This window comes from Elephas maximus, chromosome 22 (genome assembly GCF_024166365.1).
Source record: "Elephas maximus indicus isolate mEleMax1 chromosome 22, mEleMax1 primary haplotype, whole genome shotgun sequence".
Taxonomy (NCBI): domain Eukaryota; kingdom Metazoa; phylum Chordata; class Mammalia; order Proboscidea; family Elephantidae; genus Elephas; species Elephas maximus.
In genome coordinates this window covers 71,179,884-71,251,972 of record NC_064840.1, presented here as the reverse complement: position 1 = coordinate 71,251,972, position 72,089 = coordinate 71,179,884, and positions in this window count along the sequence as shown.

Sequence of the window (72,089 nt, the reverse complement as noted above, 5' to 3'; positions counted from 1 at the left end):
TGGTTTGTGGACCACACTCTAAGAAGCTCTGGAGTAGACGCCACAAGGATTTTTCAGCTGTATACTGTATACCTAATCTCTAAACATTCAATTCTCTGTATATTTTGTATATTCACAGCCTTTGTGAACATATGCAGGGAGAGACTATACACCATCTGTCTCCCTGCTGTAAATATGGATTCCACATGTGCCTCATTTATCATAGAACAACTGAACATCGTAAGATTTCAGGAAAATCAAATAAATAGTGTATATGGACTTGAGTATTTTCTTTCTTTACTTGACCCAGAAGAGGAATTTAATTTATAAAGTATGACCAGAATCACAAACATAACGCCACATCTTGGAGAACTAAGCACAGAATCGTCCATTCTTGATTTCAAGCAAACTTGGGGATCTTTTCTTTGCTGTTCTGATACCTTCTCACTCTTTCAGCATCAAGCCTGGGGTTTATCCTCCAAAGTCTGATGTTCTCAGAGGCCTGCAATCATCAGTTGGTGCTCTGCTTTGCCCTGCTCTGCTGTCTTAGTTATCCAGTACTGCTATAACAGAAATACCACAAGTAGATGGCTTTAACAAACAGAAAATTTTTCTCTCTCATCCTGGGAGGCTAGAGGTCTGAATTCAGGGCGTCAGCTCCAGGAGAAGGCTTTCTCTGTCAGCTCTGGAGGAAGGTCCTTCTCATCAATCTTTTCCTGGACTAGGAGCTTCTCAGCACAGGGACCCAGGGTCCAAATGACACACTCTGCTCCCAGCACTTCTTTCTTGATGGCATGAGGTCCCTCTCCTCTCAAAAGAGATTAACTCAAGATACAGCCTAATCCTGTAAATTAAGTCCTGCCTCATTAACATAACTGCCTCTAATCCTACCTTGTTAACATTATAGAGGCTAGGATTTACAACATGTAGGGTAATCATATCAAATCACAAAACGGAGGACAACCACCAAACACAGGGCATCATGGCCTAGACATGTTGACCTGGATTTTGGGGGGATACAATTCAATCCCTAACACCTGCCCAAGTGAGAATGAAATTTTTCTCCTCTATTGTTCAATTCCCTTTCAGGATGGCAAATAGGTTTTAACTCATGGGCTGATTATGACCTTTTTGTAGAGGCTGTCGGAAGTGCTGGGTAGAGAAGATTTTGAAGCTCTGTTTGGGCTCCAAAGGAAGGATGTCATCTGGATCCCTTAGGGATAGCATGGGGGTGTGGTGGCTCTCGTATCCCCTATTTGCTGGTCCAGCCCTGAGTTTTCTCTCGCAAAGACCTAGTCTTCTTCTATATAATTTTAGACCTGGAGAAGGTACCCAGGTGCTACAAATGGTTTGTGCTTGGCTGCTAATCAAAAGGTTGGCGGTTCAAACCCACCCAGTGGTGTCGCAGAGGAAAACCCTGGAAATCTGCTTCTGTAAAGATTGAGGTCAAGAAAACTCTATGGAGCTCAGTTACACTCTAGAGCCTATGGGGTCACCATGGGTCAGAATCGACTCAACAGCTACAAGTTTGGTTTGATTTAGAACCAGAAGAAAACTTGGAGATCTGATGGATAAGGGTTTAGAACTTCTATCTCCTGACTCCAGGTTCTGTGTTCTTCTCAATAACCCCATTTATAACAAATCATCCCTAGTAGGAGTCCCTATTGTGCTCACTTTCAGCAGCACATAAACTAAGAAATAGGAACCCCTAGGTGGCGTAACCAGTTAAGCACTCCACTACTAGCCGAAAGGTTGGCGGGCCAAACCCACCCAGAGGCGCCTTGATAGACCAGCCTGACCATCTGCTTCTGAAAGGCCACGGCCTCGAAAACCCAATGGAGCAGTTCTGCTCTGCACACGTGGAGTTGCCATAAGTCCGAATCAACTCAATGGGAACTAACAACAAAGTGGGAGCAGGACTGCTGGAGACTACAAAATGTCATCCCATCCCCTCGGTCCCGTTCTTCAAGGTGACCCATTCATATTTGCAGAAGAGGCCTTTTCTGTCTAACCCAGACAAGCTTTGCTAAAGGTAGTGATGTGGGGCTGAAGATGAGGGGGCTCACGGAGAGGCCAGGCCTTGCCTACCTCAGAGTCCCTGTCTCTTCTGAGGGGCATTCTCAAGCCTTCGTCAGCTTCACAGAGATGCCCTGCACTGGCTGGATTTCTTCACCTCCTAACTCAACCTATGAATTTGTCAAATTTGCTGGTAAGTCCATGCGTGCTTATGAGCACAAATACAACAAAGAGCCTTTACCTACTGTGACGATATGTCCGTTCTCCACTGGGGAGGAAGCCACTGGAAAAGTTTACCGAGAGCTCTTGCTCTACACCATCTTGATTCTTTGGCTTTATTTTGTTGGGGTAAAAGAGAGAGATTGAATAAAATCACAATAAATATTGTGCAGGTCCAGCATTTAACTTTTCTGATTGTAGACAGGCTGATTTAGTGGCCAGAATCCAGGTGGTAGAAGGTGGCATGATAGACATGAAGGAGAAGAAGCAAGTTTTAATTGGAAGAAGCTAAAAGAAGCAATGAGCAGTACCGTTCTCTTAGAAGCCCTGGCTGCTAACCAAAAGGTTGGTGGTTCAAACCCACCAGCTGCTCCACAGGAGAAAGATGTGGCAGTCTGCTTCTGTAAAGATTTACAGCCTTGGAAATCCTATGGGCAGCTCTACTCTGTCCTATAGGGTCGACTATGAGTCCGAATCGACTCAGCAGCAGTGGGTTTGGGTTTTGGAATACTGTTCTCATCACATTTGTGCTGCATTGCTTTGTTGTAAAGACAAATCAATAAAAAGATGATGCTCCAGGTTTTTAATTTAGTACATTTCATCTGGGACGGAAGCCATCTGACAGTAGCTTGACTTTTTAAAATGCAAACACTGTGCTCAGATTTATTAATTTTTACTTCATGAATATTTAAATAAGCCCATCCTAGTGGAATCATTTTACATGGCACTAATGCACTTACATTTTTAATGAAATGAGTACTCACCCATTAAAAATAAAATATCGATAGGAGATGTTAGACTAATTGATTGGGGAAGAAAGTTATCGTGCAAGCAATCAGAGATTTAAGAAAAATGAGTAGAAATCAAATGGCCCAATTGTTGTCGGCCCTTGGCATTCAGGAAGCCACTGCTCAATAGATTTCTTTTCCTTTATGAACAACTGCTTTTTAAAATGTCTAAAGAATAATTATCACTGTAAATCAAGTTGCAAGTAGGAAATGTGAGCCAAAAAGTAATTTGATCTTCAGCAGCAGGACTTAACTGCTCAGATCCTGCTACAAAAAAAGGCGTGGAGAATCGAGGTACTATTTTCTGTAATTCAGGTCGCAAACCTGTTCTTCCTGGATTCCACAAAAAATACAGCAACTCAAACTGAAAATAAGCTTCCCCTGAATTTCAAGACACCAATGCTCTTATCAAGATGTGAACAAATGTAATTTTAAAAATCACTTTAAAGACTGCTTGCTAGTTCAAAGACAGACCCCTGGTGGCGCAGTGGTAAAGAGCTCGGCTGCTAACCAAAAGGTCAGCAGTTCGAATCCACCCACACTATGGAGCAGTTCTACTCTGTCTTATAGGGTCTCCATAAGTTGGAATCAACTCGATGGCCATGGGTATATTACAGGTATCTTAAGGACACCTTCAAGTTTTTAAGTGGAGGAACGATTTTTTAAAAAGCACACCCTGGCATTCCTTCTTTGTAAGTATGATTTTCTGTGTTTGATTGTCTTAAAGTGAAGTATGCCTTAGCTAGTGAATTAAAGGTTTAGGGTTAACTAAAGGTGGGTACAATTCCCAAGTTCTTTCTAGCAGGTGGACCTCTAAAGCAAGAGCCCAGATTTCATTCACTCCCACCCTACATCTTGTGTTGGCCAATGAATTTTCCTAACTTCTGCTCCGTTAGGGGCCAGTTGATAGAAAAGGTAATAAAAAGATCTTTCTCTGGCTAAACACCTCTCAGAGGCAGCATGATGGGCAAGGCATGTGTTTATTCACAGATCAAAAGGCCCTGCCGTGTATCAGGAGCAGGGTAGGTGCTGGAGGCTCAGCCGGCAGGGAAAACGTGGCGAAGGTGAGTTGGTGGCATTCTGTAAGTCATACAAAATGGGGGAGGGGATGGAGGGGACACCAGGTATGGGAGGAAGCGAAAACAGTGGACCAAGTGAGGAAGAGAAGACGAAGAATTTGGCAACAAGTGTCACTTAGGACAGGGCTTCTCCAGCTGTAACATGAACACGTCAGCTGTAGATCTTGTTAAAATGCAGATGCTGACTCAGTAGGTCTGGAGCAGGGTCTGTGATCCTGTACTTCCGCCAAACTTCCAGGTGGTGCCAATGCTGCTGATCTGGTCCACACTTAGAGCAGCTAGGTTAGAGGATCCCAATGGCATCTGTTGGAACTTACAGAATGTCCACCCCAATAAATGATTTCTTTAGTGTTTGTTGTGTACCTAGCAGCATGCTGAGTACTCTGAAGAGCTTAAGTGAAGACAAGAGGCCCCTTGTCCAGGAGCTTATGGTCTTTCATGGAGATAAGGCATGCAAACACAAGGCCACTAGAGTAAAACAGAAGAAATTATGTTTTATAGAGCCTAAGTGTGGCTGGAGAGCCCATGGGTACTGCAAAGTGTTAAGCACTCTGCTGCTAACCGAGAGCTTGGAGGCTCAAGTCCACTCAGATTCCAATTCATTGCAACCCTGTCTTAGGCATCTAGTGCTGCTCTAACAGAAATACCACAAGTGGATGGCTTCAACAAAGAGAAATTTATTATCTTGCAGTCCAGTAGGCTAGAAGTCCAAATTCAGGGCGTCGGCTCCAGAGGAAGGCTTTCTCTGTCAGCTCTGGAGGAAGGTTCTTGTCATCAATCTTCCCCTGGACTAGGAGCTTCTCCATGCAGGAACCCTGGGTCCAAAGGACACACTCTGTTCCTGGCACTGCTTTCTTGGTGGTATGAGGTCCCCAATCTCTGCTGGCTTCCCTTTCCCTTTATATCTTGTAAGATAAAAGGTGATGCAGGCCACACTCCAGAGAAACTTCTTTTACATTGAATCAGGGACATGACCTTAGTAAGGGTGTTACAACCCCACCCTAATCTCCTTTAACATAAAATTACAATCATGAAATGGAGGACAACCACGCACTACTGGGAACCATGGCCTAACAAAGTTGACACATGTTTTTAGGGGAAACAATTCAATCCATGACAGACCCCCATAGGACAGAGCAGAACTGCTCCATAAGGGTTTCCAAGGAGTGGCTGGTGGATTCAAACTGCCGATTGGTTAGCCACCAAGTTCTTAACCACTGTGTCACCAGGGCTCCAGTTCACCCAGAGGCACCTCAAAAGAAAGGCCTGGTCATTTACTTCCAAAAAATCAGCCATTGAAAACCCTGTGGACCACAGTTCTACCCTGACACACATGGGATAGCCATGAGTCAGAATCAACTCAATGGTGACTGGTTTACTGGTTCGGTGTGGCTGGAAGTCTTCACGAAGAGAGAGGGGTCTGCCTAAGAATGATGGTGCCCGGACAGGCAGAAAGGAGGAGTGACCTTAAACTGAAAATGAACACAGAAAGGAAGAGCATGGAATGCAGGTGCCAGAGAGCGGCCGAGGCCTCAACGGGGCCTGAATGCTCCACTGCAACCCCATATACTGACCATCTCTGGGCTTGACAAGGCTTAGTGTCATGGCCAGGTCTGAGTTCAGCTGAAAAGGCAGGGTTGTCTCCTGAAGCCTCAGAGCACCCAACCATTACTGGACACACTAGAGGTCATTGACTAAGTGACCGACATCTTAGAGGCATAAGACATTCCAAGGACCACAGAGCACCTGCCAGACACGTGCTAGTAAGTCCTGCAATAGGCATTTGGGTTTCAAAGGTGGAAAAAAAAAATGGATTCACATTGTAACAGAGGGAGAAAAACATAATGGTTGTGGCATGGCAATCGATTTAAGGTATTCATGTCTTGTTTGTTTTTGCTGCTGAATGAAACAAACAAAAATAAATAAAGATAACATCCTCCTTCTCATTTCCCTCTGAGAAGGAGCCCTCATGGTACAGTGGTTAAGAGCTTGTCTCAAATCCACCAGCCGCTCCTTGGAAACCCTAGGGGGCAGTTCTACTCTGCCCTATAGTGTTGCTATGAGTCGGAATCAACTTGACAGCAATGGGATGCCCCCTTGGAAGAACCACCACACATTTGCATTAAGGTTCAGACTGCCTGGGTTTGCGAGGCCTTGCGGAATCAAATCTCGCCCAGCCCTGGGAAGACTTGGCCTACCTTTGACCTCCTGTACGCATGTTGGTCAGATTATAAAATGCGGCGATAAACAGGGTGCTTTGGTAACATCTCCAGGGCCAGGAGGAATGCCTGTGTCTGTGAAGAAGAGGAGGCTTCACTCAGAAAGGGGTGACATTTGGGCTGGGCCTTGAAGGAAGAGGAGGAAACTGCCAGGTGGTACAGGGGTAAGGCCTTCGAGAAGGAAACTACAGCTCAAGCAAAGCTGTGGTGAACTGTGAATTTTAGTTAAAACCTAGGCCTACGAGGGGCTGCGACAGGAGGAGGCTGAGGCCAGGCTAAGGGAGATTTTGAAAACCACACTGAAGAGTCCAGACCTTATCCTGAATACCAGACTAAAACCAAGCCCACAACTCATGGCAATCCCACGTGTTACAGAGTAGGACCGCTTCATAGCATTTTCTTGGCTGTAATCTTTATAGAAGCAGATTGCCAGGCCTTCCCTTCCTGGCACCGCTGCGTGAGTTTGAACTGCCAACATTCAGGTTAGTAGCTGAGCACAAACTGTTTGCACCACCCAGGGATATCCTGTATACAGTGATGCCTAATCATGACTTTCCCATTTTGCTTGGCGAGAATACCCACAATTGGCATTGGACCCTGGTTAGGAGAATAATATCTTTGCAGAAACTTCCATTAGGAACCATTGTCTTCACTCAGCTATTTTCTGAATTACGTGGTGATGGAGGAGTAAACCGGGACTAGTAAAGCAGAGGTGGTCTCACTGCTAACCTGCTGGGTAATTCTGACTGAGGCAGAACCCCTCTGAGACTGTTTCCCCAGCTAGACTAGGAGTAACCACCATCTTGGCACACCACGCTTACCAGTTCTCACAGTGATGGCTTCCAAGTGCTTCCTGTGTGCCAGCCCCGTGCAGTGTCTATTTAAACCCCTGAGGCCCCAGAGAGAAGCCCTTTGAGGCTGAAGAAACTAAGGCTTATCAGCCCTTTGAGGCTGAAGAAACTAAGGCTTAAAGAATTTAAATAATTTGCTTAAGGACTCACGTGGCTAATAATTAGCAAAACTGGGATTGAAACCCAAGTCTGACTGATTCCAGACTCGTGAATTCAATTCTACTGACTTTAGACTTCTCACCTATTCTTAATTCTACAAGCCCCCTCTCCAAGACCATCATTAATAACAATCACTTTTTCAAAGAAAATTGCAAGCTCAAAATTGTTTCCAAGCTCCTTTAGGATATAATCTAACGCTGCTGGGAAGGAACAGAGAATCATCAAATACTGAATCTGAAAAGACTTTCTTCTCGATTTATGAATAGGAGAGACATGTCCAGCGAGGTTGTGGAGCTTCCCCAGGCTTAGTGAGAGCTGGTTCTATTACCATTTTAATGTGTTTTAAGTGTGGTGTGTTGATGGGGACACTGATTAATTCAGGTTAGGGTTTTTTAGCATGCGCCTGTTTTCTATTCCTTACAGTGAAGAAAGAGCCACTCTCTCAGCTTCCTTTATAATTCCTCATTTCAGAGTGACATTGAAATTAAGTGCCACCAGGGCCTGGCAGAGGCCTGGGGTCAGGCAGGTGTTCACAGAGCAAGTTTACAGTTGGCGTAAAGATGTGGGCTCTGATGGCTCCTGGGAGGAGGTTTTGGTATGTGTTGCTTCAGGAAAAATGTTAGAAACATTGACATTTTTTTACATGATTAAAATGGATATGATAATTTTTAAAGAGAAGAGACGGTGATATTAAATCATAAAATGTGCTCCGAAAATGAAGACGAGGAACACTACCAGGAGCCTTAAAACTATTCAGACTCTTCAGGCGTCTACTTCCAGGAATACATTTTAAGGAAACAACCTGAAATTTACAGAGCTTTATGCACAGTCACATGGATGTTCATCTTAGAGGTACATACCCCTGGATGGCACAAATGGCTAAGCGCTGGACTACTAACAGGAAGGTTGGTAGTTCAAACCCACTCAGAGGCACCTCGGAAGACAGGCCTGGGGATCTGCTTCCAAAAGCTCACAGCCTTGAAAACTCTATGGAGCAGCTGTACTCTGCACACATGGGGTTGCCATGAATCAGAATCTAACTCGATGGCAACTAACAACTATGTATATGTATATACTTATATACCCGAAAATCCATTGCAGTCAAGTCGATTCCGACTCACAGAACCCTACAGGACAGAGTAGAACTGCCCTACACTGCCCCACCAAGGCCCCGTGTGTGTGTGTGTGTGTGTGTGTGTGTGTGTGTGTATGTGTGTGTGCATGTGTATATACCTATATATATATGAATAAAACTAGAAACAGCCTAACTGCCCAACCTCAGGACAATGTCCACAAAACAGAACATAATGAAGCCCTTAAAACACTATTCATAAATGACTTAAATTGTCATAAGGAAGTACTTATTATGTTATTATATTAAGAGGGAAAAAGGATGAACTAATAGAGTACGATCTCAACTATATAAAAAACTGCATAAAATGTGAGGAATACATCAAAACTCGAACAGAATTTCTCTATGGAAGGTAGAATTACAGGATTAAGGACGATTTTACCCTCTTGTCTAAACTTATTGCGGTTTTCCAAATTGTATACAAGAGACATGGATTCCTTTCGTAATTAAGAAGAGAACAAGTTTTTTTTTAAAGGTTGAAAATCCTGTATAAACCTGATCTCACACGAAACACCTATTTTATTTTCCCTTTTTAAGCCGCCCCCTTCCACTGCCATGAAGCTGTGTATCACATCTCAGAGTGAACAAGGTCGTTCCAGCAACCCTAGGAACTTGCTGTGAAGCCCCTTTCCGGAGTTCAGAGTTCAAAAAAGGAAACTCGTGTTCTGAGGTGAAAGACGGAGGGTCTGATTCAAGGCTTATGTCTCTGAGAAAACTGAGACAAAGAAGGTTGAGTTGCTCTGTCTAGATCACGTAATGAGTGCTAGAGACTCCCAGCTCCCAGTTCAGTTTGTTTTCTACTGTCCAGTGTTGCTCCCTGGCTTTGAAATAAATGTCTGGGTGCTTTAAATAGTCATCTTTGGTTTATTATTATAATGGAAACTGTGAGCCGCCTGTGCAGTGTGTGATCTCAGTGGCAAGCCTAGGAAGCCAAACACAGCCAATGCAAGTGTGAAATCACACCCTTCTGCTATCTGTTGTTTTATTTTGGAAATGCTTGGATCCCTGACCTCCCTGACCGGAACAGCAATGGCTGCAGAGGTCGGCCCAGTTTTTTGCCCAGGATCCATGGAGGTAAGCTGTGTTTCTGGAATTCTGGAAGAGGAAAGGGGAGAATTATCTGCCAACCTGAGAGACCACTTTCAGCAACTTGGACCAGTGTCCTGGTATAGGGGGAATGCTCCCTGCCCGCATTGTGAAAATCACTTAGCTCCTTCCTGCCTTTGGGAGTAGACTGGTGCATGGAAATAGAGCAGCAAGAAGAAATTGGAGTCTATTGCGACAGTGAGGATCCCAGATAAGCAGAAGAACAAACCTATTAGGATGGAAATGTTTCCATGTAGTGAACAGTGGGAAAAAAAATGTAGCTGCGGAGTGGAGTCTAGCTGGGGATAAAAGAGAAATCCCACCATATTGGTAGAGATGGAGACCCACCTTACTCCTTCCGGTGAAGTGGAGGCGCCTTAGCTTCCTAAGCTACGCACAGCACCTGGGACTGATGGGAGTGGTAGTCTCAACTTAGAGGACTCTTGCATTTTCTGCACCCCACCCTGTCCTGCCCTGCCTCATCCCCATGTGCCTATTTTATTCTACTGGGTACTGGGTCCCAAAGCAGCAATGGCAATGATGAGATGTAACATCATGCTGGTGGAGACAGCAACACAGTGGTGGCTCTGGTAACCAAAAAGATAGACATCCTGGGGCAGAGGCAGTCTCTTCCAAAGTTCAAGGTACAGAGTAACCTAATAGAGACCAGAGTGGTCACCAATATTTTCCGCTACCATGAGGAGAACTTAGGAGTTTCCTTCATGTTCTGTCTGTGGAATGGAAAGGGACAGAGACATGGTGGTGGCAACAATTATGCTGGCAAATGCTGGCCATAACACCTAGCCGGGACTTTGTAAGATTCATTAAAGTAACAAAGAGTAATTCAGTATGTAGTACATGGGAAACATTACATCGGCTACGTGTTGGATAATTCAGCATCAAAAAAAAAAACAAAACAATGTTTCTGCCTTCCTGGGGTTCACAATCCAAGGGAAGACAGAGTAATGATTATTCCTAATGTGTGATGGGTATCTCAGTGGGGAAGAACAAGACACGCTGACAGCGTATAACAATACATGTCAACTTACGCTGGGGGATCCAGAATAAAGGAGATACTGTGTGTAAAGTACTAATATGGTAGTTGGCACATATCCCATTGCTGTCAAGTCTCTTCTGACTCATAGCCACCCCATAGGACAGGGTAGAACTGCCCTGTAGGGTTTCCAAGGAGCAGCTGGTGAATTTGAACTGCCGACCTTTTGGTTAGCAGTCAAATGCTTAGCCACTGTGCCACCAGGGCTCCGGCACATAGTAAGTGCTCAGTAAATTGTAGATGTTATTTCTGTTATTACCAATGGCCTGAAAAAACATCTTTCAAGAAGGCAGCATCTTTTTGGACATACGGACTGGGAAGAAAAGTTGGTGATCCACACATGATTCTTTTGTTCATTTAATATACATTTCTTTTCAGTTTATACTTGTAAGAGGTTATACTCAGTGTCAGAGATACAAAAACAGGCAACTTAGCCCCTGTCCTCTAAACCCTGTCCTCTAGGGGCTCAAATTCTAATAGAGAAGAAGAACCTATAAACAGATCATTGCAAAATGGTGCAATAAGAAATATATCATGTAATACAAAGGCCAGCAAGTTCAAACACACCTGTGGGGGCCCAGAAGTCTGTATTAATAGGTGAAGGGAATCGAGTCTAGAAGGATTAATAGTTACTCTCCAGGGACCTTTGTTTCATTACCAGTTTTCTCCTGGGTATGGGGGACTTGGCAAAGTAGTTTTTATTTTTTGTGTTCCTCTCTCCATATTTTCTCTCTCCGTTCAATCACTTCATGTGCTGCAAATATATATATATACACACACACACACTGGAAAGGGTTCATTGCTATGATATAGCAAAAAAAACTGTTGGCCACAGGAACAAAGCAGGGACAGAAATTTGCTCCCAAAGTGACCATAAAATGGCCCATCTCCAAACAGACCACAACTCCAAAAAGAAAAGTGTGATTTGATCAAAGTCTCCAAGAGTACTCGGATTATCTGTGTGCCCAGGGAGGTGACAGATTTCTGTCTCCTGATCCCTGTGACAGTCCATCAAATGCTTGCTCTAGCAGGGGCCTGGCCTTGCCGAGAGCCATTTTTTTAGGCTGTCTCCCTCAGGCAGAATCCTTCTGCCCTCTCTCTGCACCATCATCTCCCAGGCACCAGAGCCTCAGGGTCTTAGTGGCAGACTTTGTCAAAAATGTCTCATATGGGGGTGAAGGGGGATGAATAAAAACCAGGAAAAGGTTCCACACTCCTCTCAGAGAAGAAACGCAAGTCTCTCTCTTTCTGAGGCGGCAGCAGCCGCAGGGAGGAGGCCAGCTTTCTTTCTTTCTGTCTGCGGCTGAGGGACCAGGGCCCTCCCACTCTTCAGCCTCTTGTCTGCCAGGAGCTTGGGCCAAGCTGGCCGCAAACCCCAGCCTTGGTGAGCTGACTGGAGGCCCAGAGAAGCCCAGTCACTTGAGGTCTTCGCATGGGTGCTGCGTGTATTCATCATGCCAGGAACGGAGCCAGGGGATCTGCCAGGCCTATGCCCAAGACTGTCTCTGACCCTGTGGGTCACCTGCACAGTAGAATCCAAAGTTAGTTCCTGTTAACTCTAGCTTGTTCAGACTTCAAGCAGAAAGGGGCCAAACCCATCTCCTTTCTAATTCGTGTCCAAAACAAACAAGCCAATAAATTTAAGTCCAGCAAAACAGGAAAAAGAAAAAGGGGTTGTTCCCAAAGGGAAGGCGGATGGGGAGGATAGCTATTCCCTGAGTCCCCCTCCTTCAGCTTTGCTCATCCACACCACCTCTGTCCCCTGCCCTCTCCCTTCTTCCCAAAACTAAACCTATTGCTGTCAAGTCGATTCTGACTCGTAGCAACGCTACAGGACAGAGCAGAACTGCCCCATAGGGTTTCCAAGGAGTGGCTGGTAGATTTGAACTGCCGACCTTTTGATTAGCAGCCGAGCTCCCAACCACCACATCACCAGAGCTCCCCCTTTTTTCCTACACACTGTAAATTTAGGGATAAAGCCCAGTCACTAATAAAGAAAGAGAATAGATGGGCAATGTGTTTTTCAGATTGTAAGAACGCTCGGGAGCCTGACCCTGACTGTGAAACGCTGAATTGAATTTCATAAACCAATAAATCAGGCTTTCCATTATGCCCACACTCTGGGCCAGAGAAAGAACAAAAAGAAGAATGAGCAAAAGGACTAGGAATGCCGTCTTAGGGGATGCAATATTTTCACCATACCCCTTGCCGTGGAGTCGCTTATGACCTATAACAACCCTATAGGACATGGTAGAATTGCCCCATATGGTTTCCAAGGAGCATCTGGTGGGTCCGAACTGCCGACCTTTTGGTTAGCAGCCATAGCCCTTAACCACTACGCTCCCAGCATTTCCGTTTTCACCGTAAGACGCTTAAAAAGGCAGAAGAAAGAGGAGTAGGGAAGGAGGGGACAGGCCTGGGTAAAATCACACACCCAGACAGTTTCATCTTTCAGCGACGCCTTGGGTCTGGGCTGCAGCATAGAAAATGATTCGCTTTCTCCTTTAACGGCTTGTTCCCAGTTTTGGCTTAAAAAGTTGGAATGGACTCACAGCAACGGGTTGGCTTACTGGCTCCCTCAGGAGAGATGACTCAGAGAGAAAAGCTCGGGCAGACTCCCTCTGGGCATTCCTCTCCAGCGTAGGAAAATTTGGTGGACTCAGGATGGATTTTCATCAACAGGGTAATAGTGGTTATCTCTGGCTTGTAGGATTTCTTGGGATGTTTACTATCCTTTTTATATTTTTTTCTTGATTGAAATTTTTGTTTAGAATAAACCTGAGTTATGTTGTAATCAGGAAAGAAATAAGTGACTGCAGTTTACCCCTCCCTCCAGAGACCTCAGCAAAATAAAAATATAGGAATAAACTCATGTAAAGAAGGAGACAGTGGAGAAGAGATACTGACACATTTCCAGTGAGGTGAAGAGACGACAGCTGAGGGATTGGTGGCTCAGTGGTAGAATTCCTGTGTTCTAGGCAAGAGACTCAGTTTTGAATTCCGGCCAATGTACTTTACGCATAATCACCACCCCTCTGTCCGTAGAGGTTTGCATGTTGCTGTGATGCTGAACAGGTTTCAGCGGAGCTTCCAGACTAAGACAGACTAGGAAGAAAGGCCTGGTGATCTGCTTCCGAAACTCAGCCGTTAATGAATAATTGCTTTCCTTGGGAAAAAGTCACCCTTCCACCCAGTTTGCATCTAGGACAGAGAAAGCATTTGGGGCCACAAGGACTCAATAGGATTTAAAGTCATAAAATTTTAAGGCAATGGAATTGGAAGGACCTTCAAGGGCCTCCAGTCACCTGCTGTTGTTTACAGAAGAGAAACTCCAGACTCGGAGAAGTTAAATTGCCTATTTTAATGTTACACACTAGACCTACTGACTTCCTATCCACAGCTCCTTGAAAATGAAAGATACCCTGAGAAGGTTGCTATGTTTTTGTGTCAAAAGAATATAAATTATGCAACAAAACAGAGTAATTACTACAACCAGCAACTGAAAAACAGGGAACTAAAAAGAGGACAGACATTTTTAAAGTTTTCTGTAATGTGACTACGTTAAGTAACGCTGTAGTTAAATGCCATTATATATGAAGGGAAAAATATCCCTGGGCATCCTAACTGCTGACAGATGGCGGGCTTATAAAAGAGTGTCCATTGAGTGCAACAGAAATGACGTATTTTAAACAGAACCCACCCCAATTCCCCTTGCTCCATGTGCTGGAAGGATGGCTGAGCGTCTACAGCACAAGTTGTGTAAGAAGGTTAGTTCATTTCTGATGTTTTCTTGTTGTAGCCGTGAGTTAGTGTATTTACTCATGGGGCTGACTGAGACTTGATGGGCGAGAAGGCTATCTGGATGTGGTAAATGCCATCAGGAAATGACAAATTTTTTGGCGCCAAGGACAGTCTTGATGGTTTGAGTGCGTACTTGTCAGTATTTATCAGCAGGGTTACAGGCTGCAACAGTAATCTGGTTGGTGTTAACGCTAGAGTTACTAAGAAATTTAGTAAAGCAAGGTTTGCAAGGATATAGAACATACGCCTGTTCATCGCTTTATTCGTCAGCAGTTACTTGGTGCTAAAAGGTTAGGACTGGAAAGTGTCATTAAAAAAAAAAAGGAAAAGAAACTTGTTGCAGTTGAGTCGACTCTGACTCATAGCGACCCTATAGGACAGAGTATGACTACCCCATAGGGTTTCCAAGGATTCGAACTTTTGGTTAGCGGCCATGGCTCTTAACCACTGTGCCACCAGGGCTCTGGAAAACGTCAGGGATGTAGTAATTAACACTGAACACTGAATATGCTCCTGAGGCTTATACTGCTGGTAGTTCGGTGATTTGCCCTCCTGAAGCATGGCACTGAATTCTGCCCTACTTCACGGAGTTTAGGTTGACCAGGTTAGATGATTTAGAGTTGGAAAGGGTTTTTGAATTGTTAAAAGAAATTGACTACTTCATATAACCCAAGGAAAAATCCCCATGCCAACTCACCGAGAAGCAATTGCATCAAAGACTAGGCCATCTAAACTCTTGAAAAATTTCTTTTCAAGGGTCCCATGAGTTATGTACATATGTTAGTTGGTTAGCTGCTGTCAAGTTAATGCTGACTCATGGGGACCCCATGTACAACAGAACAAAATGATGCCCAGTCCTGTGCCATCCCCACGATGGCCAGCATGTTTAAGTCCACACTTGTGGCTACTGTTTCAATCCACCTTTCCAAAGGTCTTGTTGGCCTTCCACTTCACCAAACATGATGTCCTCCTCTAGCAATTTTTCCCTCCTGATGACATGTCCAAAGCAATCAATTTGGGTGATGTTCTTTTGTGATCCATAGGATTTTCAATGGCTAATTTTTGGAAGTAGATTACCAGGCTTTTCTTCCTAGTCTGTCTTAGTCTCAAAGCTCTGTTGAAGCCTGTCCACCATGGGTGACCCTGCTGGTGCTTGACACAGTGGTGACATAGTTTCCAGCATCAGAGCAATGCACAAGCCACCACAGTATGACAGACTGACAGACAGGTGACTGACAGACAGGAGGTATATATACCAGCATACACAGTTTTAAAGCATAAAATTTAATTTACTTGTTTCTAAAGATATGATCTCCCAGAAAGTCACTTTGTGGGAAATAATCTGACTCACTTTTCTACACTAGAATGAAATTTCTAGAAAGAAAGCGATAGCCGAAATTTCATCCTCAAAAGTGTAGATTCAGAGACTGGATTCTAAAAAGTGTGTTTCAAAACATAATGAAAGTGAAGTAACACTGTTGAGTTTGCTTTTCTCAATTAATCTTGATATGATAATTTCTCAACTATCCTGCAGAATATCATTGACTGTAGAACAAATAGTACTGAAAACGAAGTCTGACAACACTGGAGTACTGGTATTCTAAAAATGTAAATATTCTGACCGGGTATAGAACTCAAAGTGGCAGAACTGACGCTGACGTTTTGGCACAGGAGAAAAGGTGTCAGGTTTCCAGATTCAAATTAAAGGAGAAATGAATTATAAAAAGAAAGAGCTAATAATGAAACATTTCTTGTTCTTCATTTTGCATTTTTATAAACATGAAACATAACCATCAATATTATGCATGTTTATATTATCTGCTTATATTAGAGTGCAGGAAGAATAAAGCTTGTGGGCTGATTTTTCTTTAATCGGTCCACTTCGCTCATTCCTGTTACCTGCCTGTCACTATAGGTGTGTGCCCTTCAGCCCTGGCCTCAGGGTGCCGGAGCCTGAGGGAAGGCGGAGTTTCACATGGTATGGCAGTGGCTGGCAGCTGAGGACCCGCACTCAGGAGCACAGCACTGCCTGGTCTGGGCAGGAAGTGGGCTCCCAGGGCATTGCCACAGAGTGGGCATGCGTCCACCGACTGTGCCACACTGAGCTTCTTCTGCAATACCATGTGGCACCGACATGCAGAGACTCCAGGCGACTGGGAGGAGTTTTCGGTTCTCCCTCTGCCTGGCCCAGAAACCAGGACTGACCACCGCCACCTTTGCCCGGAACTAGCCCTGAGATACAGGAATACGTTTTGAATGAGAACTGGAGGCCCTCAAGAAGGAGGTACTTGGCTTTTGACTAACAGGACACGTAGGGGCCTGAGTGATTGAGTGAAAAGATAAAAGATAGATTCATTTATATTTTTGTGTTTTTAATGAGCCTTGGGTGCACAGAATGGAATTAATCCTAATTCTTGATCTGTGACATTCTCTCACGGCTGGCCCGTGAATATCGGGGCGCACGCATTCACTGGGCTATTCAGAGCTGCCAATGCGCTCACCCTGTAAGTTCCCCATTTAAGGATAACGGCCGTCACAGCGAGACCTCTATGTATGAGCTCCAACAGAAGGCAGCGGGGACAGGACAGCCCCAATGACTGAGCACCTGTTCCTTGCCAGGGACTGTGCTGGGCCCTTTTCAAACATTATCCATGCAACCCTCCCACATGCATCCCTGGACCAGCAAAGGCACGCCCCGGGTTCCTCTTTCTGGCCCCTGTTCTTCCCCACTCTTCTCGAACGGCTGGCCAGGAATAGAACAGGCTCTGGGGGTTGGGCGGTTTGATGTTGGGTGACTCTCAATTTTCACAGTTGAACTTCAGATCTCAGGAAAACAGCTTTTGGTTGCTATTTGCTGAGTTTAAATTAGCAATGATTCAGCAAATAAGATGCAGCAGTTTGCCTCTCTCAGCAGGTGTCATGAGGGCTGACAGAGTACCTGACTGAGAAAGAAACCTGCGGTTTCAGGGCTAAGGCATCGTGAGCCCCTTTGTGAGAATTGTCTTTTGTAAATCCTAACTGACCTTCATACATGAATGACTTTGAGAGAAAGACAAGGCTCTTTTTCTCCCCACCACTGGATGTGTTTGCATTGGCAGAAGTGTTGGATGGGTCGATAGGTAAGAAGTTTGGAAATCTCTGCTAGCACCTGATGCAACCTGGTGTCCTGAATAACTTCAATTAAAAAAAAAAAAGCTGGAGTGGGAAAGGATCTCTGTTAGATTCTAGAGTGGCTCTAAATCTCCTGTCTGGCCCTTACCAAGGGTTTTTTAGTTTTTCTTAGCGCCTGGCTGGAAGAATCATGAGGCAATACCCAAGTGGCCTGATGTTTATTGTGTCTACTACAGGCAAAACACCGTGCTGGGTGCTCTGGCTACAGACGAGAAGCAGACAGGGCCCTTTCCTGGACTTGCTCACAGTCTAATGGTGGAAATAGGACACACCTCCAAAAGTTATAATTCCAGGTAGAAAGGAATAAGGGCAGTGGAAGTACAAGACAGGGACGGGTCTTGATAAATCAGCTGGAGATCAATGTGTCCCACGCACAATGGGACAAAACACTGCTGCTGGGTCCTGAGCCACACCATGATCAGATACAGGTGAAACTATTGTGATCCATAGCATTTTCATTGGCTGATTTTTGGAAGTAGATTGCCAGGTCTTTCTTCCTAGTCCATCCTAGGCTAGAAGGTCCACTGAAACCTGTTCAGCCTCATGGTAACACGCAAGCCCTCACTGACAGTCGGGGAGCCACTGTACATGAAGTGTGTTGGCCGGGAATTGAACCCGGGCTTCCCTCATGGAAAGTGAGAATTCTAGCACTGAGCAGACACTGCTTTCATGTTTTCTGCATACTAATGACTAAATTAATTACAAAAATGACTGAATTAGCAATGACTAAACGTATTTGCTTCTTACAGGTCTGTCTCTAAGAATGGAGATCGACCACACCAAAGCAGGCCAATAGGAAAGTATTCGCGGACTTGGAATTTTAGGTGTTTAGAAGAGCCCTCTAATCTCACCCAGGCCAGCCTCCTACCATTGTATCTGAACTTTTTACATCACCCCTGACAAACAGACAGACAGGCCCGGGCCTTAGCAGCACCCAGTTCCTCCCTGTGGGTGACTCAGAGACTAACTCATATACATTCCTTTATTTCAGGTCCCTGCCTCGGTAGTGCTCATGGGGATTAGGCAGAAGCTGACTTGAATGAAGGGCACAGGACCCCTCTTCACCCCTGGGACAGCAGGGGGTCCCAGTGTCGGTGAGGCCTGGCCTGGCCGAGGCACCAAGAACAAGCTCCTACACAGCCTGGCCGGGCGTTGGGGACAGAAGCGCTCCACACAGCTGCTGGCTGCCGGCTCTGCAGTGGGGTGCTGCTGACAGCAGGGGACAAAGTGGGCATTCATGCACGCCAGCTGCTCCTCTCACTCACCAGTGAGACTCCAGGAGGGGATGGAACACACGTGTGGAAAGCAGAGGGAAGAAGGTGGCCGTGTGCTCTAAGTGCTAGGCAACCACCTTAGGGGCTAATTCTGTGTGAGGGCCCCCAGCAGCTTGGAGAGTTGAGACATCACTGCCTTGAAATGTGAACTTCTGTCACCCAGCTTGCCTGTCTATAAAGAGCTTAGTTAAACATTTCCAGCGTTTCCAAACATGCTTTATGATTTACCCCCCAATGAGCAGTCTGCTAAGAACGGGTGGACAGACCCACTGCCCTCAAATTGATTTGGTGGGCGATGATTTCCAATGGTGGGTTTGAACTGCCAACCTTTTGGCTAGCAATCGAGCGTTCTAGCCACTGTGCCACCTTCTGTACTCCCAAAGTACCTCCAAAGAGAAATGGTGGATTGCTAACACTTTTCTAGACAAAAATAATGAGCTGACCTAATAAATTGAGGTTTTGTTGGCCCTGTGTGGAAATACGATGAAAGAAATATTCTTCAGCACCAGATTCTTAGCTGTCAACCAGCTTAACATCTTCTTTTGACAAAGGAGAATACACAGAACCAGAAAGGTCATGAGCTTTTCAGGAAGATGGCTGGTGTTCAGAGTGGAGGCCGGCACCGCAGACTTCTGATCCAGTCCCATCCATTTCCCACCGCACTCTGCTGTTTCCCACAATTTCCATTGCCTTGCCTCATACCTACGAGGAGCCCTGGTGGTACAATGGTCAAGCACTTGGCTGCTAACCAAAAGGTTGGCAGTTCGAATCCACCCAGTTGCTCTTTGGGAGAAAGACCTGGTGATCTTCTTCCATAAAGATTACAGCCAAGAAAACCCTATGGGGCAGTTCTACCTTGTCATGTGGGGTCGCTATGAGTCAGAATTGATTTGATGCTCCTAACAACAGTACCAATAACCAGCTTCACATCACCTCATGTGTGTCATTTCATGGCAACCATCCCCATTTTTCCTCACTCCACATGAGAAGCTTTACTATTTCTAATTCAATGCAACTTTTTCTCTCTGGCTGATGATTTCATTTTGTTCTCTCATAGGGCTAAAGCCTCAAGACTGTTGTTTCAGTGCCACATGAAGGGAAGCACTCGTCTTTGGACACACCCCACACCTCAAACACTGGCCAAGTATCTTATAAACGCCTGGCACTGGTCACAAGAGGGAACGTGTAGATGGTTCAGGGTCAACCCGGCATCCCTCCTGGGGAAACATGCCAAAGTACACGTCATAAAGACGGTGATCGCCTGCACCATTTTTATTTATGAAGGAAGCTAATTTAGAAATGAAAACCCAGCCAAGGGCAGTGCCTGTCACCTATCAGACACACCGTAAAGGTTGATTAAATGAATTAAAAATCCTACAAGGAGATTTTTAAGGTAATGCTTCTTAGGAGAGGGATTGGACATGTTAATGAACCTATAAGACGAATTGCTTATTTGGGAACACTGTATAAAGGTCTCTTTCTTAATAAAAAGGTAATAAAGAGAGAAGACAGATGGCAGTGTCTCCCACCCTGAAGCTGTGAAGGCAAAGAAAGAAAGAAGTCTTACCCTCTAATTTTGTTTTCATTTAACGACATGCATCTGTCATTGTGTTATATTTCAAAACTTTGTTCTTTTTTTAAAGCTCGAGCTGACTGATTCCTGATAATGTATGAGGTATGTCCCAATCTCTTCACAAAGTCACCATCTGTGACCCTGAAAAGGTTTCCCGATGATTCTAATTCCAGCCATGGAGTGACAGTCCTTGGTGGCTTCGGTCCTAGCACAGGACCCCTTAGATTTTGGGGAGGTGTGAGCCCTGCTGTCTTGAGTCTGTGACCTTGGTGGAAGACCTCCTGAGCAGCATAGGCCATCCGCTTCATAGCAGCCCCGAGAAGGGAGAGACGCCACGTGCAGCATGTTCAGGGAAAGTGAGGTACGTAGGCCTGCCCTGGAGAGCTGCTGATTTGACTCTTTCTACTTCATAATTCTGTTACTCCTACGGGGAGGACAAGTTAATAAAAACACGCTTAGGAGAGAACGTAGTTGTCAGAACAACTACTGACTCCTACTAACTTCAGGATAAAATCCAAACCTATTGGTATGGCACACAAGGTCCTCCATGATTTGAGTTCAGCCTTACCTTCCATTTTCTGTTACTCCCCCACATACTAATCTCTTACCTTTGTACCTTTGCCTATGCTATTTCCTGTGCCTGGAATGTCCTTTCTCCTCTTTGCAACCTGGTGAACTCCTATTGATCCTTCAAGACCCAGCTCAAATAGTCCTCTGTGAAGCCTTCTCTGACTCCCACAGGCAAAAATTATTTCTTTTTTCCGTTCCTTTTTAAGGCCTTGTGCAAACATTTGTGATGGTACATATGAGTCTCCAAAAGCTATTTATTTATATGTTTATCTCTTCCATCAGACAATGAGTTCATGAATTATAGGGGCTGTGATCATTCTGTGTTATCTCCCTGAGCTTAGCCCGGTGCCTGGCCATAGTAGTCCCTCAAGAAATGAATGACCTGGAACCAGATCTTAGAAGGCTTTGGCAGCTCAGTAAAATGACTCAACACTACCCTCAGTGGTATCCAAGATGGCCCATTGGGGTACAGGGAGAAAATATTAGAAGTCCTATTTATATTTATGTTTGTCTAAAATTAACAATGAAAGTAAAGCTTTTCTAATATTTTATATGGATTGATAGCAGTACATGTATTTAATTTATAAATAAACATACACACTGAGAATAGAGTACGCAACCAAAACAAGCAGAGGCCATTGTTATAAGCAGTAGGAAACCGTTGAAAGATTCTGAGCACAAGAAAGGCGTGAACAAAACCAGTGTGTAGGAGAATCAGTCTTATAAATTGGAGGGAGGTAGGGCCATCGATCAATATGGAAAGTTCTATACCATTGATCAATATGGAAAGTTCTATACTAGTTGATACACTAGATATAAGCGACTAGACAAAGGAGGAGGCCTGCTAAAGACGATCTTCTTCGTTATTATCATTTCATCAGCAGACTTAATGGCATATTGGCTAATGAGAAGAAGGGGTCAGAGCCCCATGGAAACTCAAAAAAAGCACTCTTAACACGGGAAAGCAGTTTGAACTCAAGGTGAAAGTCAAATACTTTGCCCCCAGGCTTAAAGTCCATAAGCAATGCTTTCCTTTTATTTTTCTCTACTTGTTTGAAGGAGTAACAAATAAGGGCCACGCATTTTGCTTGTCCAATCCCAGACTGGGGCTTTTCAGTGTTAAGTATATTATAGCCTCAGGTTGAGGCCGCAGTATTACGCAACCTCTAGTACCGGGTGGGTGGGGCGGCTGGTCTGAGTGGTTGCTGGGGGAGTGACCACCTTCTGGGTGCTTCCTGCTGGCTTAGGGGACAGAGGAAGGTGGATTTGTTTGTCAGTTGAGCAACCTGCAGTGGCCCTGCTTGTGCCTGACTCTGTCCCTTTAAACATTAACCGACTCTTAAAACATTGTGTTTTGTGCTCAAGGCCAAGGGGCTCCAGAGAGAAAGGGACAGAGGAAAGGGTGAGAGGAGACAGGAGAAAGGAGGAAGTAGAGGGCTCCTTACACAGAACAATGTATTCATTCCACCGCAGGAGTGCTGCTCACTGCAGGAGCCACGGTGGCGCAGTGGTTAAGCGTTTGGCTGCTAATTAAAATGTTCGTGGTTCAAATCCACCAGCCACACCTTGGAAACCCTTTGTGGCGCGGTTCTACTCTGTCCTATAGGGTCGCTATGAGTCAGAATCAACTTGACTGCAATTGGTTTTCGGTAGGAGCCCGAGGGGCCCTGGTGGCTCAGTGGTTAAGCGCTCAGTTACTAACCAAAGGTAGCATTTCAAATCCACCAGCCACTCCTTGGAAACTCTGTGGGGACGTTCTACTCTGTCCTATAGAGTTGCTACGAGTCAGAATCGGGTTTGGTCTTTGGTTTGGTGACCCGAGACCAGAGTTTCAGAGCTGGGTAGAACATGATTCCCGTCTTTAAGATTCATGGTGTTGTAGGGGAGACAGACATGTAAACACAAAAGGGAAAGCCCTTACAGTCAATGTCCCTTCTATTCAACCGCACCATTTTCCAGAGAGGCTTAATAGGTGAAATGGAGAAAGAGATTAGAGCCCTGAAAGTTATTGAACTGGAAAGCTTGTTTTCAATGCAGCTTCCCACTCAGTAAGTCTGTTTCAGTGGCTCTGGGGCGAGGCCCAAGACTCAGCTTTAGTCAAGCTCTCTGGGGAATTCAGATGTAGGTGGATAAGGACCACAAGAAGGTGCGGCTCTTCCAAAGAAGGGTAGAAAACCAAGCTTGGCAAAGACCTCGCCCAGCCAAGCAGCTGGCTAGTCCCCAGAGGCTGACGGGATAAAAAAAAGGAAGAGCCAGCATTAGGGACAATTAAGGGCAGAACATGGGAAAAAGAGAAAACTGAGTACATGAGAAAGAGAAAAGGAATGCCTGTCTAAGGAGAAGTGAGCAAATATTACCGGGAACCTCAAGGCTGGTCAGCTGGCTGATGCCCATGTATTGGCCATGATTTTTGGTTTTTATCTTGTAAACTTGATGACTTACCCCAGCAACCATATAACCATGAACAGAAAACAAACTCTGCTAGATCTTTGGGCATAAGTATTACCTGCAGAACCCAGCCATTCTGTTGTTATGCCTCATCTTTCTTACAGATTCCCTGACTACAACAGGTTGCCCAGTTATCAAGTTGATTCTGACTCAGGGCAACCCCGTGTGTGTCAGAGCAGAACTGTGTTCCATAAGGTTTTCAATGGCTGATTTTTCAGAAGTAGATCACCTGGCCTTTCTTCTGAGGCCCCTCTGGGTGAACTCGCACCTCCAACCTTTTAGTTTAGCAGCTAAGTGTGTTCGCTGTTTATACCACCCAGGAACACAACAGATTACTTTTCTTCAAATAGCGAGGCTGGATGAAGCAAAGGAAGGCTGCCTTGGAGAAGATGCAGTTTAGCTGAACATGATCTCAATAACTTCCCTGGTTCTTGGCAGCTTGGCTTAGCTGCACCTCCTCCCTCGCCCCCCAGGCTAACCTACTCCATCTTGCTATCTGAGATGGCTGAGGTGGACCAACTTACAACAAGGATGAGCTCTCATGGCCACAGCAATTTCTCCAGTTTCCACTCCTCAGCCGGATTGCATCAAAATTGTTCTCTTTCCCTATAAAACAAACAACAGCATATGTGAGGAACCTGCTTAGTTCAGTCAAGTATACAAGACCAAATGGGCAAACCCATTGCCATTAAGTTGATTTTGACTCATAGCGACCATATAGGATAGAGTAGCACTGCCCTCATAGGGTTTCCAAGGAGCGGCTGATAGATTCCAACTGCTGACCTTTTGGTTAGCAGCCAAGCTCTTAACCACTGAGGCACCGGGGTTCTCCAAATGGGCAACACCTGCCCAAAAGCAAAGACAAGAAGGCGGGAAGGGACAGGAAAACTGGACAAATGGATATGGTGAACCCAGGATGTAAAGGGAAAGGCACAGAGTGCTGACACATTGCAGGAATCACAACTAGTGTCACAAAACAATTTGTGTATAAATGTTTTAATGATAAACTAATTTGTGCTATAAATGTTCTCCTAGAGCACCATAAAATCCAAAGAGAGAAAGAAAGATTCAAGGGAGAAGGAAGAAAAAGTGAAGCAAGAAGGTCATTCCAAAATTGCCCCCAAAACCAGACAGAAAAAGTAAAGTTCAAAGTTACAAAAAAAAAAAAAAAGAAAGAAAACATTGCTCTCTTTCTTACACTGGCCTTAGGCTCAAACATGAGGCTCTGGGATACATTTGGTCTGAACCTAGAACCATCTGGTTCTTCCTGAGGATCACAAAGGCAGCTGTTGTTTGTCCGGGCCTCTTATCTAATGTGTCCATCTTCCAGCCCTCTCCAAATGGATGTCTCCTCCTCTTTCTTCAAGTCACTGCTCTAATGTTAGCTTTCCTGTGAACTGTTCCTCCACCACTCCTTTTCCTATTTCTAGCCTTCATCATTTGGTGCTTGTCTTAGTCATCTAGTGTTGCTATAACAGAAATACCACAAGTGGATGGCTTCAACAAAGAGAAATTCATTCTCTCACGGCCCAGTAGGCTACAAGTCCAAACTCAGGGAGTCAGTCCCAGGGAAAGGCCCTCTCCCTCTGTCAGCTCTGGAGGAAGGTCCCTGTCATCAGTATTCCCCTGGTCTGGGAGCTTCTCAGCACAGGAACCTCAGGTCTAAAGGGTGCACTGTGCTCCTGGCACTGCTTTCTTTGTGGTATGAGGTCCCCATGTCTCTCTGCTTGCTTCTCTCTTTTATATCTCAAAAGAGATGGGCTTAAGATGCTATCTAATCTTGTAGATCTCATCAATATAACTGCCACTAATCCATCTTATTAACATCATAGTGATAGGATTTACAACACATAGGGAAACCATATCAGATGACAAAATGGTAGACAGTCATACAATACTGGGAATCATGGCCTAGCCAAGTTGTCAGATACTTTTGGGGGATATAATTCAATCCATGACAGCACTGAAACTATTTGTTTGGGTGTGCACTACCCATTAGATGACAAGTTCCAGGAGTCTAGTCTCTTGGAATCCCCTAGAACATAATGGTTGGAATCAGGCCAACCTGAGCCAGAACCTCAGCACCGGCACCCACCAGCTGTGTGACCTTGGGCAAGTTACCTAATTGTCCCAGGTCTCAGTTTCCTTACCTATAAAACAGGGAAACAATCATACCTACTATTAGGGTTAAATGAGATAATACTTATTATGGATTGAATTGTGTCTCCCAAAAATGTGTGTCAACTTGGCGAGGCCATGATTCCCAGTATTGTGTGGCTGTCCTCCATTTTGTGATCTGATGTAATTTTCCTATGTGCTGTAAATCCTACCTCTATGATGTTAATGAGGCAGGATTAGAGGCAGTTGTGTAATGAGACAGGACACAGTCTGTAGGATTAGGTTGTATCTTGAGTCAATCTCTTTTGAGATATAAATAAGAGAAGCAAGCAGAAAGGACAGGGACCTGATAACCACCAAGAAAGAAGAGCCAGGAGCAGAGCGTGTCCTTTGGATTCAGGGTCCCTGCACTGAGAATCTCCTTGACCAGGGAAAGGTTGATGACAAAGACCTTCCTCCAAAACCAATAGAGAAAGAAAGCCTTCCCCAAGAGCTGGCACCCTGAATTCATACTTCTAGCCTCCCAGACTGAGAGAATAAACTTCTGTTTGTTAAAGTCATCCACTTGTGGTATTTCTGTTATAGCAGCACTAGATAACTAAGACAATACTCGATTCAGTTCCTGAAGCATTAATGTTGCTGTCGTTGCTGTGTGCTGTCAAGTTGATTCTGACTCATAGTGACCCTATAGGGCAGAGTAGAACAGAAACATTGTAGCCCTCAGTAGATATTTCCTGTTATCATTATTCTAATTATATCCTTATTTTACTGTAATCCTTGTGGATTTAATACAGATTAGATACTCAATAATATTTACAGAATTCACATTTAAATTATGTAACTGTGTCATTGGATCTATAAAGTAGTGCATTTTAAGAAGGAGAGGGAAGCTCAATATACCCATTCACACAGCAGTATTTTATGGTATTTCTATATAAAGATTTGTTTAGAGTGGAATTATCTAAACAAACTCAGGCAGGCACTGCTCAACCACTCTTCTATCGTGACCATTGCTTCAGCATGGTTTTTACTTATATTTGCATCCTTACTTACACTTTTCTACGTTTGAAGGCGTAAGTCAGAAAATGATGGCCATTTAAAAGTACCTTAAGCTATGATCGCATTCCCTAGAGGAAAACAGCTACCAAATTCTACTAAGTGTGTTACAAATATTTAGATTCAGCTGTTCTCATTGTCAGTTTCCTCCTTATAAAATGAGGCTAGGTAACTCTCAAGTCCCATCTCATTGCAATGGCCTATGATCTCTTGTGTGCAAACCTGGATTTTTAGGCTCAAAAAGGGAAAGAAACTTTGGCAAACAAATATAGTTTAACGCTTAGTGTGACTCCCTGATAAGGCCAATCTCAGAGAGAAAATAGGTGCAACCTCGACTAAACTCAAAAAACCCCACTGCCATCAAGTCGATCCCGACGCATGGTGACCCTATTGTACAGGGTAGAACTCCCCATAGGGTTTCCAAGGCTATAAATCTTTACAGAAGCAGACTGCCACATCTTTCTCCCATGGAGCGGCTGGTGGGTTTGAACCACCGACCTTTGGGTTGGCAGCCGAGCGCTTTTACCACTGCGCCACCAGGGCTCATTAAACCTCTACTACTTACCCTGTTTGTCTTTGTTTTTGCTGGAGTTACTGGAAGCTGTTTGGGTGGCTGAGTCAAATGTCTGGAAATTTGCCTTAAGTGCCTTTGAATTCAGGAACTCAGGAAAGATAACAGGGGTGGCCTGAGCTGAAAATAAGCTTTTTTTTTTTTTTTTTTTAGATTTTAATCAAATAAGAGAAGGTTAAAAATGAAGAGAAAATATCGCATAAAAGTAGGTTCGAAATTGGTGGCAAATAATTTACTAGTTTTACTTCCCCTTGGAGTCCCTGGATGGTGCAAATAGTTAATCTGCCTGGCCACTAACTGAAAGGTTGGGGGTTCTCTGTCCACCCAGAGGTCCCTCAGAAGAAAATCCTAGCGACCTACTTCTGAAAAATCAGCCATTAAAAACTATATGGAACACGGTTCTACTCTGACACACAGGGGGTCACCAGGAGTCAGGATCCACTCCACAGCGACCGGTCTTCTGACTTTTACTTCTCCTTAGGGAAAATCGCTGTGAGTCCCCCCACCTGCAGAAGCTGAAGGTGGAGAGTGCCTTCACCTTGCTCCCCTGCTCTGCCCAGTCCCTGAGCCAATGCAAACCACTGCCCTTGGCCTAACAGGTGGGCCCTGGCACAGTTCTTTGCTGTGTCTCTTCCTCCCTCCCCCATTCAATGTGGCTTACCTTCAAAGTCATCCTCTTGACTCGTTGTTTTTCATACTCCTTTTGAAAATAATTTTTTAAAATCCCACCTATGCCTCTTCTCCGTAGAGGCTATGATAGACACCTACTTGGTCCAGGCCTGTCCCACCTACTCAGTGTGGCTAGTGCCAGCCCTGGCTCCTCCATCCCACCAATCTTGATTGTTAGCCGGTGATTGGTTGTTGGTACACTTTGCTGTTTCATCAAATCCAGAGATGCCATAGGAAAAGGCAGTGCACAAATGAATCATCCATTCAGTAAATGTTTCACAAGCATAACCCATGTGCCATTAGGCACTGTGGGAGGGAGGAAACTCCAAGAAGACCCAGGGACAATTCCAAAATGATTAGTGGTAGCCAAACCAGGTGGAAAGTACTGTGGGACCCAGAGTAGGAAGTGACTAGCTCTGCCTTGGGGAGCTAGGGAGGGCTTTGCAGGGAGCAAAAGGAGAGAGGGACAGTCAGGAGCAGAATGTGACAGGGTATACATGGGGGGTAGGGTGAGGGAGCACCAGCATGGCCCATTCAGGAAATGGCGGGTCTTTCGGAGGATCTAGAACACAGTATACTTGGCTGGAAAGTGATAGGAGATGATGTCATAAAGCTGGGTCTCTGAAAATTGTATTGGGATGCTAAGGCATTTGGACTTGATCCTATTGGCAATGGTATAAACCATCAGGTAACTCAACAAGAGACTAAAAATAGTGTAAGTTTTAGATCTTCTGATTCAAAATCATCTATTCAGCCAGGATCCCAGATGGGGCTGAGCAATTGGAGTTTTAAATTTGAGGTAGAGATTGATGGGTAAAACCCCCCGACCAGCGAATGTGCTCTTGACCAGTGGTAGATGCTGTAGAAAGCAGGAACATAATTATCCCAGACCTTCAGCTGACTGGGACAGAGGGACTTAAACCCTGAGTTAACCAAACTGATTTTGCTGCAAGCCTAGAAGGGAATCAGCTCAGCTTCCTACGACTCTCGTCCTGCAATGATAGGTGATAAATACTAGGCTGTCTGCAGAAGTGCTTTGTAACGCACGGGATGCTCTACTAATGCATTGATAACTAGTACTGTGGTTTTCCATAGCACGCTCAGAGGCTTTAGCCAGGATATATACCTACTCAGATAATAGCCTCCTTTGAGGAAGTTTTCCCTTCAACTTAACAGGCTACTTTAAAGCAGAAATATATGGTAGTGAGAATGGCTGGGTACAGCCTGTTAGGTCAGTCATATCAAATCTGGTGACCATGAATATTGTTGCAGTTCAGAATAACAACCCTAAGGAAGTGGCAATAAAGCATCTTTTTTGGCATCTTAGTTGGGGAATTGGTGGTAAATACGACTTGTGGTATTTCTGTTATAGCAGCACTAGTTAACTAATATATCTAGGAAGTTCCTGATCTGCTTCCCAGCTGCCTCATCCCACACAACCGCCTCTTTGTTACAGGCTGTGACTGGTAGCCTTACCCTAACTCTTGGCTGCACCTTTTGCTTGACATTTTTAGCCTTGGGCCAGAGCTCCTTGCAAGAACCCAGAAAGAAGGGCCCAAGGCAATGCCACCAATATTGTCTCATTGCTGTAATATTCGTTTATGAAATCTCACTTTCTTTCTTCACAATGTTAAATTGCTGGGGTGTTTTGGCTGGGGGAGGGTGGGTAGTTCTTCCAGCATTCCAGTTGTTCCGTGATTTACCTCAAATAGTCATTTCTTCCACTAGTTTCAGGTGTGCTCCCTAGGGGTTGATTTGTTTTATGATCTTTGTGTATCGTTCTACTTGCTTTCATCTCTGATGCTTTTGGTTTTCTTGGCAGCAAGGAGAGAGCTTGATTCGTTTTCACTTTCACTTTTATTATTAATAATGTGATTCTTTTTTTTAATGATATTTTTAGAATTACATGCACAGGTGGTTCCAGTGAGGAAAGCTACCTTCCTTCTTGGGAAGAACTATATTCTCCTGGTCTGGCCCTTTAGGATCTTGGTTTCTGGGCCCCTGCCTCTGTAGAGACAACCCTGAGGTCTCTTTGTGAAGCAAAAGACTGCTGATTTCTGAAACCACACAACATATTTATTAAATTAAATCCCAAGCCCTCTGATGGAATAAGAAATCTAGCCTTCAGCTTTGAGCTTTACTTCAATCGGTCTTAGTTTTTTTCAGGTAAAAATGAAATAAAATACCTTCCTGACTCCCCCCGCCCCCACACTAAAATTCTTGCTCACTTTTTGGAGCCTCATTTTACTCTAAATAATGCAATTTCTTCCTTCTTCTTGTGTTCTAGGCCTATATTTCCAACTGCCTATGGAAAAATCTCTCTCTGGAGCTCCTATGAGCTTGTCAAATTCTGCCTTTCCAGAGACAAAGCAGACTATTCTCCTCCAACCTGCCCCTTCTCTTACTGTCTTTAATTTAATCAAGGTATACAACATCCTCTATGAAGAATATTGACTATACGTGGACTCCCAGAAGAACAAACAGATCTGTTGTGTAAGAAGTACAGCCAGAAGCCTTATTAGAAGGGAGGATGGTGAGACTTTGTCTCGCATACTTTGGACATGTTATCAGGAGGGACCAGTCCCTGGAGAAGGACATCATGCCTGGTGAAGTAGAGGGTCAGCAAAAAAAGAGGAAGACCCTCAACAAGATGGACTGACACAGTGGCTGCAACAATGGGCTCAAGCATAACAACAATTGTGAGGATGGCACGGGTTGGGGCAGTTTTGTTCTGTTGTGCATAGGGTCACCATGAGTCAGATCCGATTCAATAGGACCTAACAACAACAACTAGCTGAACAAGCTCAGTTCCTCCCAGTCTTCACGGTGTCTCCTCTCTTCCTCATTCCATCAATCTAATCTTCTAATTTAAATTTTGCCAATTTTGTGTCAGTAATTCCTCTTGAATGAATCTCTTTCTCTTCCTTTCTGCCATTGCCAGCTCTTATCCTCTCTTTTCTGGCTGTTGAAGAGCTTCCTGGGTGGTCCTCTTTTGTGATTCTCCCCCTCCTCTAAATCCATCCTCCACTCAGCCACAGAGAAGATTTAACTAGCGATGAATACCCCCACCCCACTCAAAACCCATCATCCGTGTTTAGCATCAGACCCTCACCAGCAGGGTGAGGTGCAACTGCTCCCGCCTCATCCCTTAAAAGAAGGCTGTAGCCATTGTCTTAGTTATAGTTACGGTACTGCCATAGTGCTGCTCTAACAGAAATACCACAAGAGGGTGGCTTTAACAAAGAGAAATCTATTTTCTCACAATTTAGGAGGCTAGGAGTCAGAATTCAGGAGAAGGCTTTCTCTCTCTGTCAGCTCTGGGGGAAAGTCCTTGTTCCTTGGTTCCTTGGTGATCTTCATGTGGTATAGGATCTATCTTACGTTATCTCTGATTGCTTCATTTTGCTGTTTTATATCTCAAAAGGAGATTGACGTAAAACCCTTCCTATACCCAAAATCCAAAAATCCACTGCCATTGGGTTGATTTCGACTCATAGCGACCCTATAGGACAGAGTAGAACTGCCCCACAGAGTTTCCAAGGAACAACTGGTGGATTCGAACTGCCGACCTCTTGGTTAGCAGCCATAGCACTAAACCACTATGCCGCCAGGGTTTCATACCCTATACTAATACTATCTAATTAATATAACAAAGAAAACCCATTCCCAGGTAGAATTATGACCACTTTGTGGGTTAGAATTTACAACACTTATTTTGGGGGGACACAATTCAATCCATAACAGCTGTTACACACCTAAGCCAAGTGGTATATTACCTAGATAAGAATGGACACTTCTTCTTCACCTGCTCACCCAAAATTGTAGGTGCCCTCTACCAAAGATCTATGACCGTGTTCCCAAAGCTCTGAAAACTCCTCTAGACGCTCACTCTGGTCTGGTTTCCCCAGTTTATATCCTATACATGATACCAATATCCTCCCACTCTGCCTAATCAGGTGGACTCGCTGATGAGTTTTAGAGGTTGCTTCTTGGTATCAGAGACTATTAGCCACAGGCAAGCTCTATACAGCCCAGGAGTAACCACCCCAGGCCCAGCACCTGTGGCTGTCCACCAACTGAGCAATGGGTCCAGATGAGACTTCCAGTGACAGTGCTGAAGACTGTAAGGTTTGAGAGATAAAGTTCACTGACAACCTCTTGAAGTTCACAAAAAAAAAATTTTTTTCTAGTTTTTCACTCATTGATTCATCCAATAAATATCTATAGAGAGACTACCAAGGGCCAGAGACATTACGCTGTGCTGAGGGTACAGCAGAGAAGATGTCAGATGAGGTCCCTGATCGTGGAATCTGTAGTTTAATGTTGAGGGGAAAGAGACAATATACCCATAAACTTATACATAGCATATGTAATTGTCAATGGCTTTAAAGGTCTGATGATGATTAAACTGTACAACGTGTAAGCAACTGAAAAAGAAGGGCTATTTTAAGAAAGATGGTCAAGGATTTAATCTCTGGGAACACGACATTTAAGCAGAGATCTGAATGACAAGAAGAAGCCAGCATGCCAATTTGGGCCATCAGAAAGTACTAAATAGAGGGACTAGCAAAAGTACAAAGACCTAAAGTGGAAATGAACTTGGATGAGTTTGAGGAACAGAAAGGAGAACAGTGTGCCTGGGGTTGATGAACAAAGAAATAAATAAGAGGAAATGAGGTCAGGAAGACATGGACCAGATCATGTAAGGCCTTTGTAAGTTTATGAAGGATGTTTGCATTTCCCTCTAGGAGCAATAGGAAGCAATATTCTGCACACCCACAGACAGGGCCATATAGGAGACCGTGGTAACTGGCAACCCATCTAGGTCCCTGCTGATCATCCAGGGAGTAGAGACTTGGGCCCCGAGGGAGTGAGTTACTACTGAATTTCTTAGATGTCCACAGCCTGGGGATGACATCTTGATGGGACACTTGGCTCCTGGTATTATTGAGGAGTTCAAAGGACACCGAATGGATCCAGGATAAAGTAAAGTAGAGAACTAATGTTCTTTTAAGTAAGTGCTCCCAGAACAGAGGGGATTGATGAGGTAGGTAGAAACCAGTTGCCATCCAGTTGACTCTGATTCATGGTGACACCATGTATGTCAGAGTAGAACTGTGCTCCACAGGGTTTTCAAGTAGATCTAGGGCCCCAGGATCCAGGTAGATAAGAGATGAGAATTCTAAGACAGTGCCATTGCAGCCTCAAGGTAGATGCAGGGTTCTGGGTTACAACAGTGGAGTCTTGTTGGAGAAGCAGAAATACTTTAAACCCTAGTAGGCCCTCTTCTGCAATATGCAGATGACACAATCTTGCTTACTGAAAGTGAAAAGGACTTGAATCACTTGTGTACTGATGAAGATCTAAGGCTACAGCCTTCAGAATGGACTGCACCTCAACATAAAGAAAACAAAAACCTTCACAACTGGGCCAACAGGCAACATCATGATAAACGGAGAAAAGACTGAGTTGAGGATTTCATTTTACTTGGATTCACAATCAACACCCATGGAAGCAACAGTCAAGAAATCAAATGATGTATTGCATTGGGCAAATCTGCTGTAAAAGACCTCTTTAAAGTGTTGAGAAACCAAGATGTCACTTTGAGGACTAAGGCGCGCCTGACTCAAGCCATGATATTTTCAACTATTTCATATGCATGTGAAACCTGGAAAATGAATAAGGAAGACCAAAGAAGAATTGATGCCTTTGAATCAAGGTGTTGGAGAAGAATGTTGACTACACTATGGACTGCCGGAAGAACAAACAAACCTGTCTTGGAAGAAGTCCAGCCAGAATGCTGCTTGGAAGTTAGGATGGTGAGAGTTCATCTCATGTACTTTGGACATGTTATCAGGAGGGACCAGTCCCTGGAGAAGGACATCATGCTTGGTGAAGTAGAGGGTCGGTGAGAAAGAGGAAGACCCTCATCAAGATGGACGGACATGGTGACTGCAACAATGGGCTCAAGCCATAGCAAAATTTTGAGCATGGCACAGGCGTGGGCAGTATTTTGTGCTGTTGCAGATAGAGTCTCTACGAGTTGGAAGTGACTTGACAGCACCTAATAGCAATAAGATTTCTTCATTCTCAGCTCTGGTCTCCTGCAAGTCTGTACGAAGAAATGTAAAAATGGTACCCTGATACTTACGCGGAGTGGGCCCCAGAAGTGCCCGATATGCTAATAGTTTAAATCCAAGCCCCAAGCAACATGACCTCCTTGCCTTTTTAAATGGCCTAATAAGCAGATCTCCCTTGAGAAGAGCCTCCTCCTTTCATGACTGTTCCTCTGGCCAGGTAGTTTTAGCTTTGCTAATATGTAATGGCAAAAAGAAAAAAAAAAAAAGCAGCTCTACCAAATAGAAGGCACTTTGAAAGTGCTGAGACTGATTTGTTCTCTGCAAAGCCCTGCCGCCTTGGCCAACAGTGAGGCCCTGGAATAAAATTAGTCCTGTGTGAAGGATGAATGGGTCCAGTCTGTCTCCTGCAGAGCTCTGCAGTATGATGGGGCCAGAGTCATCGCTTGGTTCATAAGCTCTAATAGAGCGTCTTTCATTCAAAGATCCCAGGACACTTCACAGCTGCTAAAATGATCCTTAGCAAATATTTGTAGTCACACAGTACAGGTGGGAATATGGTCTTTCATGGTGGAGCTGCCCCATTCTTGCCATCTCTGTGGCTGCTGGCCTTCAAGTTACCAAAACTCTACCACAAGCAGTGCACCATCATGATGTAGGGTTCTCAGGCCTCCTCCTCTCAATCAGCCTCACTGGACTTGCTTAGCTGGACGACAGGCAAGGCAGGAAGGGTCTGGGAGGTGGAAAGGGAAACAGAGAAAATAGGAAAGACTCCGAGATTCCCAATCCATCCAACCGTGATGGGCGGAGACAAACAGTACTTCTCACCCTGTTTGAATCTTAGAGGCTGGGTTGTCCTGGGGCTACTGCGTAGGATCAGTTCTAATCGAGGCCTGCCCAGATGCCAGGAACTGAGAGGAGGTTCAGGGGCCTTAGAAGACCCAACATGACCATGAGGAAGTTGGGGGCCATTTTGGCAGTGACCAAAGTGGTGGCAATGAATTCAAATCCCACCTTCTCTCTTTACAAGCCATGGGATCTCACACCCTGGGTGGCGCAAACAATTTGTGCTCAACTACTAACCTAAAGGAAACCTGGTGTCACAGTGGTTAAGAGCTGTGGCTGCTAACCAAAAGGTGGGCAGTTCAAATCCACCAGGCACTCCTTGGAAACCCTAGGGGGCAGTTCTACTCTGTCCTATAGGGTCGCTATGAGTCAGAATTGACTCTATGGCAATGGATTTTGGGTTTTGTTTTACTAACCTAAAGGTCGGTGGTTTGAACCCGTCCAGCTGCATCGCAGAAAAAAGCCCTGGAGATCTGCTTCTGTAGAGATTACGGCCAGCTCTGCTGTGGAGCAGTCCTATTGTGTAACATATGGGGATACTAGGACTCAGAATGGACTGGATGGCAACGGGTTTGGGTTTGGTTTTGGGAGTCTCTGGCAAGTTACACAATCTTTCTGTGCTTGGTTTTTCTGAAAACAAATAGCACGTACCCGACAGGGTTGTGGAGTAAGAAGTTGATAGAGTGAAGCACTTAAAACAGCACTTGGTCTGCATCAGGAACTCAGTAAATGTAAGTTGCTTTTGTTATCACTGTAATGTAGCCAACCCAGGTACCCCAGAACTTATTACATTTCTGGTACCTCTGAACCCAGGCCAACTTTATCTACATAAAAATTTAACTCCCAAGTGAGAGGTGAGGAAGGAAGCCAGGCTGTGTTGAGAAGTCTCTTGACTGACATTTTGCCCAGTATCAGCCAAGAGTGTTACGGTTGTTAGGTGCTGTCCAGCTGGTTCCAACTCGTAGCGACCCTCCAGGACAGAGTAGAACCGCCCCAAAGGGTTTCCAAGGAGCCACTGGTGGATTTGAACTGCCAATATTTTGGTTAGCAGCCAAGCCCTTAGCCACTAGGCCACCAGGGCTCCCAGCCAAGACTGGCCCTTCATAAAACTGAGAGATAGACCAGATGTGTTTAGGTTGAGCTGCTCTTCTGTAGCGCTCCAGCATCCCAGGCCTACCCAGAAACCCTCAAAGCAGGTGCACCCTCAGCAGCCTTCATCATCTATCAATCAGTTGGGAGTGAATGGGTTTTCAGGGAATCCACTCACCAAGAGAGTGTGCCTGGGAGCAGAGAGCAAAGGCCAGCCCAACCTGGGACACCACAGCTGGAGGCTGGCATGCAGAAGCCAGAGCAGAATGGATGGACTTCAGTGAGAGGTTGTCCAGCTGGTCCTGGGCAATAGAAAAACATTTTGTACACTGTGAAAGTCACTCAAATGCTAAGGGGCATGATTATGTAAATGCTCTAATTTTCATTCAGAAGCCAGTTGTTTAGCATCTGTTATAGCAGGCAACAAAGCAAAGTAAGCCAGAAAGATCTGGGCTTGCACCCTTCTCTGTGACTGACACATTCACAGGAACTATGTCCTTTCAGAGGCCGGCTGTTCCCCTGTGAAGTCTGAGAAAGCAGGCTCTTTGAATGGACTCAACGTGATAACATAGACAAGTGCCTGGTTCATAGCAGACAGACTTCAACCAACATTCCTTTTCCCTTCTCTTTGGTGAAGACGAGCCAGGTGCCATCGAGTCAATGCTGACTCATGGCAACCCCATGTGTGTCAGAGTAGAACTGTGCTCCGCAGGGCTTTCAATTGCTGATTTTTCAGAGTGGATCACCAAGCACCTCTGGGTAGACTGTAACCTCTAACCTTTTGGTTAGTAGCCGAGTGCGTTAACCATTTGCACGACCCAAGGACTTCACTGGTAAAGACACAGGGTATCATTTTATTTTTAATGCAGAAATATCACTTCATAACTAGAAAGCAAGGCTGTGGTACCAGGGAAGGCTTCAGTAGTGGATTATTTTCATAACATCTTTACTCTCTTCAAAGGCTGTGCGGAGAATGGATACCCATTTTGGCATGGTTCAGCCTTAGCAGCTGCTGCTTGCAAAGAGTGGGGTTTGGGAATGTTTTCAATAAGCAGAGATTTTGGTTGACCTGGGTCCTGTCTCCAGGGGCTCCAACCAGCAGGAGCCTCCAGGTGTGTGTTGAAAGGGCAGAAGAGCCTTGCCAAGGAAATGGAGGGCTCCAGGGAGCCTCCGAGCCAGGCTTTGTGTGCTAGCTGGAATGCCTCCCACAGCAACCTGTGCACAACGACAAAAGGAAACCATTTACAGGTAGAGAATACGGAGGGTGCCCAGGTACTGTGGGAGTGTTCTGCTCAAGTCCATTGGACCCAGCCAGCTGCTCCTGGTGGCTTTTCCTGTGTCACCTGGCCTGAGCTGCTTCCAAGTCTCCAGGCAAACTCGTCTAGCTGCTGCCGAGGAGCTCTGTTTGTGAAATATCCTACATCCAGGCAGCCAGTGGTCAGGCATTTGTCAGCCGTGAGGATAGCAGTGTGTGGAGACAGCATGGATTTATTATTCAGCAGTCGCTTTGATTGGTAACTTGCTATACCCTGACCTTATTCCCTCCTACTTTGGTTGTACTAACACCGCCACCTCATGGTCAGACGTACTCACTGCATTGATTTTTTTTTTTTTTCCCCCAGTCAATATTCTTCTCCCTTTTTTCCCAGTCTGTATTATGGCAACTGACTAGGAAAATAAATTCTCCTCCTTACGTCCACTTCAGCTTTCTAGGCCTCTGGGGATGTGAAGAATGAAGCACAGCCTAAGAAAATATACCTAGGGAGTGTGGGAAGATTAGATCCATAATGCCAAATACTATGTAAAAAAATTCATTACCTTTGAGTCGATTCTGACTTATAGTAACCCTTCAGGACAAAGTAGAACTGCTCCATCGGGTTTCCAAGGAGCGGCTGGTGGATTCGAACCGCTGACCTTTTGGTTAGCAGCTGAGCTCTTAACCACTATGCCACCAGGGCACCATATAGTGTATGTGCACATACATATAGGTACACGAAAACCCAAAACCAAGCCCTTTGCCGTCGAGTCGATTCCGACTCATAGGGACCCTGTAGGACAGAGTAGAACTGCCCCATAGGGTTTCCAAGGAGTGGCTGGTGGATTCAAACTGCCAAACTTTTGGTTAGCAGCCACAGCATTACCCGCTATGCCACCAGGGTTTCCTCTGTATACATATATACATATATATATACACACACACACACACACACAGATACGTATATGTATTTATATATATGTATGTGTGTATATATATATACATATATGTATCTGTGCATGTGTGTACAAACACACACACACATACATTCCAGCTAACCTACATTAAATATATCTACTTTCCTGAGACATCTCTATGTCAACCTTGAGATGCCCCTTTCTGCCTTTCACGTACTTCTCAGGCTACAGACTTTATGATTTGTTCCTCGCCCTTGGTGTGTATTTTAACTTGATTTTCCTGGCATAGAAATTATTCAGCCTCTGAGCCTCGCAGTACTTATCTGTAAAAAGGGATGATTGTGGGGGTTAATTACAGACATAGACCACCTAGCCCAGGCTGGGCACTTGCAGGCATTGAACAAAAGCTGTGGGTGGAGCTGATGGTGCTGACGGGTAACGAGGCCGTGATGGCTATTGGAGAGCTGTGTCTTTACACAGCCAGTCACACTCAGGAAGACCCCACAGTCCTTGTCCTCCAGCAGCAATCTAGTTAGCATCTTTGACGTCCTGAGCCTCAATTAGTTGAATGAATAATCAGAGCCTGGGCACTTGATTCCCAGGGGTCTCTACTGCTGATGATGCTTCGGCATGGTAAAAACACACAGCAAAGACATATTTGAAGTCTGGCTATTTTGCAAAGAATCAAGTGAAACTGGGGGTTGTGGGGCCTCTCAGCATTTCTGAATATCTTAACAAAATTCAAAAAACAAAATTCAAAGGGCACCTCTAAAAGACATGGCAAATTATGATAAATGTGCAAAGACCTGGAGTTAGAAAAGCAAAGGGGAAGAACACGGCTGGAATTTCTCAAACTGAAAGAACTGAAGAGAAAATTCAAGCCTCGAGTTGCATTGCTGAAGGATTCTATGGGCAAAAAATTGAACAACGCAGGAAACATTAAAAGAAGATGAAAGGAATGTATAGAGTCACTCTACCAAAGAGAATTGGTAGATGTTCAGCCATTTCAGGAGGTAGCATATAATCAAGAACTGTTGGTACTGAAGGAAGAAATTCAAACTGCACTGAAGGCTTTGGCGAAAAACAAGGCTCAAAGAATTGAAGGAATACCAGTTAAAATGTTTCGACAAACTGAATGCAACACCGGAAGCACTCACTCGTCTATTTCAAGAAATTTGGAAAACAATTATCTGGCAAACCAATGGGAAGAGATCCATATTCGTGCCCATTCCAAAGACAGGTGATCAAACAGATTGTGGAAATTACCACATATCATTAATATCACACGCTAGCAAAATTTTGCTGAAGATAATTCAAAAATTACTATAACCTTGTATCAACAGGGAACGGTCAGAAGTTCAAGCTGGATTCTGAAGAGGATGTGGAACAAGGGGTATCATTGCTGATGTCAGATGGATGTTGGCCAAAACTGGAGAATACCAGAAAGATGCTTACTTGTGTTTCATCATCTATGTGAAGGTATTAGACTGTGTAGATCATAATAAATTATGGTTAACATTAAAAGGAATGGGAATTCCAAAACACCTAATTGTGTTCATGTAGAGCCTGTACATGGTCAAAAGGCAGTCATTGGAACAGAACAAGAAGATACTACGAGGTTCTAAATCTGAAAAGGTGTGCACCAGGGTTGTATCCTTTCACCTGACTGATTCAATCTGTATGCTGAACAAATAATTCAAGAAGATGGATTATATGAAGGAGAATAGGGCACCAGGATTGGAGGAAGACTCATTAACAATCTGTGATATACAGGTGACACATCTTTGCTTGCTGAAAATAAAGACAACTTGAAGCACTTCCTGATGAAGGTCAAGGACTATAGCCTTCAGTATGGATTACACCTGAATGAGAAGAAAGCAAAAATCCTTACAACTGGACCAATAAACAACAACATGATAAGTGAAGAAGAAATTGAAGTTGTCTATAATTTCATTTTACTTGGATCAACAATCAATGTCCATGAAAGCAGCAGTCAAGAAATCAAATGACATGTTGTATTGGGCAAATCTGCTGCAAAATGCATCTCTAAAGTTCTGAAAAGCAAAGATACCACTTTGATGACAGGAGAAGAATTGATTCATTTGAACTGTGGTGTTGGTAAAGAATACTGGATATACTGTGAGATGCCAGAAGAATGAACAAATCAGATTTAGAAGAAATGCACCTGGAATGCTCCTTAGAAAACAGGATGGTGAGACTTCATCTTGCTTAGTTTGGACACGACATCCAGAAAGATCAATCGCTAGAAAAGGACATCATGTTTGGTAAAGTAGAGGGCCAACAAAAATGAGAGAAACACTCAATAAGATGCATTGACACGATAGGTGAAATAATACCAAGGATCATGAAGATGGAGCAGGACAAGGCAACATTTCATTCTGTTATACAGAAGGCTGCCATGATTCAGAGCCAATTCAACGCAAACTAACAACAACAAATAAAATTCATCTCCGCGCACCTAAGGTAGATTGAAGACACCTGAAGTAGGGTATTTATTATGATAATGAGGAAGAAAATTGTCTTCTTTGGGACCTCTCTGAGGAAAAGCATGGAGGGTAGGACAAAGTAGAGATTAGGCTACTCGCCCCTCCAAGAATCTTGATTTAAAGGTTTCCAGTTCTCTCAGTTTTGTTAGAAGGTGAGAAGTTACTAATCTAATTTACTAACCTCCCCAAGTGTCATGGATTGACTCGTGTCCCCCAGAAACATGTGTCGACTTGACCAGGCCGTGATTCCCAGTGTTGTGTGATTGTCCACCATTTTGTCATCTGATATGATTTTCCTATGAGTTGTAAATCCTATTTCTATGATGTTAATGAGGTAGTATTAGTGGCACTTACGTTAATGAGGCAGGACTCAATCTACAAGATTACATTGTGCCTTAAGCCAATCTCTTTTGAGATATAAAAGAGAGAAGTGAGCATATAGACATGGGCACCTCATGCCACCAAGAAAGCAGCACTGGGAGCAGAACGCATTCTTTGGACCCAGGGTTCCTGTGTGGAGAAGCTCCTAGACCAATGGAAGACTGATGACAAGAACCTTCCTCCAGAGTTGACAGAGAGAGAGAGACTTCCCCTGGGGCTGACTCCCTGAGTTTGGACTTGTAGCCTACTGGACTGCGAGAGTATGAATTTCTATTTGTTGAAGCCACCCACTTGTGGTATTTCTGTTATAGCAGCACTAGATAACTAAGACATCAAGGTAACGCAAATCATTAATGTGTGATATAGAAAACACACAGACCTAAAGACCAGAAGTGTAGGTTCTTGACCTAGCTGACACTCCTGGGACACACGAACTTCTCTAAGGTTGTGACTTTTCCAAGGCTCAGTTTCCTCATCTGTGAAGTGAGGAGCTTGAGGTAAGTGATCCTTAAGTTCCCTTCCAGGGTTAGCATTTTCTGATTCTCAATTTAAAAGCTACAAAAATTCTGAATTAGCTGACGATTATGATGATACAACTAGATTTGTGAGAACAGTGACACAGAGGATCCCAAACAACAGAAACTCAAGAAAGCATTTATATTTGACTCGGGAATTCAGATTGACCATCCCATGTGTTGCATGTAAACGCTGGCGGTTTTGCAGAGAACTGAACAGACTGGAGATATTAAGAATTCATGCTAACAGCAGTTCGCATTCTCTGGCCACGAAAGGTGGTCAGCCAAGGAAGGACAGAATAAGTGCTTGAGAGAGAAGAGGAAGTCATCGATGGGTTTGACAATCAGCTACTGAAGCCTGCACCGAGGCCTGACTCTGAAAGAGGTGCTGTAGAATAGCACTTGTCTCTGCATTTGACTCACCAGGGGACCTTGTTAAGATGCAGATTCTGATTCTCAGTAGGTCTGGGGTGGAGCTCAAGAATCTGCAAGTCTAAGATCCTCCCAGGGGAAATCAGATATGTGTGCGTGCACCGGAAAAATACCTGTTCTGCAAGATTTCCTGCCAGGTGCTGAATGAGGGGTCCAGATAGTAAATGCAGTTGCAGTTCAGAGGATGGGGACCGTTTTTGTAGAAGAGGAGGGTCAACCCAGTCTCAGAGTGGAATGTTGTTGTGGTAGAAACCCTCATGGATAATTGAGAATGAACTGTTATGGGAAAGAGAGGGAGGAAAGAAAGGAGTTTTATAGGTGGCAGGAATGGAGTGTCGTGACAACCGCGGTGCTACTAAAATGCAGCCATGGGTCTGCAATACAGGGCACCTCATCTGAGGTGCTGGCCTTCCTGTCCTTCGAATTGAGGTTTGCCTTTGACTTAACGGAACAATTTTCTTCTGGTGCCACAACAGCCGTTTGGTTCCAAGATGGATTGCAATGTGAACTGATCTTTTTCCATTCCATGTCCCAAACCGCAGCACAATTAGTTTCTAAAATAAATGTCAATGGCTTCTGTGGGAAGCTTTGAATGTGAGGCTGGAATAACAGTGGCCAACCTCAGAGAAAGTCTGCCTTGCCTGTTCCCTAAAAGGGCTCAGAGGTTCCGACTGAGCACCATTGTACTGAGACACTATTGTCTTTTCTCAGAGTCATCATCACTGATGAGCCCTCAATGAGCATTTTTGAAGCAAAGTAGTTTAAAAGGGTGGAAGTTTATTTTAATTAAAGGTCACTGAGGGTTTTAAGATAAACACAAATCTGCTTGGATTTTAAAAATGGTCCGGTTTAGAGATAGGCTAATCCTATAGGGAATTAATGCCAGTTGGCACCCTTGGCCTGAATTTTCTTTAGTAAATAAGCTCAAAGAAAAATCAAATCTAAAAAAGAGATCCTGATTAACCGTCAGACTAAGCAGTTGTACATGCTTCCGTAGACACATCATCTTGCTGTAGAGACGACTTCCATGCCACCCCATTCTTCTATCTGAGGGAAAACAGCATCAGTCACACTCATGTGTACGGTCCTCAGAATGTCTTTTAACCTCTGTGAGATGAGAAAGCTTTAGCAAGCGACGGCTAAAATTCCTCACGGGGAAGGCGTTCTGTGAATCCGATGTGTCCATCAGCCTAATGCCATTCTGTGGCTAACACCTGAGAAGTGAGAGCTGTACCCAGCAGGGGCTGAACACAACTGGGAGATGGGACTCATTTGGCAACAACAAAAGCAAACAACTGAGTAACCAGCCAGAACCTTGACCCAGTGGAGACCTCAGATGCTAAACAGGGTGTGGACCCTGCTGGGTAAGCAGGGCCCTAGTAGCAGAGAGCAACCTCTGGGGAAGGTGAGGACCTAGCATGGCTGTCAGTGGCCCCAGGTCCTCCTCCTATCCCAGGACAGAGCACTGGGGAGGAGGGAACAGTGGTTTAGGAGCCAGGCTAAGAGGGCCAGCCTGTGTGATTGGGGTATGTCATGGATTGAATTGTGTCCCCCCAAAATATCTACCAACTTGGCTAGGTCATGATTTCCAGTGCCTATGATTGTCTGCCATTTTGTCATCTAATGTGATTTCCCTATGTGTGGTAAATTCTATCACTATAATGTAATGAGACAGATTAGTGGCAGTTATATTGATGAGATCTACAAGATTGTAGCACCTTAAGCCAATCGCCCTTGAGAGAGAAAAGTGAGAAGAGAGGCGTGGGGACCTCATACCACCAAGAAAGCAGCACTGGGAGCAGAGCGTGTCCTTTGGACCTGAGGTTCCTGTGCTGAGATGCTCCCAGACCAGGTGACGACTGATGCATCACAAGGACCTTCCTCCAGAGCTGACAGAGAGAAAGAGCTTTTCCCTGAAGCTGACACCCTGAACCTGGACTTCTAGCCTACTGGACTGTGAGAGAATGAATTTCTGTTTGTTGAAGCCATCCACTTGTGGTATTTCTGTTATAGCAGCACTAGATGACCAAGACAGGGTATGAAAGGAAATGGGACCTCATGTAGTCACAGGCTGATGGCATGTAGGCATTTGGGTTACACTCTCATCTCTGCTCGTTGCTGTTTTTCCTAGTCAGTGCCTTGTACATTGCAAAAACTCAATATGTTGTCTGAATGAAAGACAATGAAATAGGAATTTCTTCCAGGAATAGGGAAAACAATTAGCAAATTTAGCGCTTTCAGTCATAGTGCCCTTCTATACTCAACTTTAATTAGGTGTTTATTTGAATTCATTTTTTGTCGTCATCACATTGATGATGTTATTTAGTGCTCCTTGGAGAAGAATAACGTATGTGACCACAAAGGTTAGCTTAGCAATTCAAGAATTTGAATTGGAGAGGCAGAGTTAAGCTTTCCTAGGTTATCGGTCATCAAATGCTAGCCTGCCCTGGTGGCACAGTGGTTAAGTGCTTAGCTGCTAACTGAAAGGAAGCCGTATAGGGCACTTCTACTCTGTCCTGTACGATTGCTATGAGTTAGAATCTACTTGACAGCAACAGCATTTGGTATGTACGTGCAAAGCACTGTGCTGTTGTTGTTGCTGTTGTTAGTTGCCGTCAAGTCAATCCCGACTCATGGCTGTTACTCATGTGTTACCGAATAGGACGACTCCATAGGGTTTTCTTGGCTGTAATCTTAACGGGAGCAAATTGCCAGGCCTTTCCTTCCACATTACTACTGGGTGGGTTGGAACCACCAACCATTAGGTTAGCAGTCGAGCTCAGACTGTTTGCATAATCAAGTCACGAATAAAGTGGCCAATAATCATTCTTCAAAATAGTACAGTAAGCAGAATCCAGCCCTGTTTTTCTTTCTCTGGTTTTATACTCAGGCTTAATCCTCTTTCAGGAATGCCCTTCCCCACTACCCCTGTCTTAGAAAATGTCTCTCATCCTTCAAGGCCTCTCTCTCCAATGCTATGTCCTTATCCACCATTTCCCCAGATTTCTTGAGTGGAAACATTCCTTCCTTTTATTCCTTCTAGTAACTCATTGCTTGTCTCTAACGGAACTTATATTCTACCTTGTATTCTAGTTAATAGCTATTTGTCTTATCCCTCTTACTAAATTTTGTTTCCTGAGTATAATCTATGATTTACCTTTGTATCCCCTCAACAAACTTGTTCCTAATGGAACAAAAAATATTATATTTGCTACATACTATGTTTATGTGCTACATAACTACATTTAGCACATATGCATGTCATTAATTCTGGTTTATCATTGGCCACTGTGTAGAGCATCAAGGACAAAGCAAAGTCAAGTTAAATTAATTAGTTGTTTTTCCTGCTATGTGTCCTAGGAGACATTTGTGTGCAAAGGAACGAAGCAAGACTTAGGTCTGGATAAGAAGAGTGGTAACACTGAGTACAAATATCTTAATGAGGCTCCTGACTGTTGGGAAGGAGCCCCACACTCACGGTGAGAGGGACCTCCAGAAGAATCTAGATCCACTCTCTGTATGGACGGAGGGAAGCTCCAGTTTCTGAAGCCCTAGTTGGCTCCTCAAGGGCCATGCAGACAAGATGCGGTTTTCCCAAAAGCCTTGGGAAACACACCCAGGAGTTTGGGGCCAAGAATGACCTTATGCCCAGGAAGAATAGATCTTGTCATAATTTGAGAGTAACTACCCAGGAAGCCTTCCTAGTGGGCACTGGGATTGGAAGATCAGGATTAGTTATTCATATCTGTGGGTTAAGCATTGACTCTCTACTCTGCCTGTTTTTAATACATTAGCATCCTTGGGAGATCTCCTCAGAAACCCATTTTCTAGTGGTACTTGATTTATCAAATCATACTGATAATAGCTAACATATAGGAAGTACCTAGCCCGTGCATGGAACTGTATGAAACCCTTTACATGCATTAGATCATTAAATTCTCATGCCAACCCTACAGAGTAGGTATTTAATCCCACATTTTACAGATAAGGGAACTTGAACCTAGAGAGGTGAAATAACTCACTCAAGGTCACACAACTAGTCAGTTGTGCTGAGGCTCAAGCCTGGTCATTCTGCCTCCAAAGTCCAAGCTCTTAGCCCAAGTTAATATTGCTCCTTAAAAAGTCTCTCCACCTTATTGAAGGCACAAGCCATTATGAGGGCCTTAGGCACAGGAGGAAAAATAAAAGGCAAAGAGCAGGGACAGCTGCTGAAGACCAGCTTTATGATTTTTCCACATCTGCCCCTCCCCCTTTCCTCCGGATGCACAAGCTCTGTTTAAAGCCTGGTGGTCTAGAAACTGAGCGGTGGCTGAATCCATTAGCTAAGCGAGCCTCTGGGCACCTATTAAATCTGTTTCCTGCACTGAGAACACATTACACACCCCCTTAGATTTTTGCATTGGAACCCAGGTGTTCTAATCAACTAAGATTTTGCACTCCAGGGATTAAATTCTCAGCTGGAGGAATAGCTGAGTCCCCGTAGTGGCGAGAACATAGGAGGCTAGATACATCCTTCCAGAATGTCCTGCTTCTCTCATTTTTCTCATTCTGCTCATCCTGATTTAAGCGTTCTGCCCTCATCACGCTCTTCCCGCTCAGAACTATTTGTTATTCTGTTATTAATCACGAACCATGGGTAAATCACTATTTCAATTGACTGACATTGCTAATAAATTATTACCTACAATTCAATACGACTCTCAAGAATTAAAAAAAAAAAAAAGTCAAGATTTCAATCCAGAACCTTCCAGCACAGGGCTGTTCCTTTGACTTCTTGCCTCAATGGCATTTCCCGAATCTGTGGGTTATTTAGTCCTTTCATGGTGATATCGGCTCTTTATTTCTATTGTCTCCCAGTGGCCACTGGGGTTCTCTCATTCAAACACAAGCTCCTGTGAAACCAGTGAGAAGGCAGCTACATTGCAGGGCACCACACAGCTGTGCTTTTTACTTTTTGCCCAAATGGCTTCACAGGGTGATGGCAATGGCCTAGGCTCTCTATTTTGAGTAAGCAAACTCTATTTTGACCACAAATGGCTCTGAGTTTTGTGGCCCTGTTAATTATTCCAGAGTGTTAGAGCGGTGATCTTTTCTCAACCTGGCCAACCCAGTATGGGGGTGCGCACTCAACAACATGGATCACTGTCGGTTTTGTTGGTGACAACCGGGTAGGACGGAAATGCAATCTGTGATGCCGGTTAGAAAGCAGCTCTAAGCGGTCCAGCCACATGGTCACATGTGTTGCTTCCTTGCAAACTGGACTCAGAAGCCGGGGTGTCAAGGTTTCAATCCAGAACCTTCCAGCACGGGGCTGTTCCTTTGACTTCTTGCCTCAATGGCATTTCCTGAATCTGCGGGTTATTTAATGCTCACATGGTGGTATGGGTCTACGGCCATCCTGTTCTGGTCTGGAGGGTGGCAGTTTGCTCTATCATGGGCGTAATTGTGTCTTTAGTGGCACTTGTTAAAAAATCCTGTGGCTTTGGGGTTTGGGGGGAGAGGAGAAATAGCCTACCGCTTTTAGAAAAACCATCACAGAGGCCTGGTTACATAGCAATGTGTCCATCTCCACCCACATATCTCCTCTCAACTTCTTAAAGCAGAGCAATTCAGGAGAAAGGAAGTGATTGATGAAGGAATCAGGTCTCCTGTATCTAGTTCCTGGTACCTCTTGTGAGCCTACTCCCTGAAAGGGAAGGACTGATAAAAGCAAAAAGGATAACCAGATGAATAGACCATCGCTGTCTGTGTTATCTTGGGAGGAAAATTGGCACGAGGTTGCAGGAACAGATGGAAGTCCAACAGGACTATGCTATGTTTGGCTCTCATTCAAGGCAGGATTCACTAGGGTTGGTGAATCACCTAGGGCCTCCTGCTCCTCCAGAGGCCATATCATGTGTAGCATGTCTTGGTGGCTAGTAAGAATTATGCTGGTAAGATAAGATGGTATCAAGACCCAAACATTGTTAAAAGACCATGATGTCAAGCTTTTGGTGGCCACATTCCCATTGACCAATGCAATTGAAAGTGTTTGTTTTCTTACATAGAAGCTCAGAAATGTCCACAGGAGTGGTTCTCATTTTATGATTCGCAGACCAATAGTGGTCTGTAGAGATTCTCCAGGTAACCACAGACCGATTTCTCATAGGAGAGCAAGAACGTTTATCTTCCTGCATCATCAAAATCTTTCCTCTGTATCATTTCCATCTACACATACGTCTGACTTGAAATAGCCCATCTGAAGGACAAAAGCGAAACAAAAAATTCCCCTTGACCTTATATCCCCATCCAGTCATGGCCCGTCAGTCAGCTTCCCCCGAAAGGTTATGCATTATTGTGGCCTCTACTTTCTCAGCTTCTGTTCTCTCCCAACCAACCCCAGTCCAGCTCTCACCGCCCCCCACCACTCTATTGAAGTGGAGACACTGACCTCCACTTGCTTAATCCAGAGGTCAGTTCTCTGCTTTATTGTTACAGAACTTCCTAGCAGCTCCTGCCACAGTAGACCACTCCCTTCTTCTTGAAACTTCTCTAGGGTCCCGTGATACCATGCATTCTTGGTTTTCTTCCCACCACATTGTTTACTTTTTCTCAGGCTCTCCTGTCTGACCTCTTAATGTTGGATTCCCTCAGGGCTCAATCTTCATATCTTTTCTCTTGTCTTCCTTTCCCTTCCTTTTCCTCCTCTCCTTTCTTTTTTCACCCTCCTCTTCCCCACTCTTTCCAGATGATCTCATTCAGTCTCATACCATTTATCTGTTCATGACTTTCAAACCTGTCTTTCCAGCCCTTAACTCTCCCTTAGGGCCCAACTATCTATATGTCATCTCTGCCTGGGTGTCTAATAGATGTCCCAAACTTAAGCATCCAAATTAAGCTCTTGATATTCCTCCAAAGCCTACGGCAAATGGCTCCATCATCTACCCAATCGCTCACATCCCAAACCTAAGAATCATTCATCTTTGACTCCTCTTTTTCTGTCATACCCCATATTCAATCAACCAGTCCTATTGGCTCTCACTTCAAAATGCATCCAGAATCTACATACATCTTACCACATCCACCGCCACAAGCCTAATCCAAGTCATTATCATCTCATGCCAAGACCATAGTAACAACTCTTATCTCCAGGTCTCCATACTTACCGTACTACTTATAAGGCATTATCTACCCAACAGAAAAAAAATCATCTCTTAAGAGTGTAAATCTCTCATATTAATCCCTTGCTTAAATACTGACAACGGCTTCTAATCACATTATAGAATAAAATCCAAACCACTTGCCATGCACAGAGATCCTATATGATCTGATTCCCTTGTTCACTAGCTTCAGTCCCATTGGCCTACTTAAGAGTGTAAATTTAGCTTTACGTGACATGACTAGCTTGTTCCTGCATGAGGATCTTTGCAGTTACTGTTCCTTGAATGCTTTCCTCCCAGACCTTGGCATAATTACTTCTGCATCGTTCAAGTTCCCAAACCCAGTCATTCTCTTATCTCATTATTTCTGTTTGATTTCCAAGAGGTCATTTAATACTCCGTACCTGAAATTACCTGAAATTATTATTTTTTATTTGTTCGTGGTTTGTTTTTTGTCTCCCTGCCCTAGACCCTATGACAACAATCTTGTCTGTGTTGTCTACTGCTCTTTTCCTAACTTATGCTAATGCCTAGTTCACATTATATACTCAATAAGTATTTGCTGTGTGATGGAATACTCACATTATGACAAGTTCTATATTGTGTTTCTGTTTCTGGTATGAAGCAACATGGTTTCCGAATCTGGCAGCACACACACACAAATTCATTTGACACACATCTAATAATTCAGATTGTTCGACCTTATCTCAGGCTTTGCTAATGTGTCAAAGTGTTGTAATCTTTCCATTCACTCTGGTTAAAGGTTTTGTAATGGCAAAGGATGAGGGTCAGCATTGGGGTTAAGTGGTCTTGTGAGTCCTCTGCTCTACCAGACTAAAAAATTTTGGGAAACCACTAGATTGTAGTTGAGGAGTAAGGATGGGGATGGAGAGAACATGAGAAGCTGAACTCTGGCTCACTCACTTTGGTAACTAAGTGATTGTGTGAATTACTGGACACATGTTAGTTAGAACAAAGAGTTAGTTCACCTCACCATATCCTTTATCTTCATGATCTAGAACCCTGCTATCCAATATAGTTACATTGTTGCTGTTGTTATAATTGTTAGGTGCCCTCGAGTTGGCTCCAAATCATGCAAATTAATGTATAACAGAACAAAATGTTGTCCAGTTCTGCACCATCCTCACAATCCTTACTTCTAAGCAGCATTCTGGCAGTCCATGGTATATTTAATATTCTTTGCCAACACCACAATTGGAATGCGTCATTTTTTCTTTGGTCTTTCTTTTGTATGGTCCAGCTTTCACATGTATCCATATATAGTAGCCACTATTTAAACTTAATTACTAAATGATTTGAATTTAAATTAAATTTTATAATTCATGCCTCAGTCTCACTAGCCACATTTCAAGTACTCAGTAACCACATTAGCTAGTGGGTACAGTATTGGACAATGCAGAAAATGCTATTGGAAGGGGCTGGCCCAGAAAATGGGCTCCTGGGACAGTTAGGGCCTCCACACTGCTGCTGTTACTGCTTTAAATGCTTGCTAGCCCTGTCAGTTGTACATGGAACTACAGCTCTACCTTTTTAAGCAGTGGGTCTCATGAGGCCTGGGAATTTCAGTTGAGAGGGAAGAAGCTGACGAAAACAACTTGTAAAAGCATGTGCCAGCAGGCTTGCCCACACACAGAGGAGATGTACATTTTCACAAAAAACGTGCCATCTTGCCCCAGAGGACCTGGAGAATGTACCTCTCCGGGTCAGGGAAGAAGCTTCTCTTAGTATGCTGCCCTTGAACTCTGAGCCCCAGGTCACTCAAGGGAATATCATTTGGGACTTTTAGGTAACTGTTTCTTGGGTTGACCTTTTGTCTTCCTAGTGATATTACCAGTCATTTTAAGGCAGGGGAATATATTCTTATATTATCTCTGCTTCAGCATTTTACATACAGATAATAAATAAACACTAGCATCTATGACAGTCTGAAGTGTATTATAATTAGCTGTGTGTATGCCTCTTTGCTCATGAGATAGTCAAGGGCAAAGATTATATCTTATTTCCTTTCTTGCAGCATTTCGTACCATGCGTGATGCATAGTTATTTCTATGCAAGTATTTACTAGACTGGATGGATGGATAGACAGGAGGAAGAGAGGGTGGGAGGGAAGGAGGGAGGGAAGGAAGAAGGGAGAAAGGAAGGGTGAGTGGGTGGATGGATGGATGGGTTCAGAACTGCACTGATAGGAGATCTCATGTTTCATCAATATCATAATTTCTGGTAACATTGCTTCTCATCTTAGGACTTCAGAGGAATTCAGCATTATTCTCTCTTCTGAAGATGAGGAGACATAATGTTTTAGAAGAAGGGAAAGCTCTTTCATTATCATCAGGGCATTCTTATGGAACAGGCTTCATCAGAAAAGCTATTTCCTTTTTTCTGACAGAAAAGGCAACTGGAGGAGTAAACCAAGCTCAAAAGGAAAGCACAACAATAGGGAAATTCCACATGAGGTTGGGTATGTGTCGTGTGAAACATGCAGGTTTCCAGAACATTTCTGCTACTCTTTTAAGGATTCAGTGTTGAGTGCTTGTCGTAGAAGATTGAGTCTTCGTTAACCGCGCCTCATCTCTGAGGGACGGGAGGATAAGACTGCAGGTTGTTCATCAGGGAGACACGTGAGGTTGAAAACCAGGCACAGGACAGCTCTTAGCCATATGGCAGGTAGACAAGTTTGTCAGGAGCATGTTCTTCACACGCTCTTCTTTCCACTTCTCTCTCTTCCTCTCTGCACCTTCCACTCCCTGCCCCTACCCTTTCCTTCGAAGGCTCCTTCCATGTGTCAGGCCCTATGTTAACCTCTAGAGAAAGTGAGGTCAGCATGTCAAGCATATTGCATGTATTTTGAGAGAGGGATTTTTTTACTATGTAATTTTTTTGTTTTGAAAACTATCTAATGACATGGGAATATACTCATAATAACACATTAATATCTATAAAAAGCAAATTACAAGGAAATATGAAACATGATTCCAATCATTCAAAAAAAAGATACAGGTGCACATATTTGTATCATATTTGCACACTATGCAATAAAGGATTAACCTTGCTGAAAGAGAGCTTTGGCCTTTGCTTTTGGCTCCTGGGTGTAACTACCCATGTCCTCCTTGATAAGAGTGTCTTATCAAAGAGTGTCTTTGTTTACCTGGGGGCCTTGGATCATGCCAGATAGTCTATGCTAACAATGCATTTTATGATGGGCTTTGGGCCACAACAGATAAGCTGTGCTAACAATGTGATTTATAGTAGGGGCTTTGGATCACACCAGACAGTCTATGTTAGCAATGTGATTTATGGTGGGAGCGCCTTGGACCATGTGGAATCAGCTCAACCTCTGGAGGGGCTGGAGACTAAGGTCAGCCATGTGAATAGTCAATTATGTCTACATGCCCAAGCTTCAATAAAAACTGTGACACCAAGGCTTGTATGAGCTTCCTTGGTTTGCAATACTCCATGTGTATTGTCACACATCCTTGCTGAGAGAAATAAATGCTGTCTACATGATTTGCCTGAAGAGGACGTCTAGAAACTCTGTGCCTTGGTGTCTCCTGGACCCTACCCTATGCACCTCTTCCTTTTGTTGTTCTGGATCTGTGTTGTTTCACTGTAATAAACTATAACTCGAGTTGTGTTAGTCCTTCTAGAGAATCACTAAGCCTGGAGGTGGTCTTGGGGACCCCCAAATGTGCAGTTGGTGTCAGAAGTGAGAGTGGTCCTGGGACTCCCACACACCACACACAGGAAAAGAACAGGAAAGAAATATCACTCATATCAGGCAGGACTTGAGTAGTTACTGCCCGGAGCCCAAGGCAGGAAGGAAATGTAAGCAACAGTTTATTCAGAGTAATAGGATTACAAGTATTTTTAGTTATCTTTATATCGTTATTGTTGTTGCTGTCACTTGCCATTGAGTTGATTCCAACTCATGGCGACCATATGGGTGCAGAATGGAACTGCTCCATAGTGTTTTCAGGGCTGTGACTTTTCAGAAGCATATCGTCAGGCCTGTCTTCCTAGCACCTCCAGGGGGATTCTAACCACCAAACTGTCAGCTAGTAGTTGAACGCTTAACTGTTTGTGACAGCCAGAGACTCCTGTTTTGTTTTCGGTGTTTTTTATACTTTTCTATATTCCTATAATGAGTGTGGATTGTTTTTACAACAGGAAAACCATTACAAAAAAGAGAAACCTGCAAATACTTATATATTTGACAATTTAACATGGAAGAGTATGCTAGAGGGCAGGAATTCTTTGAGACAAACATCAGAGGATTTGCATTTATTAGTACCATGAGCCTATAGCCACTTTGAACCCAACAGCATTCTATGCTAATTCTCAGCTTGACTTTTTTAGGGCTACCCACATGGTGTGAATTAAAGTTGGAAACTTACACAATGGAATTGTGTTTATGAATAGTCATAGTAGATATTTTTTCCCCTTTACTCAAACTCCAAGACTGGAGAAAGATAACAGCAAGATGGTGTAGCATGCTGTTATGGATGGAATTGTGTCCCGCCAACATATGGATGAATCATCTTGAATCAGACAATCAGATGGTCTTCTATGATGAAACCGACAAACTGAAGAGGAACGGAGTCACATTCATTGTCACAAAGAACATTTCAAGATTTATCCTGAAGTACAACATTGTCAGTGATAGGATATCCACATACCTACAAGGAAGACAAGTTAATATGACTATTATGCAAATTTATGCACCAACCACTAATGCCAAAAATCAGGAAATTGAAGATTTTTACCAACCTCTGCAGTCTGAAATTGATCCAACATGCAATCAGGATGCATTGATAATTATTGTGATAGGAATGCAAAAACTGGAAACAAAACAGAAGTAGTTGGAAAATATGGCCTTGGTGATAGAAATTACATTAGAGACTGCATGATAGAATTTTTCAACCTATCCACTGCGAATACCTTTTGTGTCAGCATACATGTAGACCTCACCAGATGAAATATACAGGAATCAAATTGACTACATTTGTGGAAAGAGACAATGGAGAAGCTCAGTATCATCAGCCACAACAGGGCCACGGGCCAAATGCAGAACAAACCATCATGTGCAAGTTCAAGTTGAAGCTGAAGAAAATTAAAACAAGTCCATGAGAGACAAAATACGATCCTGAGTATATCCCACCAGAATTTAGAGACAGCTCAAAAATATATTTGACACATTGAACACAAATGACCAAAGGCCAGATGAGTTGTGCAATGATATCAAGGACATCATACATGAAGAAAGTAAAAGTTCATTAAAAACACATGAAAGAAAGAAAAAAACAAAATAGGTATCAGAAAAGACTCTGAAACTTGCTCTTGAGAATGGAAGAAATGATGAAGTAAAAGAGCTGTAGATTTCAAAGGGCTGCTCAAGAAGACAAAGTAAAGTATTATGATAAGATATGCAAAGACCTGGAGTTAGAAAACCAAAAGGGAAGAACACAGTCAGCATCTCTCAAGCTGAAAGAATGGAAGAAAAAAATTCAAGCCTCGAGTTGCAATATTGAAGGATTCTATGGGCAAAAAATTGAACGATGCAGGAAGCATCAAAAGAAGATAGAAGGAATACATGGAGTCACTGTACTGAAAAGAAGTTGTCGACGATCAACCATTTCAGGAGATAGCACATGATCAAAAATCAGTGGTATTGAGGGAAGAAGTCCAAGTCGCACTGGGGGCATTGACGAAAAACAAAGCTCTAGGAATTGATGGAATATCAGTTGAGATGTTTCAACAGATGGATGCAGTGCTGAAAGCACTAACTTATCTATGCCAAGAAATTTCGAAGGCAGCTACCTGACCAACTGACTGGAAGAGATTCATATTAGTGCCCGTTCCAAAGAAAAGTGATCCAGCAGAATGCGGAAATTATCAAACAATATTATTAATATCACATGCAAGTAAAATTTTACTGAAGATCGTTCAAAAGCAGTTGCAGCAGTACATTGACAGGGAACTGCCAGAAATTCACGCTGGATTCAAAAGAGGATGAGGAATGAGGGATGTCATTGCTGATGTCAGATGGATCCTGGTTGAAAGCAGAGACTAATAGAAAGATGTTTACCTGTGTTTTATTGACTATGCAAAGACGTTCAACTGTGTGGGTCATAACAAATTATGGATAACAGTGCGAAGAATTGGAATTCCAGAACACTTAATGTGCTCATGCAGAACTGTACATAGATCAAGAGATAATCATTCGAACAGAAGAAGAGGAGATTGCATGGTTTAAAGTCAGGAAAGGTGTGCATCAGGGTTGTGTCCTTTCACCATACTTATTCAATCTGTATTCTGAGCAAATGCTCCAAGAAGCTGGGCTATATGAAGAAGAACGTGGCATCAGGGATAGAGGAAGATTCATTAACAATTTGTGATACACAGGTGACACAACCTTGCTTGCTCAAAGTGAAGAGGACTTGAGGCACTTACTGATGAAGATCGAAGAGCACAGTCTTCAGTATGGATTACACCTCAATATAAAGAAAACAAAAATCCTCACAACTGGACCAATAAGCAACACCACGGTAACTGGAGAGAAGTGTGAAGTTGTCAAGGATTTCATTTTACTTGGATCCACAATCAACACTCATGGAAGCAGCAGTCAAGAAATCAAAAGACACATTGCATTGGGCAAATCTGCTACAAAAGACCTCTTTAAAGTGTTCAAAAGCAAAGACGTAACTTCAAGAACCAAGAAGTGCCTGACCTAAGCCTTGATATTTTTAATCGCCTCATATGCATGTGAAAGATGGACAATGAATAAAGAATATTGAAGAAGAATGGATGCCTTTGAATTATGATATTGGCGAAGAATATTGAATATACCATGGACTGTCAGATGAACCAACAAATCTGTCTTGGAAGAAGTACAGCCAGAATACTCCTTAGATGGGAGGATGCCAAGTACATACTATGTACTTTGGCCATGTTATCAGGAGGGACCAGTCCCAGGATGACATGATGCTTGGTAAAGTAGAGGGGTCAGTGACAAAGAGGAATACTCTCAATGAGATGCATTGACTCAGTGGCTGCAATAATGGTGTCGAATGTAGCAATGATTGTGAGATGACGTAGGACTGGGCAGTGTTTTGTTCTGTTGTACATAGGGTCACTTTGAGTCAAAACGAACTTGATGGCACCTAACAACAACAACAAGAGCAAGGAATACCAACAACAAGAGCAAGGAATACCAACAACCAGACCAGTTTTTGACACATCTTGATGCTTAGTTATGGTAGTAGTGGTGGGAGAGGGGGCTGGGCCTGTTTCTAACTCACTCTTCCACTAAACACAGAACCCACTGGGTCCCAATTTTATGTGGAAAAATCTTCTATTAGATCCTGCGTTTGGGGGAAGGCCCTAGACTTTTTCTCCTATGACCTGGACACTTGAGTTTGGCAAATGCCCTCAGAGCAAAAGCCATATTTAGTGTTTTCAAGATAGTTCTGGAAGGAAGGGTACTTTTTTTAGCCCAGAACCTCTGTCAGTTCTCTAGAAGGTACAGGCTGGCCAGTGTTGGGAAAAGTTAAAAACTGTTATAATCTCTATCTGCTACCTCCTTGAGCAGCTAGATGAATCTTGCCTCTTGAGAGCACTAGGTGCAGAAAGAATATTTTCTGGAAGTCAGTTCTAGATCCCTCAGCAATTTGTGTAAAGAAAACCCTATCCATGTATTTCCTGTCTTGATCTTCAGCCTACAAATCCATGCAATCACAGGTGCTTCTGAGATCATGTATCCCATCCTCATCTCTCCAATTGCTTTTTCTGTTTCCTACAAACTCCTTTGAAAAAAATAATAAATAGAAGAGCCATCTGTCTTGGAAGATAATCTGGTTACATTCTCCTCTTTCAGAAAATGCTAGAAACAGAGGCCAAATTCAAAGATACCACATCACCCGAAGCTGTATGGAGACAGGGCCAGGATTCTTGCACTTTTCACATCCCTAAAGGAGAGCCTGCCAACTTTTATTCTAGGGGACAAAGAAAAAAAACATTGCTGTCTAGTCAATTCCTACCCATAGCGACCCTATAGGATAGAGCAGAACTGCCCCCATTGGGTTTAATCTTTATGGGAGCAGACTTCTAGGAGTATTTACTTGTTTCAAATGCCTGAGCCAGTTTGTAAAATGGATCTCTGGCCTGAAGGCATTTTGAAGCATCATAGCATAAGCCAGGAGGCTGAAAAATGTGTACAAACTTACTGGGCACTGCCTTTGGCTTCCCTGAATGCAGAGTTGGCCTCAGTCTCCAGGCTGCTCACTGGAAGCTTGGAGCACCCAGCACAGGGTGGGAGAGACCATAAAGACAATGAGTTAGTGGTCCCCAAGCAAAAGAACTGACAGAGAGACACACTACTCCATCTGGTTATTCCTCAGTTTCATGTAAAGCCACCAGTGTGATTTACGATTAGTATCTGATTCTCTGTCTTTGGAGTCAGTCTTATCCAGGGGAGCCACAGGAGCTGCATGACCCAGAGACTGAAGACCCTGTCGTTCAGGCTCTCTGCTAATCAAAGAAATTTATGCAAGTTAAAAAAAAAAAAAAAAAGCCAGGCAATGTGCTTATCAACACATCTCCCGACCCTCCTCATTAGCGGTGGTTGCCAGCTCCCCTTAGACAGCCTCAGGCAACAACAATAGAGCTAAACACATTTTCAAATTCAATGTCAGGTCTGCAAAGGGCCGGGGCTCTGGGCATGCTCTGTGGACAAGCCAGAAGGCAGCCCTCTCCTTTGTTTCTAGCCTGCCCCCCCCACCCCCCATGTTTTCAACAAGACAAAGCTGGTCAATAAACTCTAGTTGCCTGATGGAAAGTAAAAGGCATAAAGGCTGAAGAGTATTTAGGAGATTAAAGGATCGGCTAATGCTTGTTGTTGCTGTTAACCCATTGCCGTGGAGTTGATTCTGATTCATAGCGACCCTATAGGATAGAACAGAGTAGAACTGCCCCACGGGGTTTCCAAGGCTGTAAATCTTTACAGAAGCAGACTGCCGCTTCTTTCTCTCTCCCAGTAGCTGGTGGGTTCGAACCTGCCCAACTCATGGCGACCCCATGCACAACTGAATGAAATGCCTACTGATTCCGTGCCATCCCCATGATCGGTTGGGGATGGAACTATTGTGATCTGTAGGGATTTCACTGGCTGATTTTTAGAAGTAGATTGCCAGTCCTTTCTTCCTAGTCCATCTTAGTCTGCAAGCTCTGGCAATATCTGTTCAATACACAAGCCTCCATGACAGATGGGTTGTGGCTGCGTATGACATCCATTGGCCGGAAATCGATCTCGGGTCTCCTTCATGGAAGGAGAGAATTCTACCACTGAAGCATCACTGTCCTCAGTTAACGCTTAGGAGAATGTTTAAGCCAAGAGAGTCCTTCTATTCCTGAAGGTGGTCACTTGGAGCTTAAGCTTAAGTTGAATAGGAGGCCCATGGGTCTAAAAAACTTTTCAAATCCTGTTGAATAAATGGACTACAAACACGTGTGACAATGGATGATAGAATAAAATGCTTTCTGTCCCTTCCTCTTCTGAAACTCACAGAAAGTGATATCTACAACCTCTAAGCCATTCAGAAGAATATCTGGATGTGATTGAGGAAGAGTAACAAGGGTAAGGAATCGCAACAACCAGACCAGTTCTTGACAGTTGGTAAATGTTGCCTCAGTAAATGAATGATCAAAGCATAAGCGCTCCAGACCTAAGCCGGATGCTAACATCTCTGAAAGTAAGTGAAAAATTGTATAATATCTGACCAAGAATGCTGTAGCTGAAACAACTTACCAACCTACTGCTGTTGAGTCCATTCTAACTCATAGCTATCCTATAGGACAGAATAGAAATGCCCCACAGGGTTTCCAAGGAGTGGCTGATGGATTTGAACTGCAGACCTTTTGATTAGTGGCTAAGTTTCTAACCACTGTGCCACCAGGGTCCCTAGAGAGGACACAGGAAGAAGAAGGACCATCTCTATGATTGTTGTTACTGTTGTTGTTATGTGCTGCTAAGTCAATTCTGACTGACAAAGACCCTATAGGACAGAGTGAAACTGCCCCACCGGGTTTCCTAGGCTGGAATCTGCTGGAGCAGATTGCCAGGCCTTTTGTCCCACAGAGCCGCCGGTGGGTTCATATCACTGATCTTTCAGTTAGCAGCCGAGTGCATTAACCATCGTGCCACGAGGGCTCTGTGGTGGTATTCTAAAAGTTCCTCATTCCAAAATGGCAGGCAATGCGTGGGTGTCCTAGGATAGATTCCTAGGACATCCATATATTCCGAGGCCCCTCTCCCAAGCCCTGCTCGCTGCAAAAAGAGAGAAAAACCCAAAGCTTAAAGAAGACAGGGCTTCAGAGCAGAGAGCACAACAAACGTGTGCAGAGAATCTAGATAATTAGGAATGATTACGAAAGCGATGCTTCATAACCTAAGGACATGATTAAAGCAGTGCTTAGAGGAAACCTGTTAGGCTTAAGTACTTAGCATTAATAAATGAAAAATAATCACAATACTGCATTCATCACTCAACTCAAAAACTTTGAAAAATGCAAGATAATTACAGGATGCAAAAGGAAGATATAAACAATGCTGAGAGTTGCAATGAGTAAACGAAAAAGAAAACAGAAATTTGGCAGAAAAAATAAATGAGTCCAAGATTTGGTGCTTTTAAATAAAATGGATAAACCATGAATACCTAAACAAAAACTGACAGACAACATAAAAATACTAATATCAAAAAGGAAAATGGGAAAAAACACAATGATGGAAAAAAAATTGAACAAAAATTAAGCAAGCAGATGTGAAATTGATATGTTGTCTAAATGCCAGGCCCAGATAATTTCACAAATGTCTTTTTTTTTTTAATCTTTGAGAAATAGACCATTCCAAAACTTTTAACTCTTTTCTAAAGACTATAAAGCCTTCCAGTGTTTCCTGTAAAGCCAACATCACACTGGTAGCAAAACTTGGTGATGGTGTATCATGCTGTTAGGGATTGAATTGTATCCCCCCAAAATATGCATTGGAATCCTAATCCCTATACCTGTGGAGTCATGTAATGTAATCACTTTCCGTAATGCAATCTAGTGTTATGTTAAGGACCCCACGGCAGTGTAGGGTGTATTCTAAACCTAATCACTTCTGAGTTATAAAAAGAGCAGATAGGTGAGGACAGATGGGGGAAGACAGATGCCACGTGTGGATTGCCAATGAGCCAAGGAACACTGGGTCTTCCCCTAAAGCTGATACCCTGAGTCCAGACTTAGAGCCTCCTGAACTATGAGAAAATAAACTTCTGTTCTTTAAAGCCCCTACTTGTGGTATTTCTGTTTTAGCAGCACTAGGAAGCTCAGAGACATGCACATACAAAGCTCTCAAAAGTTTATTAAATCTAATGCAAAAATCTTAAATAAAATATTGATACATTAGGGCTTTCTTTTTGCAATTAACACACATTCTGAGCTCCTTAATCAGAGGGGAAAAAGGAAGCTCTATTAGAAAAGAAATACCTAATTAACATATTTCAACAATACAGAAGGGTGTATAAGAAAATTGATTTTTGATCATTGTCTTGGAACCAACTCAGTGCTAGAACCCCCCAGGTAAAAGAATATTGAAGAAGAATCAAGGCTTTCCAAGCTGCAGAAAAGATGGTGGCAGAGGTGGCTCAGGGGCTCTCTTCTTTCTCTAATGTCACTTCTTTTTGTGGAAGTGAATGGTCTGTTTGGGTAAGTTCTTCAGAAAGGTTGATGTGAGCCTGCGAATAAGGTTGCACTTCCTGTCCAAAGTTCCAGTAGGTTCTGAAGAGAGCCACTGAGAAGGCCAACCTGGTGAGACAAGAGAAGCAGGATTCGAGCTCTGAAGAGAGCAGCACAGAGAGATGAGTTACATCCTTCAGAAGAACAAAAATGGAGGTGTGTGAGGGGGAAGTGAAGACAACAGCAAAGAGAAGGTTTATGATGTTCTTGACTTGGAACAGATTAGTAGCATCAACCATAAAGAAACTCAGTGATGACTGGTGGTTGTTGACAAGCCCAACACCAGTAAGAGATTAGAGCTGAAGTCATTAAAAAGTCTCTGAGGAAGCTTAGCTGACTGTGCCCTATCTAATCCTCTTAGGCAAACAGGCCATCTCACCAGCCTTGGACACAGGCTCATGCTGTTTCTGGCCTGAAATGCTGCCTGGCTTGGGGCATTAGACCTACTATTCTGTGAGAACTGGGAGTGTGTATATGAGTCGGTCTGTGAGGCATGGAATGCCAATTTGCTAATGGCACAAAGTCTTCCACGTAACCCTGGAAATGCGCACAGGGAAAAAAAAATCTTCAAGATAAGTACTAAGCGTGGCTTCATAGGAGTCAAGAAAGAAATCATGACTTTTAGCACTTGAGCCTTCAATTTGACTTTCCTGGGCAGACCAGGCCCCTGAGGGAGCATAACCTGTGTGATCTGAGATTGAAACTGGCCTTTGCAGGGAACATGGCTGGAAGCTAGAATGCCCAGAGGCACTCCAGAGCCACCCTTCTTCTTTCCACAGAGATTCCCAGTGTTAAGCTCAAGGAACAACAGCAATTTCAGACGATGGGGTGAAATCAGTGTGGATCTGAGATAAGACTTTCAGTTGATAGAGTACATTAAGATCTACCTCTGAGTAATTTCTTTCCTGACTAGCCGTGACAAAGAAGGAACAAAGGCCAGTGTTAAATTTTGTTGCAATCTCAAAAGCTCTGCAACCAGTGTATTTCTTTTTTAAGTGTAGGCTCACCTGTGACAAAGAGGGGTGTCATATCCAAAGTATAGAAGGGTCTCTGTTCTGGATTTGCCACCAGAAAGTATAAAGCAGTGTTGTACACCAAAAAGAATCTAATAATCAAGATATATGTAAAGCCTCAACAACTCAACAATGAAAAGACAATCCAATCAAAAAATGGGCAACAGACTCGAAACGACAAAAAAACTCAATCAAAAAATCGGCAAAAAGACTTGAATAGACATTTCACCAAAGAGGATATTCAAATGGCCAACAAGCACATTAAAAAATTTTCAACATCATTAGCCATCAGAGTGATGCAAATCAAAATCACAGTGAGGTACCACTTCACTCCCACTAGGATGGCTAAGATAAAAAAAGAGAAAAGAACAAATGTTGGGAAGGATATGGGGAAATTGGAACACTTTTCCATTGCTGGTGGTAATGCAAAATGGTACAGCTGTTGTGGAAAACAGTGTGGCAGTTCCTCAAAAAACTAAAAAGAGTACTACCATATGACCCAGCAATTCCACTCCTGGGAATATACAAAACGGACTTGAAAGCACCAGCGTGAACAGACATGTGTACACAAATGTTCATTACAGCATTATTCACAACCTAAATGCCCATCAGTAGATGAATGGATAAGCAAAATGTGGTACATACAGATGATAGAATACTACTCAGCCAGAAGGAGGAATGAAGTCTTGATATATGCCACAACACCAATGGAGTTTGAAGACATTATGCTGAGTGAAATAAGTCAATCACAAAAGGACAAACATTGCATGACCTTACTTATATAAAAAGACAAGAACAAGCAAATGCATAGAGGACCAAATTTTATTAGTGGTCACCAGGGATAAGAACGAGGGGAAAAGAGGGGGGTGGTTATTGCTTTATGGGGCATTGAGTTTCAGTTTATGTGACTTAAAAATTGCGTTGATTAAGTGTAAGGGTTGCTCAGTTGATTATTCAAATTGGCCAATGTTGTGTGGCAGATATATTTACAACAACAAAAAGAGTAGCTGTTGAGGCTGCTTATGCACAACCAAACACCTCATGGGATTTGATGTCTTGGTTTGGAGGTTTAGGGTCATGGGACATCCCAGTTGATTGGCCTAATATCATGTTTACTGCTTCTGTTCTACCTCCTACTCCATTGGTAAGAGTCTAGGGTCTTAAAAGCTTACAAGTGGCCATCCAAGTTATAACAATTTGTCTCTATTCACCTGGAGCAACAGAGGAAAAGGAGAGTGAGGAATAGGAGGAAGAAATAAAGTGTGTGGCTAGTTGCCTCCATAAACAACTGCCTCTTTTGCCATGAGAGCCAAAGAACTGGATGGTGCCTGGCTATCATTACTGAACATTTTGATCAAAGATTCTACAGAAGAATCCTGATCAAAAGGAGAAAAACGCAGAACAGAATTTAAGTTTTCATGGAATCCAGGCTTTCTGGAGCCACTGAGGCCGTATGAATCCCTGAATCTATTGCCCCGAGATAGTCTTTGAATCTTAAACCAAAAATATTGCCCTGAGATAGTCTTTACACCTTAATGTCTTCTTTAAACCAAACAACAGTTTAGCTTAATTAGTCAAGAAGGTCTGCCTTGAGCATTGGGCTCTTTTAAGAACTATCTATATGAGATCAAATGGACAACACCAACTCAAACAATTCAGAAAAGGAGGGTGTCTTAGGCTGGGTTCTCTAGACAAGCAAAATCAGTAAAGCCTATGAATATATATACCCATTGCTATCAAGTTGATTCTGACTCATAGCAACCCTATAGGACAGAGTAGAACTGCCCCATAGGGTTTCCAACGAGTGGCTGGTGGATTCAAACTGCAGACCTTTTGGTTAGCAGCCGAACATTTAACCACTGCACCACCAGGGTTCCATAATTATATGTATATATGGAGAGAGAGAGAGAGAGATTTATATCAAGAAAATGGCTCTCTTGGTTGTAGAGACTAGAACGTCCCAAGTCCGTGGGTCAGGCTGGAGGCTTCTCCTGATTCATGTAGCTGCAGGGGCTGGCAAACCCAAGAATGGCAGGTCGGGGAGCAAAGCTTTTGCTCACAGGCTGCGAAGATCGTTGAATTCCAAGATCAGTAGGCAAGACCTCAGGTAAGCTACTAGCTCAAGTCCAAAGAACTGAAGGTCCAACAAACAGGAGCCAGCTACAGGATTCAGAGTGAGCAAAAACCAAGAGCCTTGCCAGAATGCTCACTTATATTTGACCCAGATCACACACCCAAGGAAATTCCTTTCAACTGATTGGCTACTCACAGCACATTCCATCATGGGGGTGATCATAACGTCATACGACTGCCAAACCACTGAGAATCATGGCCCAGCCAAGTTGACACACAATCTTAATCACCACAGAGAATGAGTATGGTTGCACAATTTGGAGAATACAAAAATTGTTTAATTGGTGTATGCTCTACTGTGTATATTCTCAACAACAAGAAAAAATAAAATAAATAAACAGTGCTACCCAACAGAAAACCAAACAGTTTATGCTCCTTTACTAATCAAAAGATTGGTATTTCAAACCCACCCAGCAATTCTGTAAAGATTACAGCCAAGAAAATTCTATGGAACTCAGTTCTACTCTGACATGCCTGGGCTCGCCATGACTTGAAGCTGACTTGACAGCAACAGGTTTGGTTTTTTGGTTTATCCAAACAGAACAGAAATATGATGCCTCGTATGTAGTTGTAATATTTTTAGCAGCTGCATTAAAAAAGTAAAAGGAACAGAAGGAATTAATGTTAATAATATATTTGTTTAATCAAAATATTATCACTTCAACATGTATTTAATATAAAAACATACTAAACAAACGGTTTACCTTTTTTTTTCATATTAAGTCTTTTAAATTCAGCACATCTCAGTTGAGTCTAGCCATTTTTGAAGTACTCAGTTGCCACATGTGGCTAGTGGCTACCATATTGAGCATAAGGGATTCTATCATATGGTCCCTGGCCTCTGGTAGTTTATAAACTTGCACACTTAGCCTGTATTCAACAAAGTGGGGTTGGGAAGGATGGACAGATTTACCTATTAAGACCACACTGGAGGGAACTGGGACCCTCTCTAGAGTTTAGTGCCAGTTACTAATGCCAGGCAGGTCTTACATGACTCCCCCCTTTTCTCAGGTTCTGGTTAGCTAATAGCCTTGCCATTCAGCCAAACCAATCAGAGCTAACCCCATACAGCCCCAAAAAGAGAAACTAAGGGTCCAATTGCTGTTGTTGTCAGGTGTCATTGAGTTGTTTCTGGCTCATAGCAACCCTAAGTACAACTGAACAAAATGTCACCCAGTCTTGCGCCATCCTCCCAATCATTGTTATGCTTCAGCCTATTGTTGCAGCCACTGTGTCAATCCGTCTTATTGAGGGTCTTCCTCTTTTTCAATGACCCTCTATTTTACCAAGCATGATGTCTGTCATGGATTGAATTATATCCCCCCCAAAATGTGTGTATCAACTTGGTTTGGTCGTGATTCCCAGTATTGTGTGGTTGTCCTCCATTTTGTGACTGTAATTTTATGTTAAGAAGATTAGGGTGGGGTTGTAACACCACCCTTACTCAGGTCATCTCCCCTATCCAGTGTAAAGGGAGTTTCTCTGGGGTGTGGCCTGCACTACCTTTTATCTCTCAAGAGTGGTGGGGACCTCATACCACCAAGAAAGCAGCACCAGGAGCAGAGCGTGTCCTTTGTGCCTGAGAAGCTTCTTGACCATGGGAAGATCTAGGACAAGGACCTTCCTCCAGAGCCAATAAAGAGAGAAACCCTTCCCTGGAGCTGAGACCCTGAATTTGGACTTGTAACCTCCTAGACTGTGAGAGAATAAATTTCTCTTTGTTAAAGCCATCCACTTGTGGTATGTCTGTTATGGCAGCACTAGGTGACTAAGACAGTGTCCTTCATAAGGAACTGGTCCCTCCTGATAACATGTCCAAAGTATAAGAGACAAAGTCTTGCCATCCTTGTTCCATGAGAGATTTGTTCATTCTTTTGGCAGTCGATGCTATATTCAGTACTTTTTGCCAATGCCATAATTCAAAGGTGTCAGTTCTTTCTTGGTCTTCGTTACTCAAGGTCCAGCTTTCGCATGCACACAATGCAATTGAAAACACCATAGCAGATCCAATTGGGCCAACTCAAATTCACATAACTTCCATTACAGTATTTGAAAGTCTCCATTCCCCATAATTTTAGGGGACAGTACGAGGTAAGGAAAGAATGAGACCCACGCAGTGGATGAACTCGGTAGATTTATTTAACCCAAGGATACACGTGAACACTTATTTAGGACCACGGCCACTTCCACGACTAGTTCAGCTACACTGTTCTTGCTACTCCTGAACAGAGGTTTGACTGACACCCCCATGGTTTAGGGATAATCTTTAAAGTGCCTGCTCTACTTCACCCCTTTATGTGCAGCTAGGCCCCCCACAAGCCAGGTTCAGCTGGCACACCTAAGCCATCACTGGCTCTAATGCCTTGTCTGGGTGTTTGTCCAGTGTGGGCCTCCCACTTATGCCCAAACCTGCTGATCCCCAGTCTCTAATCCAGGGCTCAATACCTCCATTTTTCCTACCTACTTTTGGATCTCTTCAGATGCTCTTGTCTGGTTCACTGACCTTAGCTTCTTACTGCTGGCTGTCTTGATTCTGCAGCCTCTCAAGTTTGGGAAGACTATCCCCAGATCTTCCCTGCCCTCCCCTACTGTCTCCCTGCCAGTAAAGGGCCACTTGGGGTAGTGAATTCTGGGGCTAATCCCTGCCTCCAAATCCTGAGAAGTGGGATCTAGTAATCCCGGTCCTAGCCCAGGTCCTCTCTGCCCTGTCATCCTGCTCTATCTCCAGCCCCTCTTCTCAAATCCCCCCAGGCTGGTTGTCTCTTTCCATTTCCAAGCTAACATGCTAATCATAGAACACTCAACTTCTGAACCTGCAAATTCTCAGTTTATTGCTTAAAAAGTGTTGATGTCCAACATTGATGTTGCTCAAACCCACGCAACGCAAGAATTTTTTTCTCCACAGGTGTTAGATACTCTATCAGAGCACCATGTAATGACTTTCTTTGCAACTCTTGTCCCCCACCCACTAATGCCAATACATGAATGGAATAAATGCTCCCCAGAAGATTTTCAAACGCCCTATTTCTCTGCGATCTTTTCCCTGTTTCCTACTATCAAAATCTCTACCGCTTTTGAATTCAGATGCTCTACATCTACAGAGCTCTGTAACCCAAGGAGTTGTTAGCCTGAAAGTGTGCTTAATTCTTTCATTGACTGTTCTTGAAGGTTGCATTAGTGGAATGTTTGGCCCCGTGGAAGGAGTCCAAGTTAATGGTAGAGTTGGACGTCTCCAGAGGGAGTTGGGCATTTGACCTGGGCAGTAAACCATGTCACCTCTTTTCAACATATCCAGGGACAGACAGCAGGTTGTCTTTGAGGGCTGCTCCATAGCAGTGCTGGTGGCCAACTTGACATCCTGGGAGTGTGCCCCCTTTCTGTTCAGTGGCAGTCACATGCTCAGCTTTCTGCAGGGATCTGGAGCAGTGGCTTCATTGTGTTTGGCTAGAGTTGCTCACCTGTTAGTAAAATAAGAGTGGCCAAGGGGCACACAAAACGATTACATGGCATATCTCATATGCAGCTGTTTGAGTACAAGCAAAGGCCAACCATGGAGCAGAAAACCAGTGCAGACACCAGAATGGAATTCCATCCAGCAAGTGAGGCATTGGAAATCCCGGTGGTGTAGTGGTTAAGTGCTACAGCTGCCAACCAAAAGGTCAGCAGTTCGAATCCTCCAGGCACTCCTTGGAAACTCTATGGGGCAGTTCTACTCTGTCCTATAGGGTCGCTATGTGTTGGAATTGACTTGACGACAATGGGTTTGGTTTGGGTTTTTGGCTTAGTGAGGCATTGTTGGTTCAGTGGTAGAATTCCCAGTCTGCAGACTGGAAACCTGATTCGATTCCTGGCCAAGGTACCTCATGAGAAGCCGCCACCTGTCAGTGGAGGCTTGTGTGTTGCTATAGTGCTCAACAGGTTTTAGTGGTACTTCCAGACTAAGACAGACTAGGAAGAAAGACCTGGTGATCTAGGGCCCTTCCTATTGTCTGCATCCAGTGCTGTGTTTATGACAATGTGGGATACTTATTGTTATTGAGTCCCATCGGAGATGAGGGGTTGATAGGCACTAATTTGTTCATTGGCATGAGTGGAGTTGCTCAGATATATCTGTACCTTCCAGGGTGACTGTTCTGTTGGGTTTCCTGAGCATAAACATGAGGGGAGGGGGTCTTAGTTTCTTAGTGCTGCTGTAACAGAAATACCACAAGAGGGTGGCCTTCACAAACAGAAATTTATTCTCTCACAGTCTAGAATGCTAGAAGTTTGGATTCAGGGTGCCGGCTCTAGGGGTTAACTCTCTCTTTGTTGGCTCTGGGGGAAGGTCCTCGTCTCTTTTCAGCCTCTGTTCCTCAGCTCCGTGGGGATCTTCCCCTCCATTTGTGCTTGCCTCTCTGTGCCTAACCTGCTCTTTTTATATCTCAGAGGTGATTGGCTTAAAACACACCCTACACCAATATGGCTTCATTGACATAACAAAGAATGTCCCAGGTAGGATTACATCCATTAAGTATAACTCATTGCTGTCCAGTCGATTCTGACTCAAAGTGACCCTATAGGAAACAGTAGAACTGCTCCACAGGTTTTCCAAGGAGCACCTGGTGGATTTGAACTGCAGACCTTTTGGTTAGCAGCCGTAGCTCTTAACCACTATGCCACCAGGATTTCCTCCATTAAGAACAGAAGTTAGGATTTACAACACATATTTTGGGGGACACAATTCAATCCGTAACAGGAGGGAAAAGAGTTCTACTGTTAACTGCATTGCAGAAAAGCACCACAGGTTTTGATGTCATTTTTTGCCAACTGAAGAAACACTTTAAAGACAGAAACGCCAAAAAAAAAAAAAAGAAAGATAGAAACCCTGAGACGTTGTACTGAACTGAGCCAGGGGAGCTTTGGCCGAAATGTCCCCAGTTTCCACTAGGGGGAGATTTCAATGCAGCACCAGACACAGGAGCCAGGAGGAGCTGTTACTGAAGAGACTGGACTGGGAAGAAATTGAATTTTTGTATGCATGCCTTCTAACTGGAAACATACCTCTTTTCTATATTTTGGCTTCAACAGGATTTTGCAGTTAAATTTAATTTTGGTACCGTCAGAATAGATGTTACAGCTCCCATTTTTATAATCCAAAACACTTGAACACTTTCTCTGCAGCACAGGGCATTTTTTGTTTTTCTTCTTTCCACTCTCAAATAGTACATATTATGTTCTCTTTTTATGGCACTGAGCCAGGCACCATACAAAGTCAATTGAGTAGAGGGGATTCTTCCTGGTTAGTGCTGGCTAGCTCAGTGTCAGCTTCGCCGGGGCCCTATGTCTACCTGGACCCCTGACAAGTGTGGCCTTCTAATTCAGTTGGATGAGTGTCACTAAGCCAACTTAATGTCAAATCTACTTTGTTCTTTTACCACATTCCTTTTATTAAATATAGTTAAGAAGAAATTGTATCATGTTTGCTTTCTGAACAATGTTTTTTCCAGTTGAAAAACAGTGAGTAAAAAGTATTTGTTTCTCGGGCAGTGACATGGAAATGTCCAGTTCAATGGAGGGAGTGCTGGGCAATAAGAAAATCATCGGTTCAGCAGTCAGTGTTGTGTTTAAATCCCTGCAATGCTACTTATTTACCATATTTTACTTAAATAACGTGTGTCTTCTAAGCTTGTTTCCCAATCGCGCTCTCCCTCCTTGAGCTATTTTCATAAGCACTGCTATGCCAAATTTTTTTACACATTGCTGTAAAAAAAAATTGACATAACGTGCTTACAAAAATACCTCTTGAAGGGGAGGGTGCAATTGGTAAACAAACGTAGAAGGCGTGCGTTATTTCTGTAAAAATACAGTATTTGTCAAAGGTTCTCAGTCTAACGTAACCCCTCAGGCTTCAGTTTCCATCAATTCGATAGGAATACTAATGCTCACTTCCTCAGATTTTTATGAGTAGGAATAAAAAGATGCAGGTGGACGGACACATTGTAGGCATACAATACATTGCTTTTTCCCTTTGGTCAAGAATCCTCTTTGGCATTGATCAGTTTTAAAGACAGACTCTCTCTAATGTGTGTGTTTGATTTTTTTCCCCTCAAGTTCATATTCATTCTCTTGATCAGTGTGAGATAAAGAAGTCCTATCATAGTTGTTGTTGGGTGCTGTCGAGTTGATTTCCGACTCATAGCAACCCCATGTGACAGAGTAGAACTCCACCATATGGTTTTCTAGGCAAAATCTTTACGGTTCCCTGTGAAGCTGCCAGAAATTCAAGCCTGATTCAGAAAAGGATGTGGAATGAAGGATATCATTGCTGATGTCAAATAGACCTTGGCTGAAAACAGAGAATACCAGAAAGATGCTTACCTGCGTTTTATTGACTATGCAAAGGCATTCAACTGTGTGAATCATAACAAATTGTAAGTACTATTGCAAAGAATGTGGATTCCAGAACCCTTCATTTTGCTCATGTAGAACTTGTACATAGACCAAGAGGCAGTTGTTCAAAAAGAACAAGGGGATCCTACGTGGTTTAAAATCAGGAAAGGTATGTGTCAGGGTTGTGTCCTTTCACCATACTTATTCAATCCGTATGCTGAGTAAATAATCTGAGAAGCTGGACTATATGAAGGGATTGGAGAGGAAGACTCATTAATAACCAGCGTTATGCAGATGACACAACCTGGCTTGCTGAAGGTGAAGAAGATCCAAAGCCCTTACTGATGAAAATCAAAGACTACAGCCGTCAGTATGGATTACACCTTAACATAAAGAAAACAAGAATCCCCACAGCTGGACCAATAAGCACATCACGATAAACGGAGAAAAGATGGACATTGTCAAGGATTTCATTTTACTTGGATCCACAATCAACAGCCATGGAAGCAGCAATCGAGAAATCAGAGGACGTATTGTATTGGGCATATCTACTCCAAAAGATCTCTTTAAAGTGTTAAGAATCAAAGATATGACCTTGAGGACAAGGTGAGTAGAGGACTGACCCAAGCATGATATTTTCAATCACCTCATATGCATGCAAAAGCTGGACAATGAGTAAGGACGACTGAAGAAGATCTGATGCATCTGAATAAGGGTGTTGGCAAAGAACCTTGAATACACTACAGACTGCCAGAAGAACGAATAAATCTGTCTTGGAAGAAGTACAGCCAGAGTGCTACTTGGAAGAGAGGGTGGTGAGACTTCTCTCATGTACTTTGGACATGTTATCAGGAGGGATCAGTCCCTGGAGAAGGACTTCATGCTTGGTAGAGTAGAGGGTCAAAGAAAAAGGGGGAAGACCCTCAACGAGATGGATTAACACAGTGGCTGCAACAATGGCCTCAAACATGACAAAGATTGTAAGGATGGGGCAGGACCCGGCAGTGTTGTACATAGGCTCACTATGAGCTGAAACAAACTATACATACCGAACAATAACAACAACAATCTCCTGGGGAGCCACCAGATGGAATCAAACTGCCAACCTTTCAGATAGCCTCTAAGCACTTAACCATTGCACCACCAGGGCTCCTCAAGGAAGTCCTAGGCTAGAGAATTGGGGAGCAGACCAATAGAAAAGAGAAAAAAACAACTTTTTAGGAACACAAAACATGATTTAATTATAATCAAAGTTGATTAAAACTGCTTCCTAAACCAGATGGAAAACAATCCACTTCGTCTGCCAGAATGCACCCTAATACCTTTCTGCCTGTCCACTGCTCATCAGACGTGCTTCAGATCCCACCCCCATCCCCGCAAGGATGCCTTTTACTCTCTGTTAATTTAGGATCTTCTCCTGATCCCAAGATCATTGATGTTGCAGTGCTTTGGCATATCCATTATACCCATTGTCGTCAAGTCGATTCTGACTCATAGTGACCCTATAGGACACAGTAGAACTGCCCCATAGGGTTTCCAAGGAGTGCCTGGTAGATTTGAACTGCTGACCTTTAGGTTAGCAGCTGCAAGTCTTAACCACTATATCACCAGGGTTTCCGATGCTTTGGTAGATGGTAGTAAATTGACGTTCTCCTTGCGTAGAACCAATTTATAACATTACATATTTCTTTGGAAGGTGCAAGGATTTGATAAATGACTCGGTGAGCATCTGCCTCCAAGATTTCTCCTCTCTCTGGGGCATGGTTTACTGGCGCCTAGCTACAAAATCCCAA